At 42.3% G+C, this 66,254-nt stretch overlaps 2 protein-coding genes across 2 annotated transcripts; one reads left to right on the forward strand and one right to left on the reverse strand.

Moving 5' to 3' along the window:
* Positions 1-3,148: 3,148 nt before the first annotated feature.
* Positions 3,149-3,664, forward strand: MSGN1 (mesogenin 1). Its single transcript, XM_009990376.2, has one exon. The coding sequence runs from the start codon at positions 3,149-3,151 to the stop codon at positions 3,662-3,664; it is 516 nt and encodes a 171-aa protein (XP_009988678.1).
* Positions 3,665-12,354: 8,690 nt separating this feature from the next.
* LOC104382425 (uncharacterized) lies at positions 12,355-26,342 on the reverse strand. Its single transcript, XM_086625458.1, has 22 exons — positions 26,320-26,342; positions 26,015-26,067; positions 24,591-24,683; positions 21,750-21,877; positions 20,925-21,068; positions 20,168-20,251; positions 19,455-19,622; positions 19,290-19,386; positions 18,970-19,193; positions 17,989-18,142; positions 17,705-17,913; positions 17,501-17,618; positions 17,125-17,330; positions 16,546-16,663; positions 15,691-15,860; positions 14,817-14,890; positions 14,612-14,739; positions 13,606-13,795; positions 13,032-13,173; positions 12,668-12,764; positions 12,449-12,527; positions 12,355-12,358 (listed from the first exon to the last, which is right to left on the reverse strand). The coding sequence occupies exons 1-22, from the start codon at positions 26,340-26,342 to the stop codon at positions 12,355-12,357; spliced, it is 2,703 nt and encodes a 900-aa protein (XP_086481584.1).
* Positions 26,343-66,254: the final 39,912 nt, after the last annotated feature.

The raw sequence follows: 66,254 nt of genomic DNA on the forward strand, positions 1-66,254 counted from the left end.
TATATAACTTCCCGATTTGTCCAGAACAGAGGCACACTTCATGTGGGTACGTTTTGGGAACCTGGGGACTGTAGATACAAACGGATGGCTGTTTTTCAAAATTGAACCTCTGGCTGCATCTATACCAGTACATCAAACAGGGCCACAGCCCCTTCTGTGGCTGTGAAGACATGTCTTATGGCAAAGCTTGCTTTCATATGGATAAACACTTTGCTCACCCCTATGCCCTCAGTGGCATCCCCTGAACGACAATCAGGCAATATTTGGGTTATAACTAGTTGGGTCCAAGCTAAAATAGGACCAGGGTACACGATGATGCTAAAGCAGGATGCACAAATGGGATGCAGTTTTAAAGAATGAGCATTAGCCTTTTATTATTTACTAATTTAGAAAAGCCTGTAATTTTTTCTTGCCCATGTAACAATTTATAAGAGCATAAGCTTATAAGATCCAGTGATTTTTTCATGCAACAAGAGCAGTTGTCCACATACTCTAATATCCTGCCTTGGTTGCTCTAAACATTCACACATAAAATAAAAAAAAATACATAGCTGTTGCTATAATTTGCATTTCTCTTCCCTGCCTAACCTCATCCCAGTTCCCACATATAAGAACATAGAGATGAAATCTCACTGTATGTGACTGTCATTTACAGCAATGGCATCTCAGACATGCACGAGGTCTTTTCCTCCTTGGTATCTGAGCAATACTTTCTAAGATTTACCCATAGATTAGGGGTACAAATTAACTGGCATTTTTTATAGTCATAATGCATTGTTTATAGTCAGCAAACAAGTGACTTGTTGAAATTTTTGATTCTAAATTTGACTGCATTTAATTAACATTTGATTCCAAAATCAAAACTGCTGAGCAGAACAGTTTTTATATATTTATGCTCAACATAGGTGTTTTTAAAATATTTATATATGTACACACACATACATATCTTTGCAAGCTCCTTTTTCTTGACACAACTAAGTTCCTTCTCTTCCACCTTCCCCTCTTGATTTTTGTCCATTTGTAGGCTTTTAATTGTTGTGTTTACTGAAAAAGGGAAAGACATAAAATAAGAGCAGGGGATGTGCCAAATGGAAAAAACACTACAACCATGAATATGAAGAAGAAAAGAGAAAAAGAGTGGGAGAGAGATTTTAACTGGGGCAAAATCAAGACCCCTATTTATGCCAAATTAGACCTTATGTCTAACTTGTGCCTTGTGATCAGTGTTTTTGATGCTCAATGAAACTCCTTCAGATCACTGAAGTCACAGAAAATACCTGACATTCATCTTGTCTTGATTTTAAATTGCAGGAGGCATTTATGATTCTTAGGACTGCTTCAACTCATTTTCCTTAAAGAAGGAGTAAAACACAGTGCAGAATATGATCGGATAACCATAAAACCCGCAGTGATCCTGACTGTGGTGAGCTGTGCTCCGAGTTTCTCTGTGGGGTAGATGTCATCATAGTCAAACTGTCTCAGCTCGGGTTGAAATGCTAAAATCCTTTGCTTTTTGGTTTGCTCTTATTCACCTCAGCATAAAATCAGTAAGTTTCCAGCAAACTACTTCCCAATGTTTTGATACCAAACTCACGAATATTCACAAGAGCCTTCCTACGACCACGAGGACTATTGGATCATGGGGTGTTTTGAGCAGTTGTAATGAGAATTTCACAATCAAAAAAACCCCGGTATATGCCAGAAAGCCTCAGCCTGCTTCAGCTTTGTGCCATTCAGAGGCATTTACGCCCTTTTTTTTTTGAGTGGATTATGGTGCACAGAGAGATCATTACACAGAAGGAATCTTTAAAATAAATCCTACTTCTCTTTTTCCTCCAGGTTGGCACTCTTTCTCCTTTTCATTATATATTAGATTTCTCTTCCATTATGGGCCGATACAAAGTCATGGCTGGCAGCCGAGCTGCTCAGTAGAGCTGCAGAGCTCAGTAGTTTTGGATAGTTTTCCTGGCTCTCCTAATGATTTGCTGTGTGATTTTGGGCAAGTTACTTCTTGCCTCTGCTTATCCATTTCCCTAGGGTAATAGAGATCATTAATCATCACTGTAAGCTGTTCTGAAGCCTAGAGATGAAAAGTGCTCATTGTTAATGCTAATAATTTATATTATATACATTTTCACTTCAATTGCCTAATGCATAACTTCACTGTTGCGTTGAGTCAGGGCTGGAAAAGGTTTTTTTTGACAGAATAATAGATTCTTAGAGGTAGAAAATTTTACAGAAGTAGCTTCTAGTCTTCTCTTACGTGTAATCTGTATGTTACTTTGAATTAAATTTCTGTGTAAAAATTTTGCCTGCACCTAAAGTTTATACATTGTGTATTTTATTTCCTAGACTTTTTTTTATATTACATTTTCTTATTTCTTTTTTTTTAAATGGGACTTGGATTTTGTTTACAATTACAGCTTTCCTTTTTGATTTCCCAGTTATGATTTAAAATAGTCAACTAATCTGCAGACCGCAAGGAATGCGTTGCACTTCTTGCCTCCTTTCTCCTGTTGAAAGCCAAAGTGATCCAGAGACAAGTTGCAATCTCACGAGATCCACAGAGCCATAACACGCACAAATCCAAACAAACCATCTTTGACTTTCACAATCAAGATGTAGATAATGAGACACTACTTCAGCAGCAGTCAGCACAGGTCAAATCATCGCTGCTGTAGTGCCATCGCCTTCAATCGCACTGAAATCTGGGCTCAATGGCTTAAATTCAGGGTCTGTACGAGCGGTCATTATCTTTAAACTATGTCTGCAAATTGTTTTGTAAAATGGTTAATTTTCTTTTTCCTCTCTCATCACTTATCCCCCCAGTGCAAAGTTAAATGTAGATGCGGAGCCTTAATTGGTTTAGTTGCAAGAAGATAATCTTTTTTTCCTCCTGTCTCGCTGTTGCCTGTTAGCTTAAAGGCTTTTTAGCTGAAGGTTGATAATTATCACCGAGAAGAAACTAGCACATCAGGAGTTCATTTTCCATCTTAGCACTTGTGGCGCTCCTTTGAACTCCTCTCGCCAAACCCGCGTTCCCACTCTGTCACTTTCCTCCCTCCATCATAAAAAGGTCTCGGCAGCCGGCGGCTCCAGCCTTTGCTGGCGGGCAGAGGGCATTGCTTCTCCCGAGCGCTCCTCCAGCATGGACAAATTGCACGAGACGTTGATAAACATGGAAGATGCTTTGGGTTCGGATCACTCTGTCTGCTTATCATCCTGGGACTGGAAAAGCGTGGCTGGGGCTTTCGAGCTGCACCCCGTCTCATCTCCGCATAGCTTATCCCCAACGCCTTCCTTTGAATCCTACTCCTCGTCCCCTTGCCCGGTGGCAGCGGAGACCCCCTACAGCAGCGGCAGCAGCAGCCTGGTGGGCTACAGCCTGGTGGACTTCCCACCAGCCTACCTGCCCAGCCCGGGGCAGGCTCGGCTGCCCAAGGGCACCAAGGTGCGGATGTCTGCCCAGCGCAGGAGGAAGGCCAGCGAGAGGGAGAAGCTGCGGATGAGGACCCTGGCCGACGCGCTCCACACGCTACGTAACTACCTGCCCCCCATCTACAGCCAGAGGGGACAGCCCCTCACCAAAATACAAACCCTGAAGTACACCATCAAGTACATCAGCGAACTGACGGAGCTCCTCAACAGCGTCAAGCGGGCATAGACCCCACCTGGAGCACCCGCCTCGGAATGCTCAGGGTCTTTACAAACAAAAAAACAGCAAAATTTCTTCCTCGCTGGAGTACGGTGGCACGGGGTGCGAGAGGAGGATGGAGTAAGAAGGAGGGAGAGCGAGGGCCGCCGTTGTACATAGGACACGATGCTGGAAGGTGATGTAGGATTGCCTAAAAACCTGAGCTGCAGGTTCCTGAGACAGAAGTCTTGCTTTTTGCTTTTTATAAGTTTTTTTTTTTTTAATAAGTTTCTGAGAAATATTAAACCTAGTCTGATACAAAAGTAAAAAAAAAAAGCCAACTGATCTTCCTAGGATTTACGTATCACTGTCCTGACTGTTCTTCTGTTTAACAACGATAATAGTAAATCCATAGGTTTTAAACTGAATTTTTAAAAAGGAAATGACAATGACACTATAGGAATACTAAGTGTATTGATTTGTAGGCACTTTAAATATTAGAATGAAGAACATGTGTAGTTAGTTCAAGTATTGTCTATTTATCCATGTTTCCACTGTACCTAAAAATCGAGAAACTAAGTAATAGTGAGAACATCTTTGCTCGTAAACAAATAAATATCAGTGTCATAGTCTGTATTTTGTATTACATATCTGATTGATAGGTAAGTAAAGTCTAATAATGACTGCTAAATATTGGAAATGAAATATAAGCCAACTGACATTTTGTGTAGATAAATTGCTGTTAAATCCTATCTATCTTCTTTATTAATATATACAGAAACATATAATATTTCTGTATTTAATGTATAAAACCCCCTTGCTTCAATGGCTGATAAATTATGGAAGACATTTTTACATCAAATTGCTAGAACAAATAAGGTTATCTGAATTATTTTCCTTCTCTCTGACATGAAATAAATTGATTCAGGCATCAGAAAGGTGCGGTTTTATCCTCAAGGTGTACTGAAACCCAGGAGAGCTCTAGGAACCATAATGTCTCCTTATTAAAAGCTGTCAAATCAGCTGTTTTCCACAGCCAGTAACAGTCCTGTAAAACACGCACATGAGACCCTCCAAAAACCAAACAAATGAGGACATCATCTTAATTACTTTGACTTTCATCTGACAGATATCACACAGGTCCCACCACATTATCAAAAAAATAGGGGTTGCTTTGTAAATCTCGTTGCAGACTGATTGGTAAGACTTGGCTGTGCTGAGGCCAGCAACGCACCGCAGAGCAAAACCCAGGGCTGATCTGTGCAGAGATTAACCTTTTCACCACGGGGAGATGTAAGGGACAGAGAAAGCAGCAGCCAGGAGGGAACAAGCTTGTCTCACGAGGATGGATAGATCAGCATATCTGTGTGGGGCAGATGGTTTAGGTTTGTGGATACATCTTGTAGCAAAGCACCAGAAACCTACAACTTTATTGCGTCCTTCTCTTCCACTGCCTCACCCCTTCCTTCTTTTTGTTTGTTTGGAAAGAAATACAATTGTCCTGGCACATTTTTTTCTCCAAGGCTCAGCCTGAGATGACTTGGTGCTCTTCTCACATGGAACATGCTTACTGGAGCAATCAATGTGAAATCATCAGTGTCTCAAAAAAGCAGCTACATTCAAATTTATGCAGGCAGCACCGTCGCTCAAGATATAATCACATTTAAGCATATCCCATATGCTTCTGCTTTGTTTTATCCATGTTAGATTTCTCACAAGCTTTAGGGTTTCAGCAAGAATATAAGTAGAAACTTTTTTTAAAGCCCCATGAAATTGTCAAATTAGAGAAAATTTTATGCACATTCAAGATGGCAGCACTAATATCAGCTTAGCATTCCTCAGTATAAGCCTGTGCAACTGGGCTAAATTCAAGCACTTAAAGAGCTGCATAGACAAGGTCAGTTTTGTTTTGGATTTGGTCCTCGCGATGTTAAAGGGAGGGAAATTGTACATTGCCCATGGGATCCTGCACAGAACCACAACTAAGCTTAATCCTGAGTCTTCTCTCAAAGATTCTCATTGTTGCTGTAAAGGGGTACCTGCTCACTAGCACCGTCAAACTACTAGCAGATGCACAGGAAGACAGTCCTATCATTCTGTGATGTTGATTCAAGACCACCGTCATTCACAAGTATACCGGTTTGGTAGATTGGGAAGAATTTTAACCTTGTTCCTTAAATCTTCAACATCCGAAGCTATAGGTCATGACTACACTTTTCAGCTCTTTAGCTAAGGAAGCATATATAGTCATGGTTAAAGCAGAACAACAAGTAATTGGAAGGATCCATTTTTATTGCATTATCTCTATGACCTTGGTAGGTCATCCAGCATTGCTGCCTCAGTTTACCCATGTACAAATGAACACATTGATAGCTAATGGTTTCAGAAGGCTGCTGCTCATAGGCAAAGCTAAGTAACGATGTATGCTGGGAAAGAGTGTCCCAGTAGGAGGTACCCTGCAGGTCTGAGCAGCAGCTTAAGATCAGCATTTACCACCACCCCAGAGAAAGCAGCAAGGGAAGGCCCTGAATGTGCTGGGCTATAGCTTGTTAGGTGCCTGGAGAGTTCCTCTGTCTCCCTGCAAGTCCAAGATGCAGTGACAGCTGAAAGTAACCACAAATGCAAGGCTTTGAGTTTTGGGACACTTTACTGCTTCTATGCCAGTGAGCTAGACCTTGCCTGTGCCTGCTGTCTAGCACTAGAAGTCTCATACGACTGCCATACTTTTACACACTTTGAACTCCAGCACAAGATGGCTGCATCTAAGCTGACCTTTGGGAACAGACCTCAGTCTGTCCCACATCACTCCCTATGCTGCAGTAGGACTCAAGCCCATATCCAGGGAGGGGCTGGTTTACTAGAATGTGTTGTACTCTTGCAGTGTTTAGTTTGTTTGATGGCCTTTCAGGGGATGTCTCCTTGCATCTGCGGGGAGGGGGGGGAAGTGACCGAAATGTATGAGGAGGAGTCAGAGGTAGGTTCAGTACCTGCCTGTGACTGGGATCTCCTAGGATCTGCCAGGTTTGTTTCTCTTCTTCCAAAAAGAAATGAATTCTTGCTCTGCCTGACATAGAGGCTATCTATAAACCCATCTTTTGTAATTCTTCCCCTTGGCATAGACATTTCACTGATTCAGAGGAAACCATTTGAATTATTATATTCCTGATGATACAAGTCCTGCTGCTACTAAACGTTGGATTTTTTTTTATTTTTCAATAAGATCGAACACAGTCAAAGTTCCTCCTCTTTTCTCTTTCCTTTACCCTCAGGAAAGATATCCTAACCCTTAGGATATTTAATTGATGTGAAAGAGAACAAGTTCATTTAAGAGTACGAGATATAGCCTCCAGGACTATATGCGAGATCTATAAAGCTATATTGAATTCTAACAGCAACACCACAATGATCTATAGAACAGAGGCAAAAAAATGGAACCTCAGTCTGAAAAAGTTGCACAAGTCACAGAAGTAGAGGATATCTTTCCCATACAAGTATCTTCTCTCAACACAATATGCTAAAAATCTATATGGAAATAAAAGTAGCAGCCCAACAACCACTGGAGGTCCATGACAGAGGAATTAAATTATATTCTGCCTAAGGGACAGAGTTGTGTACCATGCCAAAGAGAGAGATACAGGAGAGTGAAATGGGGTTAGATCCAGACAATGAAATGAATTCTTCTGGCCCCAAGAGCTCTCCCTTTTCCAGGTTAGCATGTCACTGAAATTCTGTACTAAAATGGAGAGCAGAACATGGGTACTAAAGAAGAAACCACCACCACCTAGTTTTCTACTGCATTCACAATTTTGTCATTTAAGAAACCGGTAGCTAAAATCATATTCCATGAGTGATACTAGTGATAAAGCTGAAAGGGCAGCAGATAAGTGCTCAAATACTAAAGAGAAAAGGGATGAAGAACACAAATTTCTGTAGAAGATCTCATAATTGAAACAGATTTTAGAATCTCAGGAAAAGCCTTGAGATACAGAAACCTGGCAATTTGAGTGAACTAGTGATCCTTCACTCTCGATTTACTGATGAGATGATTACAGCATCCTGCTGCTCCCAGAATCAGTTGCTGCACACCACAAGTAGATATTTTGCTTTTTAAACAAGTGCTTTCAGACATCAAAAAAAACCAACACTGCACTTTGCACTGAGGCAGAGAGAAAGAGCCCAGACTGTGCATATACTCTCACTGCCCAAAGACCCTGCAGAGCAGTGTGGTGAGGCAGGCTGAAGGCAAGAGAAAAAGATGAACGAGGGGCACCAAATCATAGGTGAGATGGCTGGACCACAGCAGCTGCTCTCCTGAGCAGCTCTCCATGTTCAGAACTGTGCCCCTGCCTCTGCTCTGGGTGGATTACTGAGGGGGGACCAGTTGTGATGGCAGAAACAGAGCACTTAAAGCTTCAGAAGCCAGAGAAAAGAAGGACTTTTACCCCACAGCCACCCTAACCTTTTTATTAGGGAAGAACAAGGCAGGACAGAGCAGGCAGTTACATACAAAGGACTTTATACAAGTTAACTCCTTTGGTGCCATCAGCCAGACAGTTGGTGCTGCTGGAGAGAGCTGGTGCGGCTATCAACAGCATGTGAAGAGGCTTTGGGTTTCTTCTCATACCTCAGGGGGCAGAAGCTGTTCTGGTGCAGCTGAAAGTAGATGATGCTGCTTTATTCAGCAGAAGACACACTGATGGAAAGGAGGAAGCCAGGTAGGTAGGGTATTAGCCCCGTATTCAGGAGACTGGTACAGCTCCGCTCTCCAGGACAGGCTTTCCACCTGAATTCAAGAGAGTGACAACTTCTGTGGCTCCCCTATAGAAAGAGCGCAGCAATGCGTTGCCTGACAGCAGCAGCAATACCTACAGGAACACCCTGAAGATGGCAAGGAGGTCAAGTTCCCTCTTGGTGGGAACATCAAGTACCTCAGAGAGGATATTCTCCACTGGTTAAAGGTTCCCACATGGAAGCAGCTCCCCAGGCAAGCCCTGGCTCTGTGAGCAGCAGAGCTCCCCCCGCCACCCCCTCAAAGCCGAGGGGAGCCCAGGGACACCCGCCCACATAGAGTGCTTTGAAATTCTACTCTGAGGAGCGCCATGTAGGTGCCAAGAGGTTTTATGGTTACACATTTGGGCCACACATAGGTGTGCTTGCAGGGAAGAAAGCCTCCTGCGAAAGGGCTTCTGCCAGTTCCTTGGGAGAGCTGCTTATCTGGTACAGCTGCCACAGCTCCACATCCCCTCTGCCCAGGGATGTCAGCGGCCATCCCTCCAGCTCTGTGTGGCAGTACCTAAAAAAACCCCACCAATATACATACACTCCAGCTTCTAAGGGGCCAGTACCTGACTTAACTTTCATTGCCCAACTTATTTGCCATACAACCACAAACGCTATTATTGCATTTAACAGATAGGAAACTCAGATGTGGAGAAAAGTCCCAGCTCCCAGTAAAGCAGCTTGTTTTTAATGAGCTGTAGAAGTTGGCTCCATCTGAACCTCCTCCCTGATCAAGCCCCTGACTTTTTGCTTCATTATGAAGTAACAAGGGCCTGGGCTTGCTCTTTTATCAGTACACCAAGTACTGTGAGGAGATCGATTCAGTTTACTTCTGCTTTAAAGCACATGCCTGTCTGGGATTTGGGAATGTAGCTAACACTGTTGTTTAAGTGTTTCTGGACTCACACACACAAATAGAAACAGCATTTATAAGGGAGTGACTAGCTGAAGACTCAAACAGACTTGTGGTAGACACCAAAACTGGAACCAAAGCTTCCCAACTCATCAGATCATTGTCAGAACATTTTGCTCTGGATATAGGTGCACAGCATTTACTCTTATTGAAGACACACAAGTTTAAAACAAAAAGTAAAGCAATATACCAAAAGAGAAAGTTAATTGGGCCAGAAACTGAAAACACCAATTTTCCTAATTTTTCAGTATTTAGTTAATGGTAAGTTGTTGCTGGTTTAAAATCACCAAAGCAGTACATAGTTTTAAAATTCTAGCCGTATCACTGATTACAGACTAAAGTAAAAATGAGAGCTCTGCATTTCTATCAGTGATCAGATATAACGAGGCTACTTGTAGCACTGACTTACCACCCTTTATTTGAAGTGGAAACAACTGTCTGCAGTACACTTCTATTATTGTTCCTATTTTCCTATAAAAACAAATCATGCCAGACTTCTCTTTTCCTTTAGACTTTTATCATTCACCTGTTGAAATTGCAGAAGACATTAAGCATAAACAAAGAAGATTGATCTCCTTTCAACTTGTGTTAACAGGGATATAAAAATAACATCCCAAATACCAGGGGGAAAAGCATGTGGTCATAAAATATCCACTTAAAAGCCAAAGAGGTGTTGGCTCAACACTTGAAGAGGATTTCTTTTTATATATATATATAACCGGGAAGGCAGTTCCTGAATTTTAGTATAAACAGACACCTCTGAGGTGGGGAGAGTATTACTGTCATGTCATCTTTAAAAGACTTTGGTGATATTCAGATGGATTTTGTGTGTCTCACATGCTGTTGAAAATATGACAAGAAGATTTATATAAATTCTAGTCTAACCATGGAGGGGAATCTCTTTGATTTTTTTTGCAAAATACCAAAAGTGTAAAGGATCATCTTATCTATTAACACTTTTACTTTGCAAAAAGAGCACTAAGTAGAGCTTTCAGAAAAGCTAAAGAGTAGACCCACCATTTACCTAGATAATCTTGTTTTTCAACAGCTCTTAAATCCCTGTCAACAAACGAAGAATCTCAAAATACTGACTAATCTTATGGAAAGAAATGAAAATTCATTAAACAAGAAACTGTAAACACCACATTTCTATTCTTAAGTGATGTTGTCCTTAAGCATTGAAGAAAGAAATCAGAAGCCCAGGAAGCCACAACTGAGACTGAGTTTACAGTACTGAAATAAGTTGCTGACCTTCCTGATGCTTGGCTCTCACAGCAATCCCTAGCCATTATGTTTTTGCACCACACAGCCATAAGAGGGGAGGTAGCTCAGGCTACCTGAGGCAGTCCATGCTAGTAGAACACTATCATAGCAGATGAAAGCTGCTGCTCACCTATCTGGAGAAAACACTGCATGCTGGTCTCATTTCTTGGGAGATAATCAGCACAATTCAAGACGCATGAGGAAATCACCGTAGCACTTCAAGTGCCCATTCTTGTGTTCTCTTAGGTGTAAAACCTAAGTGCGTCCTTTGATTTCTCAATAGATTGTGCCAGCAAACTGAGGAACAACTAGTACTTAACCCACTGGGTTAACGTAGGGCAAAGCACTAAGCTCAATCACTGACCTGTCAAGTCTCCTGTCAGGCTTATATGTTCTGCATTTTTCTTTTATTCCCATACTCACATACTTCCATCTGATTCCTTAGTATCACGGCTCCATGACTTTAGTCTTCACTTACCGTAGGAGTAACAAAATAAGACTCCTTTAGCATGGTAGGCTCTTCTGATGGAAAACGGTCTTGATGCACAGCTAGAGACTTAAAATGTACCTCATCATGAAGCCCACACAGATTTTTCCAGAAGTGACAGTAAAAGATACCTACTACAGATATGCCTAGCAGGCAACTGGAAGACAGACAAGACTTACAAAAATGGGCTTGTAATTATAGCACAAACTCTTTAATGGGATCTCTGTGCAAGTATTGTAGCAAGAGCTACAATCTTTTAGACACCATGCTTTTTCCACAAAGTGCAAATAGATTCATGAAATAGTTTCTTGCTCAAGCTAGCCTTCACAACAATTCCCCGTAGTATAATTCTGTTTAATATAAAGTTAAAAAGCAGACATCTATTATTGTATCTGTAGCCCTGAGGGATAATGATTCGTGCTAAGCAATAGGTTTCCTTAGAACAGGAAAATACTATACTGACTCTGAACTGCTTTCTCATCACTGTTCAGATACAAAGAAGAAATCAAGAAATTTTCCTCCCATTAAAAAAAAAAAAAGATAGGAGCTCCTAAGCATCATGTTCTCTAGTAAGAAACCTTAACACATTGTGGATAGAGTCTGTGTATTATCACTACTACTACTGCTACAAGTCTTCACTAAAAGCTTTTTTCATTTAGGCTGACAGCATACTCAGCTAAGCAGAGTCACTGATGCTACCTGTGAGAGATTTCCCCCCCAACTAGGGAAGGCAACTTGACATTGCAGAGCTACAATACTCCTGTGAGATCCACAGTTTACAGCTTTTCTATCAATAGCCACTACAAGATTACTCATGTTAATCCTAATCTTGCTTCAAAAAACACTTTCTCTTACTGACATTAAGCTCCCTTTGTTCATACCAAAGCTTTTAAAAAAAAAAAAGCCCAAAGTGATTTACAATTGACTTCACACCTGTTGCCACCTTCCTCCCCCTACCCCAAAAGAGACAATTCCAGCTGCAAAGTGACTAGACACAAGTTTTGGACATGTTAACCGAGCGGTCTAGGTCCTATGTAAGTCACACGAAAGAGTTCGACAGCATAGAGGAACACAAGAGAGCAACACACTGGACTTAATGATACATTCAGACTGGTTAGCTGACTCGTTTATCAGTAGAAACCATCAGTGTATCTTCCCAGTAAATACTTTTGAGATGTTCTTACTTGTGAGTGTGTGCAGGCTGTGCTTGCTTAGGCCACCTAACTGCAACTTCATAAAACTAAATAGTTGTTTTGTCTCAGTCAAAATTCAGCGTATTCACCTACAGGGAGAAGAAAGACATACAGGAGTCTTATGTTACAATAGCAGTACACTTGGTATTTCAGCAGGGTAATTTAAGATTGACACTAACCTCTGGTAGTCCTTTTCCTTCCTAACAAGCACTGCTCCCGAGGACACCTGCCCACGTGGATGTGTTTCTGCGCTGCGGTCTAGTGAGACATTTCAGCTTTTAATTTTCTGTACAGCACATGCTAGGACTGTGAGTCTGTCATCTGACAGCTCCTGAGAGCACGTGCCATGACATCAAGCAGAGGTTCACCAGTGACTTGAGAAGTGCCTGTTTTCTTACCAAGTCTGCTTTTCCCAGAATTACATCTCCTTGGACGAAGAAAGACTGAAGGCTGTTGCATAGCACTGCAGATCACCACACTGCAGTGAAAATAGAGCTAAAAGATAAAAATATTTATATTATGTGTAGGGGAGTCTTATTTGGCAAACATCTGCTATGTGTACTGACCCCCAAAGGAGGTGATCTGAACAACTGAGGGGCTATATTTACTATTGTTATAGTGCTGTGCCTTCAAGGAGGTGACCAGTAGCTCCAGGCAGCACCTGGCTAGCTAAGATGTTCCACAGCATTTGCTGCACACACCGTTCCAGGCTCATGCATGGGGACTGCCAACAGCACACGACTCACCACAGAGATGTCTCACCTGCTCTTGTAACATAGTTGTGCCTTGTACAAAGGTGAACATCCTCACTTCAAATCTCTTTAGGTGCTGAGGTAGTTTTACTCTGTGACTATAGTTAACTTCGTGGAAGACTGTTCTGTAGGAGTCTTCAATGTTTACACACCTTTTTGGGAAAGTGAAAGAAAATGTATTTAATTTGAACCTTCATCCCTACAAACAGATCTTTAAACAAATCAAGGAAACGGACTACGAAGGAGCTTCCTTCTCTGTTTTCCTCAGGCCATAGGGGTATGAATAGAGCCTCCCCATTCGCAGTCCTTGCCTTTGGCCACAGTCAGAGTTGCTTCTTGTTCTTTCTTTCCAGCTGGAAGCTCTTAACTACAAGCACTTCTGGCCACGTCCATGACCTGCTGTCAGCAGAAGGCATGCCTACTGTGCTGACACCAATATGCACTCCATGGCCTAGCAGCAATTGCCCATTAGGGTCAAACAATGCATCCAAAGCTGACTTGTGTCCTCTTCCCCTTTCCTCCCACCTAAGGTAAGGGGCCTTGTGCTGAACAGTTACCAAATACAGGATGAAAGCCCTCCTTACCCATTTATAAGGATGGGCCATTGTGGGAGGCTGTCCTGGCTTTGGGAGTTTGTAGCCCAACAGTCATCCAGGTTTAGTTCCAGTCTCGCGTCTTCAGGCTGGAGCAATTCAACTTCAAAATACAGTGCCTCCCTCAGGTATTTTACCACAGGATATTCCCATTCCTGATAGGGCTCTGAATAGGATTTCTCTAGAAGAGAGTATTGATGTTAAAGTTTCCTTTTTGCATTCCAAGTATTCATGAACTCTCTGCTTCCACCACCATTTGCTCTGGCACAGTAACAATAAAATCTGGGAGAGCATATGGATGTCAGCAAACAGGGACAGGATGGTAGAAAAATAAGAACTGGTAATGAAAGTAAAGATCTGAACTTAATTCCTTGGCTCCGAGGATCCAGAAGAAAGCCATGCCTCCTTCTGAAAAACCCATTGGAGCGCTTATTCAAAACTGTCTCTAGAAAGATACTCCAAAAATTATAAAAGTGCATCAGGACCACTCCAGCCTGGCTGAGGGTTTGATTCAGGCTTCAGCTAGCCCTTTTTTTCCAGTGTAGTTACCATGTTACAGCAGTATTACACGTAGCTTCCTCCTCTGACATAGGTTACAGTTATGTTGATCAGTACTAACTGCTTGGCAACACCTAGGGAGTTGATAGAGGAGAGAAGCTACCATATCTACTACACAACTTTTAGCATGCCCAGACCAAGCAGGAAAACCACTTTTGTATCAGTGATGACACAAGTGTATGTCTGATCCACCATAGATACTTGACCATTTGTACTGCATTCTGGAGTAGAAAATCACCGTTAGAGACCTTAAAGAAGTTTCTCCTTTATCCTTGAAAATATTAAAAAGTCATCTGGACATGGTCCTGGGCAACTTGCTCTAGGTAGTCCTGCTTGAGCAGGGGGGATTGGACAAAATGACTTTCAGAGGTCCCTTCAAACCTCAACCATTACATCATAAATCATAAGTTAGACTACCATGTCTAATTATAAACTTTACCTTTGAAAAGCTTCAATGAAAGACCAAGAGAGCCAAACCCTGGCTTAATACTGGGTGGTGGGTTCTTCTTAGATTCGTATCGGATATCAACAGTCTGCTTGATTGCATACGAGCATACAAATTTTAGTCTGAGGGAAGAGTTTTAACATCAGGTTTTAGAAATCAAAATACCTTGGACAACCTTCTTTTAGGGAATGACACTTACTGGTATACTGGTGTATCACTGCCACGTCTGAAATAAAGTACATCGTTTTCATATGTCATAGTTGTGCTATTGAACTGAAAGATACACATCATTACAAACAGGACAGTTACATTAAAGTTTACTTTGGTTTTGACACAATATCCACAGCCCTTTACTTGACTGGCAGATTGCCCTGAGCTCAGCATGCTCGGGAATAACCAGAAGTTACTGGCCAGCAGCCCTATGCCTACTGAACTAAAGCTGACTACAGCCAACAGCTATGCCACAGTCAAGAAGAAACAGATTATTGGTTAACAATACCTTGAACATGATGTAACATCCCAGAAAGGAGTGCACTGGGCATAAGAGATTGGTTGTTTCTGTTGACAGAATCAGTGTCTAACACAAAATGCAACACTCGCAGAAGTAAGCTGCTTTTGTCGTGACCTGAATTAGAGCATGATCTGATTCTTTGTTGTTTTGTCTGTTTTCTATTTACGCAGCACACAGGTGGCAGGAACAGGACTGACTCCAGTCTTGGGCCAGGTAGTCATTAGCAAGACCTAACCAGCTTTTGGACAGCAAATGAGTACATATCAACAGTGTAAACTCACATTCAAATCCCTGACTAAACAATTCAGAGGTGTCAAACTGAAGGCTAGCTTCAGAAAGCACCTCTGGCCTTGAAAACTGCTTTTACCAAGTAAGAGCTTCTACCAAGTAAGAACTTCTGCCAAACCGAATTTAGTCTCTTCAGAAAAGGAGTACAGATATACTACTTATCAAAAAGTCAGCTGTGACCTTCTTGCAGCTTCTGCTCAACTCTGCTCCTCTGCCAGTTCTAGTAACAGCCCTACCCCAAAGCAGAATAAACTTCATGTGACTAAGCCCTTACCTTTCTACTTGTTCCACAAGTGTTCACATTGAACTTGAAGGTTGCAGTCTTCTCTGTCACTAGACTGGGTTTGCACTGTCTGTCCCTCAAGACAAACAGGTTGGTGTCCAGGCCTGCAATTCCTACCAGTTTCACTGCAGTAATAACCACAGTGCCATTGGGCAGGCACTCTGAAAGAGAAAATAAAGTTTTCTACACAAATCAGGACTCAAGCTCCTTTATTCTGTAGCTCAGCACAACAAAGAGGTTCTTCATAGATTTGCTAGCAAGTGTTTTGACAGGTCATGAGGATTAAGTTTTAAGTAAGACTCTCTTCAGCACTAAAACTTGATTTTCAAGCACTATATAGGTGCAAGTCTGATTTCATTCACCTTTTTCCTCCTTGGAAGTCTCATCCCTCCCAAAGGGATTTTTCTAGCTGAGATATTCAATATATTAAATCCAGATGAGTAGCTTTGGAATGACTAACTTATAAGTTAACCCTTCCTACCCCTGACCCTGCCTCCCTCCCTCCCCCCAACCTCCAAAAAAAATCCCAACCAAAACAAAAATACAACCCACTCAAAGCAAAAACTCCCAAACAACCCCAAAACCCCTCTAAGCACTTCACAATTTTGGAGGTGTGAGGATAAGTAGAGTTTCCCACCTCCTTTCCCCTCTCCTGTACTAGACAGAATAGTCACTCCAGTCTGTTATTTGTCTTGCCTTGTAGCATATTACTTTGTAGAAAATCTGACAGGCAGATAGAGTATCACAAAAGTACAAACTCTAGAAACGTTTCAGACTGCATGGGCTTGTGTGACTTAGTTATGCAACTCAAAGGGCATTAACAGCTAATCCCCAGCATGTTATTACGTATTAGCTCTGAAGGTGAAAATCTGCAGGAAACTGAGAAGTCCCTCTTGTTAGTCAAGGTCATGCCATCCTTCAGGGATAAGTGGAGTGAAGCCTTTATTCCCAAGGTATGAAAATCCTAGAGATGACAATTGCAGGTTAAATAAGAGAATAAAGACACACTCTTCAACAAAAGTATGCAAAAACTAAGAAGGCAGGTTATCACAAGCCAAAGGTAATGGTGCTTGATCAATGTCAAATCCACAGGAGACTTTTTTTTAAAATCTGGCAGCTGACACAATGAACTTTTTTCAGTTGTTTTGCCATAGAGCACAGTACAATTGCACATACAATTGCCATTAAAGATAGCTCGTCCTTAAAGTGCTTGCAGAACGTATTTTTTTTTATGACTACTTCTGCCAGTTTTAACCAGAAAAAAGATTAAAATGTTCTTCCGAGGGCAGAAAATCATCCTCCATTACTCTTCTGAAGCCTATCTCAAAGGGAAGTTTGTTCTATGACCTCCAAGGACATAATGTGTCATGTTTGTGTCTCACAGCTATAGCATGCTTTTTAATTGCTACCTGCTGGCATCCTTACCTCATAGCTCACATAGGCAGAAAGGAAAGGGACAGAGATTGCCAAGTGAGTGCCATTGTCCCTCAGGCTGTAGCTGTACTGCAGCCCATGCTCTGGGGTCAGGTGCCAGTCTGAGATGAAGGGTAGCCAGTTTTGGTCCACATTCCCACGAGTGATAATGAGATGAAGGTTCCTCCCATCACAAAATCCTCTTGCACTGGGCAGTACTGTAATGTAGTCAAGAGTCAGCCAGCATGCTAGCTACCATCAGAGTTCAACAGGGCTATTTAGAACTGACAGTACCCCTGACCAAAGTTAGCCTGGTTAACAACTGAATTCACAGCTAGGTTAGTTGCAGCCAGATCAGTACAGTTTTGCTCAAGTTCCACTAGTTTACCTGCGTCTTTAACAGCAGACACTGTTGTGACTGGGACAGCAAAGGTCTCACTTGTTGGACGGATTATGAATACAAGCGTGACGTTCAGGGTGTATGCTCTCATTTCCGCTCCCATGTACTAGGAAAATAATATTTAGAAATAAAAATTACCAAGTGATATCATTATTTCTATTCCACAGTATGCTGCAGTGTCTTAGTACACACCTCTTTCTTAATGCTTGGTGCATCAAATAGTACTTGTATTCCATAGGCTTTACTTCCATTAGCGTATCTGATCTCACGTGTTAGGTACCCATGCTGAACAGCATCAGGCACAGCAACAGTTACTCCCTCAATGGTTAAGTTCACAAGCTCCACATCTGAGAGGAACATTCCCACTGTCACATTCATTATCCGCCCACTCAGATTTGAGTCTGAAAAGGAACACAGTAACAGTAAGCTCTTATTGGTGCCAAAACCTTCAGCAAGTTCAATGTTAGGCTACTTACTGTTGATAATAGCAAGTTCTACTTGTTCAAATGATGTTTCTATTTCCTTGATGATAGTATGTTTGGTTAGTCCCCATTTGTTATCTTCCCACTGATGTTCCAAGAACAGGTTGATGGCATATTTTGTCCCATGCAGTCCACTGCTCACAGAAGTCTAAATTTCAAATCAATACTCTTTAGTATAACATGACTTTAAAGTTTTATTGTAGCATCTCAAGTTCAGCTACAGCTCCAAACAACTTTCCTTATGAGCTCTGTGTCCTTGCTTTTATATCGGGAAAGAAATCTGCAAAACAGACAACTATGAGGAATCATGAATCCATAAGTGGCACTTGCTGTATCACTATTATGGGCTCTATTTTAATCGAAGAGTTTAGATTAGCTCAGAAGAATTCCTCTTGAAAATTGTCCCCCACTTCCAAGTTTCAAAGCAGCAGGAGACTATTTCACCAGTGAAAGGGCTCCTCTTGCAACTTCCTTTGAAGTCCAGTTGCTACAACATTTGCCTGGGATTCAGTTCACTCCCAGGAGCTAGCTTTAGACATGTAGTCTCAGACTGTCCCACTATCGTACAGTCTGGTGGACAAATGGGTTGTTCCCATTCTCTTAAATGGCCTGTGTAAAACACACCCGAAGCCATGTATGCTTTACAGTCCAGTTAGGAACTGTGCCCAAAGAGCGTGACGTCGGGACTAAAAGGTGAAAGCTCTGTGTTAACCTGAGGAAGGAGATAAATCGATAATTCTCTACGGGATTCTGTCCATTTCGTAAGAAAAGAAATTCTTCACAAAGTGGTGCTTACAAGAGCTATCTTTGCTCAGGGCTTCGGGGATTTTTAATTTATCCTTTCTTCCCCTTGACTCTCATCCTTCATTTGAAAGGAACAGGATGAAGAATTATTCCTTCCCAGAAAAAAAAAAACCACACAACAAAACACAACACAAAGAGTACTTTACCTGCCACATAACATAAATGACTAACCTTGTAATAACCACCTTCTGCACCTATTGGTATCTTCATTGTAATTGTATTTAAGTCATTCAATAACACATATTTTCTGGAAGCCATTTCTTTGACAGAGAGTTTGTGTAGATCCACACCAGCTTCAACAAGCACATCCTTAAAGCTTGTTGCTCCAGCAGAGAGTGGCTGAATATATTTTGGAATAGTCCACGTGATTGTTTTGTTAGCGTAGTCCACGCCATCTTAGGGACAAGATATGAAAGCTGTCAGCCAGTCACTCTAGTTGTAAGTCAGTCCCTGTACATTTAAGCGTTGTAGTAAGGTACCACATTTCTCACCTACAGGACATGCCATAGCAGTATCCACCATCAGGATCATCCATCGCTGTTTGTAAAATGTACTTGACCTCACTGCGGAAAAGGTAATTCCCTGAGCCTGTAGGAAAAGACCTGGTTAGACCTACATGCCCTGGCAGCTTACTGGGCCAGAGTGAGCATACCAACCTCGACCAGCTGAATTTGCTCAGCAGTGTATGGTATTCGCAGCAGAACCCTGGTGTCTGTGGTGTTGAGTCCATAGCCTGCACTCCAAGCATCTCTCACAAGCAGAGCCTTTTTTTCTTCTGGCTGATGAAACACTATCTGCCATATTGAGGCTTTTCCTGCTTTTGCCTACCCAGAGAAATTCATCAACAATTTAAATACGCTGTTTAAATTAACTGATTTATTATATTGAATGATTTATTGTATTGAATTGCCCAGCAGTTTTATTGCTTTATTTTAAAAACTTCCAGTGGGATACCCCGTTAGCTTTCCCCTGCTCAGGCGCTCACATTCAGAAAAATTTCTGTATTAAGAGCATAAGAGGTTAACTCCACTGCTACATTACAAATAAAGGATCTAAGAAGAAAAAAGCTTATCTGAAGTTCGCTTCTGGGCCATGGGGTCTTAGAGACAGTTTTTGTTGTATAACCTCTTGCCTAAAGACAATTTCTAGGCTTTTTGAGCAATCAGTTTCCCTTTCTTCCTTGGAGATATGGCCTACAGCAGTCTATTTGTAATGCGTGAAATCCCTATGCTAAAAACGCTTGGTACAAAAGTTTTGCTTTTTCTACTTCAGCGCTTTTTGAAAGGACATTTTATACTGTGCGGCCATAGAATAGAAGGCTGTTGTGCCAGAAGTAGCACTAGCCTTAGACGGAAATCTGTAGTTTTACCTCTGAAAAGGCAAGAGTCCAGTCCTCAGGTTCATCTTGAATGAAGTCTTTCACAGTCTGTGGAACCTCCTTCCTGACAGAAACCTAAAGGGAAAAAAGCCTCCGTATGGAGTTTGCTGGTGGCACTTGTCTACTTGTCTCCAACACCCTGTAAGTCTTTTTCAATACTTTCAGAACATTATAGGATTGAGAAGGGAGACTAGCATTTCCTACAGGGAGGTTTCTACCATCTTCAAGTAAAAAAAAAAGGCATAAAATGCCATCATGCATGGTGCACTATCTATAGTCCACTTGGTTCCAGGTTCCTTTTATTTTTAGCATATCTTCCCATTTCTACTTCCAGTTAAAGCCCATATGCTCTTCAAAGCAGAGTTCTTTCCCTCTCCTCCCCCATCTTCTCCCCAGCAAATTCAGTGGGGAAACTTCCTTCAGAAGGTACACATTTCTGTTATTATTTCAAATAAGATTTGTTAGGGCAACATTCAGTGAATTCAATCCATTAGTTCAACATTTTGAATGCTATTTCACACCTTTATTGGCTATTAATGTTGGTTAGTAGCTATATAAGCATAATATAAATGAATCACTAAACTGAACACACATGCTGGGCGTTCACTAGTGAGCTGTTCACAGCAGGGCATTCAAATTCGCTTTCACACATTCCTATTATCCAATCAGCTTCTAAAGAGAACATCTTCCAGTACTTGCCTCCTTACCTCGCTTTAAGTACCTTCCCATAAGTACTTCCAGTACTTACCTCCATGTAGTTACTTTCACATACTAACTCTCTCGGACTCCATGGGTCATAACGGCAACTTGCACTTCTCAGGTGAGTTGTAGCATTTTTCATATCAGGAGTATGCGATGCTTTGATTTCTATAGTTACTGTGAACACATCTTTCTGCATGAACACAGGAACACTCGTTTCTTAGACTGATTTTCCCTAGTTAGGCACCACCTATCCTTGTGACCTAAAAGGAACTTATAAAACCCACCCACCAGCCTCTGCACAGAAGAGCAATTATTGCTTTCTATTCGATTAACTGCACAGGCTGTATGCACATAGGTGTACAGCTACATAGCAACATAAATACTTTTGGGACCGGCTTCAACCTTTCACATAACTCCAGAGCTGGACAGAAAAAAGGCCCCTAAAATATAGCTTGTGTTTTATGATGTAGTAGTAGTGAGCAAGCAACACTAGCAGCCAAAGCATTTGAGCTTATGCACTAGTGTGTCTCGGACACTAAATAGTCGGATACTAAATACTAGAGCAGAGTGCAACACAGCTGCCAGGCAGAAATCCCTGTTCTTATCCAAGAGAAAGCAGTTGCCCTTGAAGGGTATATGTGTGATATGCTTCTTCATGTGTTAATCTATGCTTTACTGAAGGACATTCAAATGTGATATCCATAGGATAGTCTCATACCTCTGGATACATTTGAAAAGAATTAAATAGCTTTCTGCTATTAGATGTTCAAGACTTTATCAAATTATTGATAGGTATAAATTGAAGTGTTAATCTTTCACATAAAGGTCATATGCAACAGCACTGTATTCAACATGACTATTATAGACTTACCTCTAAGCGAGAATGGCAGCTTAGTGCAGAAGCACGAAACTCAATGTTACTCCAATTACTGTAAGTTATTGTGTAGCCACACTGTGATGCCATGGCCTCATCTAGGTCCCAGGCTATGCCAGATTGATCTATGGGCAATTATCAACAACAGTATTAATGAGGGCCAGTCAGTCTCACCTCTGTGTCTGGCAAGATCATGGAGTACATACTCCTGGAAACCATATGGAAAATAAGGGGGTTACAGGTGGCAGCCAACATGGCTTCACTAAGGGCAAATCGTGCCTGACAAGTTTGGTAGCATTCTACAATGGGGTTACAGCACTGGTGGATAAGAGTAGAACAACTAACATAATCTACCTGGACTTGTGCAGAGCATTTGACTCTGTCCCACACGACGTCCTTGTCTCTAAACTGGAGAGACATGGATTTGACGGATGGATCGCTCAGTGGATAAGGAATTAGCTGGATGGTCACACAAAGAATTTTGATCAACAGCTTGATGTCCAAGTGGAGGCCAATGATGAGTGGTGTTCCTCAGGGACAGTACTGGGGCCAGTCCTGTTTAACATCTTTGATGGCAACATGAACAGTGGGATCAAGTGCAACCTCAGCAAGTTTGCTGACAACATCAAGCTGTGTGGTATGGTCAACATGCTGGAGGGAAGGGATGCTATCCAGAGGGACCTTATCAGGCTTGAGAGATGGGTCTGTGAGAACCTAATGAAGTTCAACAAGGCCAAGTGCAAGGTCTTGCACATGGGTTGGAGCAATCCCAAGCACAAATACAGGCTGGATGGAGAATGGATTGAGAACAGCCCTAAGAAGGACTTGGAGGTGCTGGTTGATGAGAAGCTCAACATGAGCCAACAATGTGCACTGACAGCACAGAAAGCCAACTGTATCCTGGGCTGCATCCAAAGAAGTGTGGCTAGCAGGTTGAGGGAGGGGATTCTGCCCCTCTACTCTGCTCTTATGAAACTCCACCTGGAATACTGCGTTTAGCTCTGGGGCCCAAAACACAATAAGGGCACAGAGCTGTTGAAGCAGTTCCAGAGGAGGGCCACGAAGATGATCCAAGGGCTGGAGCACTTCTCCTATAAAGACAGGCTGAGAGAGTTGGCACTATTCAGCCTGGAGAAGAGAAGGCTCCAGGGAGACCTTATAGCAGCCTTCCAGTACTTAAAGGGGGCCTACAAGAAAGCTAGAGAATGACCTTTTACAAGGGTGTGTAGTGATAGGACAAGAGGCAATGGCTTTAAACTGAAAGAGGATAGACTTCTATTAGATCTATGGAAGAAATTTTTTACATTGAAGGTGGTGAAACATTGGAACAGGTTGCCGAGAGACATTGTGGCTTCCCCATCCCTGGAAGTGTTCAAGGCCAGGTTGGATGAGGCTTTGAGCAACCTGTTCTAGTGGAAAGTGTCCCCATCTATGGCAGGGGCGTTGGAAATAGATGATCTTTGAGATCCCTTCCAGCCTAAACCATCCTATGATAATACTTGTTTTGCAAGCTCCCTGTGCAACCTGCCTTTGCCCCAGAGTTCAGCTAATCTTGCTCCAATATGGCCCAGCTGCATGCCCTGGGCTCAGACATAAGAGAACTTCAAAGTCATGAAAAAAAATCTGTAACAAAGTCTATAAAAGTCTTAGAAAGTAAGAAAGGCAAAATCAACGAGTGAGCAGGACAGGGAACAAGAGAGACTCAAGGACTGAAGATAAAAAAAACATTCACCAATATAGAAAGATATTAAATCCTAAAGGGGCAAAACCCCCAGTAAGCACAGAACAGTCAGTTGGGTCATCAGTTGTCAGGATTGACAGACAACAATAATCTAGCAACATCAGAAGTCTGATCTGCAGCTGGCACAGATCCATGTTTCTCTCTGACGCCTGCCTGGCCAGAGTCTCTTCAGGAGTCGTACCAAAATGATGAGCACACTAAAGCTTAGCTTGGATATTTTCAGGCAACAAAGCTGTCTTTGTGGTTTTCGGCTTTTTGGTTTTGTGTTTTAGTTGTTCGTTTTTTTTCTTCTAAAAATAATTGCTTTATACTTTTAAGCTGTACATATCCCAATTGCAGAATGCCTTTATGTATAGATGAGGATGCCTGAACAAAGAACATATATTAAGCAGGTTTTTACACACAAGTTTAACATTCTAGAAATGGATGTTATGCTATGGATGTCATGGACTATATCTAGTTAGACAGCTAACTAGCATAGAGAGCGAGTTCAAGGTTGAGCTTACTTACATTTTATACATATAATCTTACACCTGATGATATTTATAGCCCAAAAGTTACCTCACTCCACCCTTCCAGGGCACTCTGTGGTGCTTTTCATTCAAATGCACCACTTGTTGATTACTAAGCCCATAGCCAGAGGGTCCAGCTAATTTTTCTTAACTTCATTAAGATTTTATATGCCTCCATCAGGTCCGTCAGCTGTCAGCAAAGAAGGTAGAAAGCCACTAGTGCAAAATCAATAATAGGGTGCCAGCTTCAACGAGTGAATTTTCAGAGTAGTATGCACTCTTTCTGGGGAATAGTTTTACCAGGAAGGAAATCCGCCAGGACTAACATGCCTAGAAACTACCATGTGCATTTCAATTTGACAGCGATGTTAGGCCTAACCATGGCTAAGTTATCACACAACAAGACTACAAGATAGGTTATACAGAAGTAAAGGTAGCATTTGGCTTTACTTACAATGAGGTTCAACCTACTAAGCTCTGCAATCTTAGAATAATCCAGGGAATTCTAGTATAGGAGGACCTCAGAGAATTTTAAACATGTCACCATGGGTAATTCCCTTTCCAGGTTCTTCTATATCAACTTACCAACAACTGAAAAAGATAAGTACTTGTCCTCAAAATATTCTGCACTCAGTGTTATACGCAAAAGATTCCCCAAGCACTCCGAACTCATGGGTCCTGTGTTGAATGTATTGAAAGGCTAGTAAGAAAGGGATTAAAGGTAACATACAAGCAGAAATTTGTTGCTTCCCAAATTGCTTTATAAGGTCAGCATTATGACAGTCATATTCCAGCATCTCTAGTCAGGAGGGTGTTACAGATTTGTTTTTTGTTTGTTTGTTTTTTTTTTTTTTTTAAACTGGCAATATTTCCAGGAGAAAAGACAGCCCTGAAATTAGTATTCCAGAAGTAACTGTGTCTGATCAGCTGGAAACACTACCTGCAACAGCCAGTCATGGAAATAGGATTCTAGAATAGGGTCAAAAAAGTACTAAATTGGCAGTCCCAATCTGAACACCTTAAATGGAATAAACCAGAACAATAAAGTCCCCCACCTTCTCGAAAAAAGAAAAAAGCAACCCTAAGACTCAAACAACTCAACCAAACAAACCACAAACCCCCCAGACTATGACTGCTAAACCTCTTAAAAGGTAGGAAACAGGTACCAACTATGCTAAATATAGGACTAAAGACCAGAGAAGACTTTTCATTTGATGTGTATTTCTAATAAACTGGGATTTGTGGTTTCAAACAGAAGTTTCTATGGCATAGTGAGCTAATATCAACTAGACCTTTTATAGTAATAGTGCATTTCAAGGGCTGTGAGGATGCTTTTTTTCTAGAGAGTTCAGCACTATACCCTTAAGTTAACCAGAGATGCAACTCCCATGTCAGAGATGGCCATCCTAGGGAACATCAGACAGATGCTGGCAAACACAACATTATTCTGCCCATATTCCAAGATACCAACTTGGTTGAGTGCAGAAGCTCCAAGCTGGACAAAACCTCTTTCAGTATCTCTTTATTTTGATCTTTGGTAAATACTAACATGTTTATACAGCACTAACACTGAGTAGAGCAGTCAGTCCTAGAATCAGCTCTCTGTATCTGCTGTTCCGCAACCAGCTCTGTTTTGTAAGAAGTTAAAGCAATCAGGAGTTTTTGTTAAGAAAACTTTCTCCTCAGGCAAAGCACTGATATCTTTAGTATTTAAAAGACCTTACATATTGTATGGCCAATAGCAATAACTAGGCCAAGAAAACAAGAACAACAATAAAGTCTCTATTAATTCACCTGAGTGAGAAAAGGTAGAAACATTTAATACAATGGTACACAAACCTAAAGAGTGGCTGCGAGTAGTTATGAACAGACAGCTATGCTTGGAGTTTCTCAGAAAAACATGCAAGTATGGCTGCCACAAGAGGTTCAGACTCTTCTGAAACATACAGACACAAACACAGATATCACTTCTGAAAAAGCCTAGTGAAAGCAATTTACAGCAGCATTACCTGATCTCTGTTGGGTCCATGCTTCAGAGATTAATATCCCTATTAGGAATAACCTGCAAGAGAAGACAGTCATTAGCTACAGCTTCAGCTGTGACAACAGCTTGTTAACAAATTTCTGTGCTCTGAAATTTCTAGTCTAGATATTAAAGTGTTTTTAAGTTTAGAGCTACAGGCCTAGACTTGGAAATTGCAAAGCAGGATTTCCTCAGTCACCACTAGAAAATCAGGAAAGGTAAATCAGAGAAGTTGATACATTTGATGCCTTAGGTAAGACCATTTATGTTTAGCACCCATGATACTCTCACCTCTGCACCAGATTCAGCTTCATTGTGCACTTGCTGAGCCTCTACCTGTGGTGCTTTTTCCTCTTATAGACACATACAAACAAAAATCTCCTTCATCAGTTTTGCATAGAAATCAAAGCCTTCCTGACTTCTCAGAGTCTTGGGTTAAATAAAAAGGCTGCCACCTTTATACTGATGAAACTCATTTTCAGCTGTTTACCCTCCTAACTACACACCTTCAATTCATGTCACCTGTTCATTTGCTTTGCTGATCAATCTGCTGCTACCTAGGTCCCCAGGTTCTCCCATTTTGATGGTTGCCAGCTCCCAACTAGCTGGTTGTTATGGAGCAGTAGGACAATTGGTGCTGTTCCGGTAAATCATATGGTAGTTTATTGTTTCAGAATTACTTCTCTTCACCCTGTCTCCTCTGTGGAGGATTTTGCATAGCCTTCCTCAGACAGCTGAAGTCTGCTAGAGGCAAATGTGTAAACTGCAGCTTTAAGGCAGTTGGTACAACAAAAAAGGGAAGAGCTTGTTGATCTTAAAGGTAATTGATCAAAACTAAGGGTAAAAGGGAACCCAGCTGGAGACTGATGGGTATCACAAACTAAATGAAGAACCATCTCACTGGGTGACCTATGGGACACCAGGACCAGAAATCACCCCTGAATTTGGGGAAAATTAACTCAAAAACTGTGGAGGAGTGGATCTGACCACAGATTGGAAGAAAGGACCCTGCCTTCGCTGCGTGCTGAATACAGAGAAATTACACCTGTGGCCTGGGGTCCAGATCAGTGACGATTTCCCATTGTCATCAGTGTGAGTGTACTCTGGTCACCATAGGTGATGCATGGGGCATGATGTCCCTGGGGCTGCTGAGCTGAAATGTTGGTGGTCAGAAGGTGGCCAGGCCACTTGGTGAGAAAAGGGGTTGCTGTGGTGTCTGTTCACATTTTCTGTAAGCGTCGAGTGCTGTTTGTGTGTAAATATAGCAACATCAGTAGCATAAACAATCATAGCTGCAACGTTGGTTTATTATTGTATGTAATAAAGGGTGCTAGAATTCAATACTCTTTGCCTCGGTCATCATTCAATTCAGCTGTCAGTCACTGTGCAAATACATCCTTAACTCTGAAAGCCGCACTTCCCTTGTGGCAATGACAATTTCATCTCTTTCACGGATAAAATATTGCTCTGATTTCCCTGTTTTCTTTGTGGACCTGTGTATTTTCTAGCAAGTTTAGCAGGACATAAGGAACATCGTGCATGTTAACCCATGTCACTCGGCAGTGTTTCCTAACAAGCAGTCAGAATTGTCCGCATCCCTCCCTCCCTCCCTCCCTCTCTATTTCCTGTCTAGACTAACCTTAAATGGGGAATCCTTTCATCCTAGGCTTATGCCTGTAACATTCGGGGTTTGCTCCTTCTTTTGTGCGTGTAAAGGCTGTGAGAGCAGCGGAGCTGGAGGATTTATTTGTAATTGACACCGATGCCCTCGAGAGGGAGCCTGAGACCCTCCGGCCGGGCTGCCCAGCCCGCTCCCTCCGGCCCGCGGCACCTTCCCGAGCGCGCAGCCGGTGCAGCGACAGGTATTCCGAGTTTGTTCTCAAACCTAACAAACATTACACAGGGTCCTTTTAGACAGACGTAGGTATTTATGCTGTTTATCACGGGTATCCTTACTGCACCACTCCTATATCTTCAAGAGTGTCACAAAATTAATTGAATGTAAGTTTGCCGTGCTCCAAGATGTTGGATTTCACCCCAAAACCAAGTTTTATTCCCAACTGGTTTGTGCAGCTGTTGTTTCCTTCTGAAATTCCCTATCTGGTAAATTTTTAGCTTTACAGGGAGTTTTCTTGAGAAGCACTATCTACCAAGGGCACTGTATAAATAATGGATTATAATAATAAATAAAGCCATAATCAGGCAGTCAGGGCTTAAATATTGGCTAACACATCCCTGTTTATTATTGTTGGAGTGGAGACCATTTGAGTTATGGCTTTATTTCACTGTGCAATGTAATTTTATAATAGCATAAAAAGGTTCTTACACTTTTCCAGAACCTGATTTTAGGTACCACCAGGGAATTACCTGAGATTTCTTCTAGCTTGCATCAACTCTGCCTGACATTTAAAGAAGATCTCTACTGTTGGCAAGCCCATCATACTAATTATATGGTAAGTGTCAAGGTTGCTCATGCTTTTCCACTCCAGAGAGATTCTAGCTATGTTTCCATTAATCATAGAATCATAGAATGGTTAGGGTTGGAAGGGACCTCAAAGATCATCTAGTTCCAGCCCCCCTGCCATGGGCAGGGAAACCCTCCACTACACCAGGTTGCTCAAAGCCTCACCCAACCTGGCCTTGAACACTTCCAGGGATGGGGCATCCACAACTTCTCTGGACAACCTGTTCCAGTGCCACACCAGCTTCAATGTAAAAAGTTTCTTCCTTATATCTAAGGAAGAAGGCTTGCATGCTATGATTACAGGACAAAGCAGCATCCTGGAGATGCCTTATTCACTTCTTGCAATTTAAACAGGATTGTGGTGGCTAGCACTAGGGAAGAGTATACTGGCACGGGAGGAGAATTGCAGTGGTCCTGCTATGGCTCAGCCTTATCACAGCGATACTGAAAGCATTACACATCTACCCTACCCACATAAAATCATAGAATCATAGAATCATAGAATCGTTAGGGCTGGAAGAGACCTTCAAAGGTCATCTAGTCCAACCCCCCTGCAAGGAACAGGGATATCTCCAACTAGATCAGGTTGCTCAGGGCCTCATCCAACCGGGCCTTGAACGTCTCCAGGGATGGAGCATCCACCACCTCTCTGGGCAACCTGTTCCAGTGTTCTACAACTCTCATGGTAAAAAATTTTTTCCTAATATCCAACCTGAATCTACCTCCCTCTATTTTAAAACGATTACCCCTTGTCCTATCACAACTGGCCCTCCTGAACAGCCTCTCCCCATCTTTCTTGTAGGCCCCCTTGAGGTACTGGAAGACCGCTATAAGGTCACCCCGGAGCCTCCTCTTCTCCAGGCTAAACAGCCCCAACTCTTTCAGCCTGTCCTCATAGGAAAGGTGCTCCAGCCCTCTTATCATCTTCGTGGCCCTCCTCTGGACCCTCTCCAACTGGTCCATGTCCTTCTTATGTTGGGGACTCCAGAACTGGACGCAATACTCCAAGTGAGGTCTCACGAGGGCAGAGTAGAGGGGGAGAATCACCTCCCTCGACCTGCTGGCCACGCTCCTCTTGATGCAGCCCAGGACGCGGTTGGCCTTCTGGGCCGCAAGAGCACATTGCCGGCTCATATTGAGCTTCTCGTCCACCAGTACTCCCAAGTCCTTCTCCTCAGGGCTGCTCACGATCCATTCTCCACCCAGTCTGTAATTGTGCCTGGGATTGCCATGACCCAGATGTAGGACCTTGCACTTGGCCTGGTTAAACTTCATGAGGTTGGTACGGGCCCACCTCTCCAGCCTGTCGAGGTCACTGTTTGTTTCCTTCTTTTTCTGTTTTTACCAATCAACTGTAGATGAATTCCTAGGTGCTTTTACATTTCTGGGTTGTCGTGGAGTTTGTTGTTTTCCTTTTTTAGTGTGTAGCGCATGTTGCCTTGGAACATAATTTTGATTCCGTGCAATACAATAACAGAAATCAGAAATTATTTATATCCAATCAAACCTAAATTAACAGCTGACAACTAAAAATCAAGAAGTCTTGTCTGTCGCAATTTTATTTTCTAAAGAATACTAAAACTCAGAAGGATTTTTTTAAACTCTATATGTCCAACATGACAAGACAAAATTTTCCTTCCAGCCTTTCAATCAGTATCAGGGAAAAAAGAGGAGGAAATGAGGTAGTACTATCACAGTTTCAGAGCTAACAGCTATGTGGAAGCATGTGCTGGTGTCAGCATACCTTAATGTTACCAACTGATAACTTTCCCGCAGCAAGCAGTGACTGGGCATTGAGGTCGAGTCATGTAGTTCCATGACCCTTGAATGAAGAAAAAAGGAGATGTGTACAATCTAATACGGCTGTCTGTTAAACATACCTTGAAAGCTATTTTGACTGCATGCAAAAATGCATGACGATTTAAAGTCAAATCATAGTTCCTCTAGGATTAGGTAATAGATAATTCTATGCTAATAAGAATAATAAAATGGAGAGAGATTTTCCAGTCTCATTGTTATAAATTGACACTTGTAAAATGCCCACCAGGAAATGTATTACTCATTTTCTTCGCAGGACTGCAATTCAGAACAATAGATATTAAATCAACCACTCTATCTGTCTCTCTGTTTCCTCCTCCTCCCATGAATCTGTTCCTAGAGAGTGTGTTTATGTGCTAGCCTAATTCTAATATTTTCCATGTAAAAAAAACAGAGAGACAGAAAACACGCAGTTCATCTGTAAGTGATATCTGCAAGGGCAGACACATTAGATAGAACGAGGCCATTATCTGAAACTCAGCAACTTAGGCTGGGCTGTCTCTGTTGCACGGTATGCCTCCTCTGGGGATACGGATGATTTCCTAAATCATCACTGACCTGATTTTCAGTTAGGCACAGTCCTGCTATGGAAATACAGCAGAGCTAAGATCCCCAGCGAGTCAGGAAACCATCTGTCTCAGAGCTATGGGTGCTTTCCTTTGGGCTCCCCCATATTAAGGGGCAGTAGGTATGGTGAATGTCAGTTGACAATTCACAGGTTAAACCAAAGACCAGCACATTTAAAAGGACAAAGATGCCTAGTTAAGGCTTTATAAGTCATACTATGGTAGTTCTTTCTTCTCTGAATAGAATACAGCAGGACATTTGCAGCAAGCCTCCTTTCAAGAGTGTCGATCAGAACCATATTGTCCTGTGAAGTGCACTGTGTTTGCACACAGAGCATGCATGAAGCCATGCCTCCATCTGACCTTCTCCCCGCTCATGCTTTCTGAGTGTCATCTCCCTCAACGTGGTGGTACAAGAGCAGTGGAATCCCTCCTCTGAAACCAGGACCACAAACTATGGAGTTACGTATGAGATCGCCTATAACAGAGAACAGCATTCTCAAAGTTTGTCTGCATCAATACAACTGAGCCAAATTCAGTGAAAGAGTTACACCAGGAAGTAATTTGGCCCTTGAAGTCCAGTTAGGATTTGCGAATAGGAATTTATGTGTGGTGGAGAACAGTCTGTGGAAATGTCTGGAACCAAATGCAAAGCAATTTAGATTACTGTGATAGCACAAAAGAGCTTTGAGTAGACAATTTAAGACATCTGCCCATGGTCCAGACATCTGTGTGCAATGAATACCATTTTTGAGCTAGCTCTTTATTTATCATTCAGTGATGTCCATTAGTAATTGCTGCCCCCGTACCACCCTGTCTTTGTCTATATGTAGTTATATATGGTTACTTGACAACGATAATAAACAAGGAAAGAATTACGTGTTCTTAAATTGAAAATCTGTGATCTAGTTGTATTTCAAATATAGACAAACACATTTTACTCTTCCCTCCCATTCTCTCTCTCCCCTCGTCTGTATTTGAAGATGCTATTGCACATTTATATCCCTCAAAATAATGGACACATAAACTAGCTCCTGTCATGCAGATGGGCTGCACAGATATAATCCTTTTGTATTTTTAGCTCGTCTACAGTTTCAATCCCCCTGCAATGCTGAAGAACCTGAAACACTCAGGCCTACACTCAGAAGCCAGGCTTCTCTTCAAACATAGATTTCTTTTCTTTGGTCACTTCCAATAGTTCCCTGGATTTGTACTCACCATTTCACTGATTTGGAATCCTCCCTTTTCTCTATTTATGTAAAGTCTTTGAGAACTTGCAATATAATTTACATATCTAGTAAGTAATTCTTTGGTGCTATAAAAAGGAAGGAAATTATCTTTGGTGCTAGACCATGTACCAGCACTCATTAGACTTGGTAACAACAGAGACAGCAAGTGAAAATAGTGTGTCAGCTTCAGCAAACAAACAGATTTGTTCCGTCTGTTCCAGTAATTCCACACAGTGTCTTATTAGCAGCCAAAATGAAGCAATATAGAACCAAGGGAAGAGCAATCTTCCTAGAGTATCTCTATAAAATTTACCTTGTAAGTCTAACTGTAATTTATTTAATACATTTTTATGCTTGTTTATTGAAGTCTCTAAGGTTTAATGCTGCAGTCTTGAATGAACAACAATCTGATCCTCTCTGATTCGGTGAGCTGTGGATTAGCCTCTCAAAGTTTGGAGGATGAGGTTGTCTGTGTTCCCAGCACACTGTAAGCAGTGAAAAACTTTTTTTTATTGATTGATTTATTTTGAAATTTGGAAGTTTTTCAATTGCATCAGTGTTTATCTGCATCGCTCTGCAGAGAGAGCTCCATATTGCCTGTGGGGAAGAACATAAGTTTAGATTCGGATGACAGGTCTCCTCTTCCCCAGAACTGGCAGCCATCCAGTGTTAAGTTAAAGGTCTCTTTTAGTTAAAGCATTTATCATAATGGTTAGGGGGCAACTCTTGCTTTTTGACAGATTTGCTTCTTCTGTGGAAACATCTTCTAATCATAAAGAGCCAAATGAGGGCCACGCAGATGATCTGAGGGCTGGAGCACATCTCCTGTGAAGACAGGCTGAGAGAGTTGGCATTATTCAGCCTGGAGAAGAGAAGGCTCCGGGGTGATCTTATAGCAGTTTTCCAGTACCTAAAGGGGGCCTACAGGAAAGCTGGAGAGGGACTTTTTACAAGGGCGTGTAGTGATAGGACAAGGGGCAATGGATTTAAACTGAAAGAGAGGAGATTTCGATTAGATATAAGGAAGAAATTTTTTACATTGAGGGTGGTGAGGTACTGGAACAGGTTGCCCAGAGAAGTTGTGGATGTCGCATCCCTGGAAGTGTTCAGGGCCAGGTTGGATGAGGCTTGGAGCAACCTGTTCTAGTGGAGGGTGTCCTTGCCTTTGGCAGGGGGATTGGAACTAGATGATCTTTAAGGTCCCTTCCAACCCAAACCATTCTATGATTCTATGATTCTATAATGAATGACCTTTATGCAGGATCGTGAAAAATATGGATAAAGTCTGGGGATATTCCCACCTTGTACGATGGATTGTGTGAGGAATCAGTCAGTCTGTTGTGTATGGAGACTACCTTACGCATGAGGCCAGTGAAGCAAAGCAAAATGGGCTTAACCTCCAATTTGACTTCACAGCAGTCTGTGGAAAAGACTGTGCTAAAGAAAGCCATGTTGGCTCTTTCAAACTACCTTTCCATTTTTTCCTCTCTTCGTCTTGAGCAATGAGACAAAACAGGAATCATTGCACTGAGTTAGAACATATACTGAGATTAAGGCAGTCTGCTTCAGATTTTCTGTCTGATCTTGAAAGTCTCATTAAACACTGGTACCTATGTCTCACATTAACAAGACAGGGTTAATATTGTTTCACAATACTGTCAGGAAAGATACAAAAGAAAGTTTGTGAACTGCTCATACACTGCAGAATATGTGTACCAAAAAGTTCATATAAGTATGGAAGACCACTTGTGCTTTACTGTAGCTGCATTATTTTAAATATAATCAATCTAAATTTAAACTGCCTTTGGGTAACTACAGGGAAAATTGGGCCTAGGTTAAGTATTTTACAAGGAAGGAAGAAGTTTGTGGCATAAGGAGATACTGCTCATCTTTTCTATGTTTCATATAGTCCTATTGATTCCACAATAAATGTCATTGAACATTTATCAGTTCCAGTAAAAAAAATAGCATTATGTCTGGGTAATAAGTTTGATGTTTGTTTTACTCCCAAATAGAGATAAAAAGTGGAAATAAAACAATACTTAGCAGAAGAGAAAGTTCAGAAGAATTGAACTTTGTCTGGAAAGAAGAATTCAGAAGAAATTCAGTCTGGAAGAATCTAGGGGCTTTGCTTCATCTTGCTTTGATGTTGGGCTGAAATCTCTTGAGGTTCTGTGGTATCATTTAGAGATTATAAACTAAATATCTTATCTCACTGTTCTCCACAGCAGCCCAAATTCCTCTGCCAGACTTCCCTATCCACAACACACTCTGGTGTCTCAACAACTAACGGTCTGTCCCATGTCCTGGAAGATGTTTTATAGCAAGAGGCTCCAGACCATGGAGAAGAACAGGAGACATTCAGCAACTAAATCACAGCTTCCACGAGGTACCATGGTAGCTGATGCCAGTATGACAATACTAATCATTTCAGAGTTGCATGGTGGTGTGGTTTAGCCCAGCCAGCAACTAAGCACCATGCAGTTGCTCACTCACTCCCCGCCGCTTCACCAGTGGGATGGGGAGGAGAAAATATAAGAAAGTGTTTGTGTTCTCCATGAACATGATCCATGTTTCAGCTTGGATCCCTCCCATGGGGTGCAGTCCTTCAACAACAGACTGCTCCAGCATGGGCTTCCCATGAAGTGACATCTTTCTTCAGGTGTAGCCACCTGCTCTGGCATAGGATCCTCCACAGGCTGCTCCACTGTTCATCTCCACGGGAAGCAGGGGGGCTGCCTGCCTTCTCACCATGAGCTGCAGGGGAATCTCAGCTCCAGCACACCTCCTCCCTCTCCATCTTTGCTGACCTTGGTGTCTGCGTAGTTGTTTCTCTCACATCCCACTCGAGTCTCAATTTAGGAGGACGAAGGGCCTTGGCCCACACTGCTGGGCTGCAGGGAACTGCTCCCCAGCCCAGGGACGCCAGGGTGAGACCCGTACCTCCCTCTGTCTCCAACGCAGGTCCCACATGGCACAAGTTTCTTTGTCCCTTCTTAAATATGTTATTTGCAGAGGCGCTGATTGGCTCAGCCTCAGCCAGAGGCAGGTCCGACTTGGAGCCAGGGAAGTATCTAACAGCTTCTCACCTGTAGAAGAAGCCACCCCTGTAGCCCCTCTTCCGCTACCAAACTGCAGCCACAGAAACCCAAGACGTGGACAGTTAGTAGTTTGACAGCAAGTCATGGAAAGTTTTAATATAGATACTGACATCATCTTGCTGAAAGAAATTACTCTACAGTAACTACAATTACAGTTGAAAGAGTCAGGATGATGCTGAAATCCCAGGACGGATGAGGGATGTGGAAGTCACCTTCACCCAACACTAATCAGAATAGCTATGAGCTGTTCAGGCATAACAACATACCCTCTCTGAACCCCATTTTGATTTGACCTTGACTTACATGTTAAGTTTTGATACTTAATTTCACTTTGCTGACAGAAAACATTTATTCACTAAAGTTTCAGAATTTGAGTCTAATAAAAAGGTTCATAAATTGACCTTTACTGATTTCATGTGAAAGCTCAGTATTTTCTACTGAAAAGGCCAACAGCTCTTTTTGCCTCAAAAAAAGCAGAAGAAACTGTTTCTTAAAACACCCAAACAAACAATTTATCGAACAATTTATCAAACAATTGAATATTTGACTATGATCTCGATCTTATCACAGGAAACTAGGAATTGTTCCTTTGGAATCAGTGAAGACCAATTAGGACAAGACTGGTATTGTATGACCGATGATCTAACTTTGAAGAGGCTCTGGCTGTAATTTTGTTATTTATGTTGTAGGAGGGATGTAAAATTAGTGGTTCTTGAAGAGTTCAGGAGTGCTTTATGCAGCTTAGTGAAAACACTTGATTATTAGCTTATTTGACTCCTTTCAGAACAGGCTATGGTTTGACTATGCATTGCCCACAGTGGCAAAATTGCCTTAACGTCTTCCCTGCTTGGCTCCCATGATCTGGTAGACCTTTCTGTCTTCATGCTGCAAGGTACTGCCCACATAGGAGCACCATTTAAACTACTTATGGGGCTATGTTCTGTACTGAATTGGACAACTGTACCACCATTAGAAAACACATATTTTTGCAGATCTCCTGAATCAGTGCTGATACAACAGGACATGGAGCGAGGACCTGGGTTATTTTGGCATGGGAGAGGGACCATGTATGGAGATGGTGTACTGCTACTGATAATAGATTGTCAAACAATGTATTTTCAGCACAGCAGATGTTTTGGTTACTTCTGCCAGTTATTGCAGAGACAGGCAGGATCTGGCAACCTTGAATAGTAGGGAGCATGACTTCTTCCTTGAACTCGGATGACATGGCTGTAGTCAGAATGCCCAAGTGAGGCATCAGTAAGATGTGATTTGAGCATGGGACGTAACTACTAGAGAAGCCTCCTGAAAATTGTGGTTGATGCTTCATATCCTTCTCTCTTTATAAAACTACTGTGTCACTGTACTGGACTTGCACGTCCATTTGAAAGCCTGAGCCTGTGATATTGCCCAGCAAGAGCAAGCCTGTCAGGAGACTCCTGATCAAAACAGAGGGAAGAGCTGGGATCTACTGGCTTGACTTTTTATGGTATACAGTTGCCATACTCTAAACAAATAAATATGCTGTTCTAAATTTTATATGTATTAGAGTCAAGACTATCTCAGCTTGAGAATTAAATCATGTTAGACTTAGCAATATGTTTTAATTTTGCTAACTCGAAGGGATGTCTTTTCAACGTTACTTTAAAATTAAACAGCAGCACTCTGACATCAGTATAAGAGTAGCAATGCAGCTTTAAAAACTATCAATCAGCCTGATAATATTGCATATTAGTCCAGTAAATGTCCCAGGACTGCTTTTAGAGCTCGTGTGTTTAGCAAGTGAATCCTGTATGTTTGCAAAGCAGTTTGCTTTAAACTCCTTTGCAGTCTTTTTATCTCACAGGACTGGGAAGCACTGCTGATGTTAAGTTGATTTTCTTTTGAGAAAGCACTATGTGCTTTGAATGTCTTCAGCTCCTTAAGGCCATCAATGTTGGGGTTTCTTCCTCTTTCAAGGCAATGAGCAGTGGCTGGTGTTCAGGAAAGTATTAATATAATAACAGATTCTGTTCTTTTTTAACTCAGATATCTGCAAAAATCCAAGTGTTATAGGGATCATACAAAAAATTCCGTACACCTATAAGGGCCAAAAAGGCCATGTTTTGACACTGTGTTAGAACTCTCATAATTCACTCAGATAAATATTTTTACTGAGTTCTGTACTATTTATTGCATTTGTACAAGGGGGTGCTAAAGTGACGTTAAACCTAAGCTTACTGTGGAATTCATACATCTTTCCATTAAGCATTCAGGTTGCTTTATAGCTGATTTGTAATTGATCTACCTGGTTTTACTTTGGTAAGCCCAGTCTCATCAGATGTGTTGCTTGCATCTATGTTCATCTAGTGTTTCCACATTCAAACTGGACACATAAATAGATGTTTGCTGCTGAAGGAAGCAGTTTTTAAAGCATCTGATTCTAATCACTGTAACAAAAAACAGAGAGCATACAAGGGCTTTCGATCAGGGTAACTATTCACAGCTTCTTTTGTGCAAACGTTACACGCATGTAACATGTGTAACATGCATGTAACATGGAAACACGCATGTTTCCACATGTAATTTAGATATTTTCCACAGTTCCTTCCAGTGGTATCCTTAAAAATCTCAGGACTGAGAAGAAGTTCATGAGTCCATAAATCCATGTACTTAGTACCCCAGTGTTGCAGGTAATCCTCTGTACAATCGTTTTCAACAGCTGATTAAAACTCCAAAAAACAAACTCATTGCCCCTTCAAACTCTCCAGTTAAAGAATGTTCAATATCTTTATTTCCTTGATATTTGGAAATGTTCTAATTTTTATCCAGATTGTGTTCTTGAGCAGTTTATATTGATTTGTTCTTGTACCAGTACATCTCTTGAGCCTAAATTGCTCTTACTCAGCTCCTGGTTTTATTTCTCATTTTCAAAAGGACAACTCATGCTCACTGTTACTTTTCATTTTTTGGACCGAAGCATCATAGTCTTTCTCATCCTATCTTACACTTGACTCTCCATTCCTCTGAACATCCTAGTAGCATATTTTTATGTAACATAGATAATCAGAATACAGATGAGGTTTCACCAGCACTATATATAACGATATGAATGTTTCTCTATCTCTGCTGAAAATATCTTGGGTTTTTTACAGTCATGTTCTGTTGATGGCTCATAGCCATGCTGTGACCAACTACCTTAGTGACATCTTTCTCTATTCTTTCTAGTCAAAACTCTGAGCAGATGGGTTCAGGAAAAGCATATCTCCTTGGTGCATTTGAACTGCTGGATGTGAAATGGCTCTCATCTTTAAGCGGCATAAAATTGTATCATGTTATATGTCCTGTTAAGATATCTATATGAAATGTAGCTAGTTTACATTCAAAAAAACTTCTAGAAAGGACAGAGAAGCCCCACAAAAAAGGTACGTGCCATGTGAATAGTAAGCCAGTCGTATGCACTGTTAACCACCAGTACAGCTCATGTCCTGCTTAATCGTTCTTTGTTGGACACTGGACCTGATAGGAGTTCTAAGCTGGGGTTTCTAAAATGTTAGTGTTCTGGATTCAGGGAGATTTTCGGAGAGTCTATGCAGTATACCGAGCATAATGCAACAGAACATATTGCTGTTTGATGGAAAATTAGATAGCAGACAGACGACTTTGGGGCAAAGCAGGGCTTTACAGCTGAGAGCAAACCAGGGTAAAACACCCTATTTCATCTGCTTTCTTCACTCAACATCTACATTTTCAGCCAGTTTGTAGATATAGTGATGAGGATGGCTATCAATTCTTTTGAGGGCAGAACAATCTTTCCTTTTTTAAACATCAATGTTTCTTCTCGGTTGTGTCACTGAGAATGTGTTAGTGTCTCCTCTGCAATGGGCTGTGCAGTCATTTTGTTGGTGCTGCCATTTTGGTCGGTGCTTCTTCCATAACTGCTTAATCACAAAAAATTAACTGTGTAAATATCCTTTGTCTTAATCAGAAAGAGATTTTCCTGTTCTTTAATCACATAGAATGGGATTCGCTTTTACATTACCTTTAGTCCTTTGATTTTAGGTTTTCAGCCCAAGCCATTAGGCTTAAGCTTTTCCTGTAGTCAGATGAAAATGATCATCCTCAAAATAAACAATTTTCTTATCAGGTATGTGTCTAAGATACATGGAATAAATCACTTGCCACTGATGGAAGAAGGTCCTAACTCATTATCTTAGACTGAAGACTTAACCTTTGACAGGATGCAAATGGTTGAACTTCATATCATTTTACTAAAATTCAGTATCTCTAGAGTTGAAAGACTTCTGTATTGACCTTCTTTGGAACTTATATAGTAATTGTGTCAAAGGTCTGCCTCCATAGGTTCTTCAGAATAGACACTTTCCAAAACATGGACAAAGTTCTTAGCTTTTAGTGATCTATTTTTTTCCAGAATGCATTAAGTAAACACAGAATGGTAATGAAGATGTAGTAGTCCCTTCATACTGCAAAGATTTTATTTGGCTAACCCAGACCCACAGGAATGCCATAACTTCTTTCATTATTCATGAGAAGAGCAAGGTGGAATGTTTTCAGATGTAAATACCCTGACATCTCAATAATTAGTGCTATATGCCTATATAGCAATATCGATTCCTGGCCTGTTTTTCTCTTAAGTATTGAAGGAAATCTTTGCAATTCTTTCATCCACACAGCCAGTGACTGATGGCAAGCCAAAGAAACGGATATGTCAAGGATTTCAGAGCTGAACAGAAACGCAAAGTAAGGACAAATACGCAAAAGGAATGAAAAGAAACTAGAACTAGAAGAAAAAGTATTGTAGATTTGAAGAGAAACAGAAAAAAAGGTTTAAAGTATCAGATAACCAAGTAGAAGCACTGCTGTAGTTTTAATATTGCTCCATTCATTTTAACATTACCTTACTTTCCAAATCCTGACTTTCAGTTTCTTCTGTAGCCCTGTCTGTCTTATTCAATCTTCAGGATTTCTTCCCTCTTACTTGATTGTATCACACCTATCCAAATGAAATTTTGTGCCTGGAGTGAGGTTCCTAAGGGACTACCTTGGTAACACCAAATAGTAATAGAGTTGAAAACCAAAAAGAAAGACAGCAAAGAAGAAGTAAAAGGAAGAGAAAGAGGGTTGAAGAAAGAAGGCCCCAACCTTCTTCTACTTCATCTGCCTAAGCAAAAAAAAACCAACCACAAACAAAAACCCAAAAAACTCCTCTATAAACTTGCAGAAGAAATGAAAAGACTACATAGAATCCTTCTTCACCACTCTGTACAGGCATGCTTTTCCCGCTGAGAGACTCTGTTGTCTTTTACCTCACTAACTACAATTTCCCATTAATTTTTAAAAAAGCATAGCACTGTAGAGCCCAGTGTATTTGTTGTAAGCAAGAATTCAGCTGTCTCAAGCAAGCCAGATTATATATCCAATGTGTAATTACTGTGTTAGTAGCCTGTGTAATGATAGCTGCTGCATTCAACATTTCCACACGAGTTGTCATTTATATATTGTGCTTCCAAGGCTGTACTTCAGACCTATTCTGCTACAAGTCACATTGTATTTTCAGATTAGTTTGAGTTAGGAAAGGTACCAGAAATTTCCTATCTATTTCAGTGAATAGAGATTCAGTAACTTGCCATCAATCGTCTTTTATTGAAAGAGCTTCTGTATTAATATGCTTTCAGAATATATGGAAAACATACTCTACAGAACTGGAATATGCTTAATGCGCATGTACATTTGACTTTTCTTCTCAAGAAATGTGTCAATAGCCTGGTAACCAGGTTGCAGCTGTCATGGATAAATTTCTTTCCTTCTGTTTGATTGAGAATCTGGTATGGTTCACATACTCCTAGAAACATTTATTGATACTTTTGAAATCAAATGCTAGCAGTATTCTCCTCTGACTACTCATACTTTACTACGTAACTCAGCATTAAAAAAATCAGTGAAACACTCTGGAGGTCTAAGTTCTGTTCCTGGCTCTGCAGCAGATGTAGAGTTTCCTCAAGTTACCAGATGCTGCTGCCTCACAAACCCTTTAAAACTTTGTGTCTTTCTCTTGGTAATAATTTGTTATCATTAGAAATGTACTATTTAGTGAACGGAAGGTGCTATGTTTCTTTATACAAAGTTATTTTCTGAGGCTAATTAGGGAAGGACTCTATCATTTACAAAGAAAATTTGTCTTCCTGAACTAAAAAAGAAAAGTTGTAAATTTGCACTGGTTTTCTTAAATCAAAAGAGCATAGACAGTGCCCAGATTGGGAACACAAAAGCAAGTACAGGAATGCTCTATTTGCAACCTACCTCTCACTTGTGACAAAGTAAAAACATAATATCACAACAGTAGTTCCTCCGATTTGTACAAGAGGGAGGACTGAGTCTCTGTGGATGTAGTGCCAACACCATGTAAAACTCAATTGAATGAGACATTTTGCATTCAGCCAGGATGAAACCCAGAGTACCTGCACTGGGAAACATGGAAGTCTATGGGAGAGTGAAAAGCTGTGATTTGTATGGGTGGTTGTGCGGCAAGTGACAACTCCCTGTGTTTGCTGGTGTGGTGGCCATGGGTGTACATCAACAAGTACTGCAGGGACTGGAAGTGGTGTTGCAGTCCCTGTCCCACATGCCTCTGGCGGGCTGGAGTGGGTGGGATTGCAGCAGGCAGAGAAGATCAGATTCAGCTCTTGCTGACAGAAGAATTGCCATTCTAATTGCCCCTTTTTTTTTTTTCCTTTTTCCCCAATAAAGTACCTGAGGCAGAGTTACTCCCACTTTGTCCCACAGCTGCACAGTTTTAAATTATGAGCATTTGTGGAGGAAGAACATTGAGTCCATTTGCCTTTAATAGAGTCCCACTGGTGTAGCTGCTGACAGAATGTGGTTGAAAGAAGGCAATTCAGGGAAGAAAACAAATAGGGGGAAAAATGGCCAGCCCCTAGGGATGTCCGCATTACACAAACACAACAAACTCATGCACAACAGTGCTCAGGGCATTGTTGTTTCCAGTTTAGATTAGCCGGTGGCAGCTTGACTTTGGATAGTCTCACTGCATGCTTTAGAGAGCCATAAAAAGGATGTAAGCTGTTTTATGGGGGGTCACAATCCCTTCTGATGTAGCCATATGTTCACTAGTGCAAACTTTTCACTCCATTCACTCCACCGGTGAAAATCTTCTCATCTTAAGAGGAATTTAAAGCAGCAGTTTTGTCTTGAGTTTACTTATTACCAGCAGCTTTGAAGGAGTTAATATTTGCAAAAACTAGTCTGGACACTTTGTAATGATCTGTTCCAGAATACAAATATTTCTGGTTGACCTTTGGCTAGAGCACAAGATACTGTGAGCCGGCCTTATGTATGCCACTTTCCCTAACAGTCTTCATCTCATGACCCTTTTCAGCCGGTGAGCAACAGTTAACATCATTTTGAACATTATAAACCATTGCAGCACAATGAAGATGATGTTGTTATAGCCTAGATTTCCCTTCATCGCTTTTACCCACTGCCAGCAGCTAAGCTCATGCCCACTGTAAACAGCTGCCAATAAGTTTTCCTGCTTCAGGAAGCTGGAAATGACCTCTCTTCTTTTCCAGATGAAGAAGTCAAGCAAATTCCAGGGCATGTTTTCAAATGAAGATGCAAAAACCTGCCAAAAACCTCAAGTCAGCTCTTTGTGTAAAAGCATGATCACAGCTCAGGGGAGTTGCTGTGTTTTAGTGGAAGCACATGAAAAACTGCTTTGTAAGGGAAGATGCTCCTTCAGACAGCTCGGTACTCAGACCCTGTTTATGTGAGAAGAAACCACGATGCATCAAATACAAAAATAAATGCAGTTCTCTAGTCTTGTGATATTTCTTGATGCAGATAAAAAAAGAGAAGATGTCCAGGTCTGCAGAACGCTGGGAGGAGAGAACTGGCATTTCTAAATGTGCTGCCCCCAAGGGACTGGGTCTGTTGTCCAGAAAAGAGCAATGCAAGATCATGCTGATGTAAGGAGCTGTAAGTTATGATAATGCAGGTTGCAGCTTGACAGGCTCAGTGAGAAGCCAAGACAGCATGTTTCTGCCCTGCATGCCAGGCAGAGCAGGACTGTGGGACATATCCAGTGGCCACAACAGTGGCTAAGGACAGGGTCACCAGTGTCACCAGGTATGTTGACCTGAGCAATGAGCCCACCACATCCCCCTTCACCACTACAGATCTCACTGGTGTTATAGAAGCGTCTGTGCCCTCACTGCCCAAGGAGCTGCCGCTCACCTTCCTGGGCAATTTCCAGCGTCTCACATTCTCGCCTGTGACCACTTAGGTTGTGTAACCATCTGATGGGCTGCTGTGCTGCAGTATCATTTCCAAAGTCACTGACAATATTTCTGCAGGATCTTTCAAATTTTATGCTGAAATCTCCGAATGACCCACTAAGATGATCTCATTTGTCTTCAGGAAGTATTCTGTTCACATTCTTGTATTTGGATAGTTCTGAGAAATTCACTCTGCACTCAGTTCATTGCTTTCTCACAAACTTTCTGTAACTAAATGGCATTCTGTGCAGGTCATTACTTTTGTAATGTAACGTGTAATATGTAATATGTAACATGACATATTACTGCCGGTTAATTATATTTTCCAGAAAAAAAAACATGTAGCAGAAATGAAGATTGCTCTGCAAAACATCGAAGGGATCATGTAATATCTGGACAAGCCATATTCTGCAGTGATTAAAACTTGACATGATTAATGAAACAGAAAGGTGATAAACAGTGCAATTTATTAATGCAATTATATACTATAACTTATAAGAAGAACCTTTTCTGCACAGCAATAGTAACTTAAGGGAATACCAGTAAACATAGCCAGAGAGAAAGACGTTATCTTAGGATCTCCACTCTTCTCAGTCTTCACAACTGAGGGTGCTTGTAAGACTTCAAAATTGTTATCAGGAAAACAGCAGCACGTTGAGTATTTAAGTTACTCTACAACAAGAGATCACTGAATTATTTTGCTTAAAACATGTAATGAATTCTAACTCATCCCCTCAAAAAAAAAAAAAAAACCAACCCACTCAAACCACAGAGGAGAATTAGAGGAGAATTTTCTGCAACATTTATGTATGATTTTTTCCAAGGGAAGATTGATTAGAAAAAAAGATTGTCAGAAATAGTTACTAAGCAGATTTTTTTTTTTTTTTTTCCCCAAATCCTACAGTTGGTTATGACGATGTTGATGGTTTCGAGGACTTTTTTTAATGAAAAGTTTGGAGAAGTCTGCCAAAAGTACAGAAAATATTTTTCTTTGTGTCGATATTTGTAACGAAGGAATAAACCTCCACTGCCCATACTGGGCAGTTTTTCAAAACGATACCAACGCAATTGGCAAAACGTTCCATTCTCGAAGGCTGGCACGGCTGTGCTTTGCAGTTACGCTGGGAGCTGGCCTGGCTTCCCATTTCCCTCCGCCTTTGACTGAGGCAAAAATGAGCCCTGACACAGGCAACTACTTTGGGGCATAACACGGAGGAGAAATCACTTCCCTCTGCAGCATGCGGAGGGGGTGGGCGCACTCCGCGTCTCACGCTGCACAGCCGGCAAATAACGCCGTGTATTTGCCACTTCAGCAAATCAGCGGTAGGGAATCGATAGCCGATCAATCCCGTCCGCGTTGTCATTCTCCGCGTGGTACTTGGCACCCTCGCTGCACAAAAGCGGGAAGGTGGAAGCCGAGCAGCCCAGTTCGCGGGGCCCCGCGGCAGACGCACAACTTGCTCCGCCGCGCTGCCGCAGCCCAGGGGCAGGAGGAGGCTGCCGCCGGCCCGCCCCCGACGGCCCAGCCTCGGCAGCATCACCCTCTCCGGGCGGGCTGCCCCTCTCCCCGCGTCTTCCTCCTAGTCGTGGGAGAGAGGGGAACTGCCTGGTGATGCCTGGTAGGTGGCCGCGGGAGGGAGCGGCGCAGCCGGGTCCCCACGCGTGCTCCGGGGACGGGGCCCGGGGTGATGCGGGAAGCCGCCCCCCCGACCCTGGACGCGGAGCGAGACTCTCCGGGCGCCGTGTGCGACCCCACGGAGGCAGTGCGGGAACCTCGGGGAAAGTGCGAGAACTCTCCGGGAGAGGAGAGGGACCCCCGGGGGCGGTGCGGGACTGCCAGGGAACACCGAGCGGGACCGCCCGGGCATGAGCGACACCCCCGGGAGCGGAGCGGGACACTGCGGGAGCTGCGCGGGACCCCCGGGCCCGGGGCCGCTATGGAACTCTCAGCGGCGGAGGCAGCGCGGCTCCGCCCGCCCCGCCGGGACGGTGCCGGTCGGTTGCGGCAGTCGGACGGCAGCGAGGCGCCGGGCCGGGGGCCGGGGGATGCCCGAGGCCGGGGTGGGGACTCGCCTGAGCCCGCCCGCCGCCGCCTTCCTTCCCCTCCCACCTCGGGCTGCGCGGTGCGGCCCCGCGGGGCCGGGCGGAGCGCGGCGGGGCGGCTGGCAGCTCCAGGTAGGCACCGCCGCCCGCCCGCCCGCCCGCCCTCCGCGCCCCGGCCCGCGGCCGCGCTCCCCGGGAGCCTCGGCGGGGCAGCCCCGGGGCGGGCGGCTTCGCGGCTCGGGAGGGAGGGCGCGCAGCCCGGCACGGCTCGGCTCGGCGCAGTGCCGGACGTGCGGTGGGTTCTCCTCGCTTTTTGCGGGGCGAACCGCCGGCGGGAGGAGGAGGAGGAGGAGGAGGATGAGGATGGGGAGATGGGGGATGCAGCCCAGTGCTGAGGGAGCCCCGGCGGGCTTCGTCGCTCTTGGAGAAGTCTTGCCCTGAGCTCTGCGGCTCGGGACTCGCAGCCCCTCTCCGTCCCCGCGAAAGGAGGCGGCTCTGGGGCGGCGGGGACCGCCTTGGCCCCGCGGAGGGGCCGGGGCTCTGGGGGGGCGGCCGCGGGGTTGTCCTGCCGACTTCTCCGCGGCTGCTTTTTAATGGCTCGTGCGGGAGAGGATCGATGGAGATGTCTCTGAATCCCTTTCGCATTGCAGAGCTCTGCCTTGCCTTTTAAAAACACATTTAGATTGAAAAGTAAACTAGATTTAGGCAGCCGTGAATCACTACAGTAGGCTCTATGGCTAAAGAAATGTGGGGGAAGTCTCTTCTCTCTGTGTGGCCGATTTAAAGTAGACTTACGAAGTTCGGGATAGTGCATCTGATTTTAGATCCAGGTGGGTTTTGAAGGGGCTTACTCGTTTTAGAAGAAGACTTCTTATGTGCTTCTGTAAGACAGTGAAAATCTTCACTGCTCATTTTCTGGATTTTCTTGTCAGTGCGATAGCCCTGTGTCAATGCTATTTCTCTTTTGCCTAATGCAAAGCACAACTGCTGGTTATTCTGGGAGGTGAACTCAGAGTGTCTTCTGGGGAAGGTAGACCTCAAGATCTGAGCAGCGGCAGTGTATTGATTCCATTAGCAGAATTTACAGATCTACCGACAGATCCCTTTTAACACAGTCGCTTTCCCAGAATTAAAGTTCTCCTCCGAGCATCCATCGCTGGTCTAGGCCAATAGATGGCATAAGGTACTCAGGCTAACGTTTAAGAGGACAGAGGAGGCAAGAATACACTTTGTACATGAGCCAGGATTTTCGGAGGGTATGTGTGAGTCAAATTGTGGGTGTCCAACTAAGAATACCTTGAGAAGGTCTCATTTCCAGAGGCGTGTCCTGGGCCATGCATTCTTATTTTCCTTGGTCACAAACACAGCATTTTCCAAAATCCTTCTCTGCTCTGAGCAGTTAGGGTTAAATTGTGCACAGTTTTGGTAGGATTTGATCAGCCTTGATATCCTAAATGCACTAGGAAGTAGAGCAGGCTTTTCAATTTTGCAAGGTGTATTTACTATCTGCTGCTGGGGGAAAGTGCCCATTGCAGCAAGGTTGAAACCAGTAATCGTCTGGGATGAGAATGGGGTTTTCTTTATAGAGAATTGTATCCTCTGCTTGTTGCCTTCTACTTTTCTAGATTTCACTGCTCAAAAAGGTAATACTTGGGGGAGTGGAAGACAATTGGCTAATAAGGAAAAAACTTCTTATTTTCTGCATCTAAACTTCTGCTGAGCTAGCACGGTGGGTAGACAAAGATGATTTTATAAAATATTTGTATACAGGTAGATGGCTAAGTTACAGTAAAAGAGCTTTAACTGACAGTAATCATACCTAGCTTTTATATGGTGCTCATTATGTATAGATTTCAAAGCAGTTCTTTTTATAAAAAGATGCAGTATCATTATTTCACTTTTTTCAACTGCAGGAATTGAAGAATAGGAAAGGTCCGGAAATAGTATCCAAATGCTTAAGTCCCAATTCTTTGCTTTGTCTCTTAGACCTTCTTTATACAGGCTGAAAAGATTTGTTTAACTTGATCTTAAAATAAGAAAAATCTATATGTATTCACAGCAGAGGACATTAAAGCTCTCTTTGAAGAGACCCTCTTCCTTGAACATTGTATCTAAACGTCTTTTTCTTGTTATCCGTCTCAGCACTAAGGCAACCCACAGAAACAGTACCAGCCCTTCAACTTCCTATTTGTGAGTCTGGGCAAAAGAAAATCAATGAACAGAGGTTTTTAGCTGAACTGATGCAAACTCCATTGTGAAACCCCTCATTGTTCCTGCGACAGGTGCAGTCAGATGTTTTCCTAAAATACCCCTGTAGAAACAGAGAGGTCCTGAAGGAGAAGCGTTTCTTTGCTCACCCTGTCTAGGACTTAGCAAATTTCCTAAGGCAAGAAGAATAAAACCACCTCAAACCTAAACAGATGATAAATCAGTATTAAGCCACCAGTATCGCCTTAGTTGTGCGATTACAGCCATAGGCAAGGTAGAATCAACTATGAACACTCAGTGCCAAGACCGTGGGCCAGGTTCAGCCTCAATGCAAAACAAGGCTCAGCAGTGTCTGAGCTGAGCTGCAAAGGCACCTTAAACCCATATGGAGAGTGGAGACAGCCGGGCTTTCCCCGCTCTGCGTTGGTGCATCTGCCAGAGGTGTGCTCTTTGTTCTGGCTGAGCCCCCAGCGAAGCTGGCATTGGACGTGTTGCCTCTGTGCTGGGATGGCTGCCAGAGACCGCTGCCACCGCTGCGGTGGCTGCCCGCTGTTGGCATCCCTCCTCCCTGCCAGCCGAGCAAGCGGAGCCCCGCATGCTCTTTTGAACAACCTGGTGTAGTGGAGGGTGTCGGGCAGGGGGATTGGAACTAGACGATCTCTGAGGTCTCTTCCAACCCAAACCACTCTATGATTCTATGCTCTCAGGTGAAATAAGTGCCAGTTAACGAGGAGCGGGTCTGAAAGGCAGATGCTCTGCAGAGTCTGATGTGAGCCAGGGTCAGAGCGAGGAGCAGACTATATCCTGTCGGGCAGCATCTTTCCTAGCAGCCTGGCCTTCAGCTTGGTTCCTTGAAAACAGGTTGTGGTCATGCTTTCTGTCTTTTCTCCTGGAATCCCTCTCTGGCTGAACCCATTTGTTTGCAGCATGCCTCCTGTCTAAAGGCTCTTGATTTAAAGGACTTTTTTACTTGCCACTGGGGCACGTATATTAAAAATATCTGCCCAAGGCTAATGACTAGAAACAAGGCTGAAGTCTATAAACTCACATCCTTCCCTGCCTTGCAAATTTTCAATTGTGGGCTGTCTGCCAAGGACACATAATAAAACAGAGCTCATGAATAAATAAAATGTATTCCACTAACCTGTGGATATTTTCTTCTTATCTTGCCTTTGCCCCATCTCTTTGTTTGTTCTTATTTCTTGCTCTTCATCTGTTTTTTTTTTTTTTTCTGTTTAGCCTCTTTCTCCTTTTTAATTTATGGGATCATTTTCTTTTCTTCCTGTGTTGCCTCTTTACTTTCTGAGGGTGAAAACACCCCCAGAAAACCAGGCAGGATGCTGTCTCATTGCCCTTGTCTGGTTCTGTGTAGAGGGTCAAATCCTCAGCTGGCAGAAATTGTCCTTGACCTGTTCCAGTCAATGGTTCTGCGCTGGTTAAAGTCAGGTGATCATCTGCTCCAAGGTGTAACCCCAGTATGCTTCTCCATTCTTTATCATTTATTATTTTTTATACCCCATTTCTTTCTGGCGCCTTTTATTTTTTGATAATTTAGTGATACTTCTTGCCTTCATACTCTAATTTCCATTTTATTTGAATATGTTCTATTCTATCTTGCCTTACCATTGTTCTTAACATATCTGAGTCCTAACAGTAGTGTGCTAAACTGCTGTCATCTGTCGTTTGTGGATAACTAACCCATTTTTTCTTAGAAGGGAGTTCTGTATGTCACAGTTGCTTGTAATAGTTTTCTTCTGTTTTTCATTCTACTCTAGAAGAGATGACTTCTAAAACATTTATCTTGCTTGGGGAGGAAGATGATGTTGACCTTGTTGGTCCCTAGTTTCTGAGGGAGCTCGTTCCACAGTCATGATCTTATTTTCAAGAGAGATTTGTCTTCTGGAAAGATGAGCTTTATCACTTATGTTAGAACGTCCCATTGTGGCCACTGTTCTTCTGGAGCTTAGCTTACTCTGGATTCAGGCCATTTGCTGTGTTACAGATAAAGCCTGAGACCTTGATTTTCTTGCACTGTTCTGCAAGCAGCTGGGGTGAGTCTGGAGTAAGCATGGTGGTCTCTGTGGTCGAAGTGTTGGTAATGTTGATATAAAGGATCGTGGTACTCCCAATGTCCTTGGTCTTAGCATAATTTTCTGTTCTCCATCGCTTTATAGATTCATAGATTCATAGATTCATAGATTTCTAGGTTGGAAAAGACCTTAGAGATCATCGAGTCCAACCATCCCTAATCCCCATTAAACCATATCCTCAAGTAGATCATTCACCCTATTCTTAAACACATCCAGGGATGGGGACTCAGTCCACAAGCTTATCCACGAGCTCTCCAGCTCATCTCCTCACCCTTCACACTAAGGTGCCTTATCTGTTTTGCCTTCACATCCCTGACAGGTGAGTGGGGACTGAGTTGAGAGATCTTGATTTACTGGCTCTCATAGCTGCTGAGGAGTTGCTGGGGGAGCACAAGGGGAGGCTGTCACACCTTAGCCCTTTGGGCTCACTTCTGTTCAGAGCGGCCACATGCCCTGACTCCAGGCGTCAGCCTGACTTCAGTTCGGTCTGTGCCTGTTGCCATCTCTTCCCACTAGGTTTATGTTTTAAAAGTTGAACTTGGGCAAGGGGAGCTGCCTGATTTTGATCCAGCAGAATCAGTCCTGGTCTGGTGGCAGTCCATCCTTACTTCTGCCAGCAGCGGCAAGAAATTCGGTTTTCTGCTTTCGCACTGCAACAAGGCTTTGTGCTGGCAAGGTGTGAGTGCTCTGGAGACGTACCTCTTCTACTGGAGCTGCATATGCTCTGAACAAGACTGTCATGGAGTAAAGCCTAATAGATGTACTTTTATTTTCTTCCCTTTTTTGGAAATGTTTTGATCTTACCAGCCTGCCAGTAAAAACCTACAAAGGCCACATGGACAAAACAGAGTATGACTGGTTTAAAGAAGACAGATTATTTATCATCTGAGACAGAGAATTTTGCTCCCTTTTTTTTTTCTTCTTCTTTTATACAGTTATGTCATTTGTTCATCAACTTGGACAAGCAATTTAGATGCCAACTGATATCATAAAAGCTGGTTAATTCTTCCATGTGTTTTATCATTCTAGCCCAGTGCTATTCTAAAGACATACTCAGAGCTCAATCTGTGCGGAGGTTTGCTTGTCTTCTCTTTTGGTTCTCACTAAAAGCAAAGCAAAGACAGAGGCTTTATGGACTTGGGAATATTGAAGTAGAACATGTTGACCTACTATGTGGCGTTGAACAAGTCACTTCTCAAGGCTCATGTTCAGCTTCCAAAACATGGAACTCAAGGCATCCGCCTCACAGCACTTTTAAGTTAATAAAGTGCTGTGAGATTTATGGACAAAAACTGTCCTGTATGTAATAGCCTTGTAAAACTTAGTATTAGCACTTTGCTGGCCCATAGAGGAGGCATTTTCTATTTCTCCTTTTTTTTTTTTTTGTTCTTTTTCTCTTAGCCTAACAAATTGATTGCTGCTGTTCATGTAACGACAAGCAGGTTACCTGTAGAGGCACCTAACCAACTCAGGCGAGATCTGTGACAGCTTTGATTTGCATGGAGGACTTAAGACACAGCTTTGGTAGTTTGATAAAAATCGGAAGCACCTCCGATAGCTCTGCTGTGCTCCTTGCTTCAATTCTACCTCCTCTCCTTGAGCTGACAAGAACTGATGCTGCTTCCAGAGGTGTTAACTGCTGTGAAGGCTTCAGCTCAGAAACCTCCTTGATACCAGGGGAGAGCATATTGCAGAGGGCAAGGGGATTCTCACTCTTGACTATAGTGAGAGAAGAATTGACCTCATAGTTTATGAGATGCAATGATAAATCTATAATGTTACTTTAGTGTACAATTTTTCTCTATTAGTATGTTTAAAAGAGGGGGGGTGGAGGATTGTTGTGTCCCAAAGAAGATTCCTTTTTATTGATGATTTTTTATTTTCTTTTTTTTTTTTTAATTAAAACTCTTCAGTTATCTGAATCATTGTAACTGCAGATTTAACTGGATTACAATTCCAAAGCTGCTTTGTAATTTTATGAACTCTATTTATTGCCAGTTGAAAGAAGAAGAAATAGAGCCATAAGTTAGGTTTTGATTTTGAAAATAACTCATTACTGCAGCACAAATTTAAATCAGTCCTCCGTGTTTTAGCCCTAGCTAGTGACAAGCATTGAATGATGGTTTCAGCATGACATTTTAGTGGCAGACACCTTTTCCCTGAATAAGCTGCTGAAAAGGATGCTGCCTTGTATATTCTTCTTAAGCTAAGAAGATCTACTTCTCTCCCTGTACAGTACAATGTTTGCACTGAAAAGGACAGCCAGTATGGATCGATACTGCTGTTTTAATTCACCCATGAAATTGGTAAAATCTTGAGCTGAACCAGGGGGATAGCATGAGTCCTTGCTGATATTTTAGCTTGGTGCCATGAGTCTGGAAACAGTGATGGTGTTTATGGTCTCATTTTTTGTAAGTTGTTCTTTTCATGGAGTTGTGATTTTGTTTTACTATTTGCTATGTGGTAGGCCAGGCAGAGAGCTGTTTTCCCCACTTGTTTTGATTAATTTGTTAGGATGACAGAAAAGTGCAAAACTAAGGATGAGTTAGCTCTTTGGGTCTCATGGTATATTTGACACTCAAATAAGGGTTGTTGTGGGACACACTGAAACCTGTGAATCTTAAAAATGAGAAAGCTTAATCTGCAAGCACTTGCTGCTAGGCAAAGTGCTTATTCCTGGCTCTCTGGGATGCTCCATGCATCTCCTGGCCGTGAAGCCAGCCTTTTCTGAGGTCTTCTGTAAGTGCTAGAGACAGGGAATATGTTTCAGCCTTCTTAAGCTATCAGTTATCCTTGGAGCTGAGCAAAAGCTCCAGTTGAAGGCAGTATTTAAGCACACGTTTATTCATTAGCTTGTAAGAAGTCCAGTGTGACTTGAAAGAGACTCTTTTTGCTTGTGTATATCCACCTCCATTTGAAAACTTTGGACTGAGTCTCAGCTGGCACCTCTTACAGCTCTTGGCCCCAGGCCTGAGACTTGGATCTTAGGCAATCAGGCATGTTTCTCTTAGCGATAAATCTTACTGATTTCAGCTGGTATCAAGTGTTTATGTGTTCAGATACAAAATCTGAACTTTAAAGAGCTTCAGTGCCCCTGAGACCTGTGGGAAACTGCTGCACAAATGAAGTGAGAGGCAGAGGTCGTCATTTTTCTCTCTAAGGTTGCACTGAGCACATACTGAAATACTTCATTCAAACGTAGACCAAAAGAAAGAAACGTAATTTCAAGTGTCGTCTTCTTCCTCCTAGTGAGTTATGGATTAGCACTGCTGCTAAGGCCAAACAGGTTTTTGCTTAAAGTGGTGTTTAGTGGTACTTTGCTTCAAGCAGCAGCTTATAAAGGGAACTACCAACTAAACCTAAGTATATATTGCTCTTAAATTAGTTTCTTCCAGTGCACTGCATATGCTTAATCTAATTCTTCTCTGAAGGTATGTAGTCAGGGTCTCAGATCTTCCTCTGGACCTGTTGGTATGAACTTCCTCCATATTGTGATGCCTTCGAAATCCTTGGGGCTCGTGGTGGGAGTCTAGCTGGAGTTTAGCCCAGGCAAAAACGTAAGAAATCCCTCATTCTGTTAAAGTCTTCTGCAGAACCTCTGTGATTTCATGGGATCAAGATTTACCCAGCCACCTGCCTTGATTTATCTTCTCTGGACATTTGTGTGGGTCATCTTAGACATTAGAAAAATATGTTTGTAAAAATAAGGTGGAAGAAGGAAGGAGAGGAAGGACTGTTTCTGGCTTCTGAAATTCCTTCTAATTTGATTTGGCTTTAGATTCTGTTCCAAAATTTCTGTCATTCGAAGGCAATAGTAAAACTTACACCTGACTAACTTTATAGGGCTTGACATTGGGTTGAGTAAATGTCTATATTGTTATGGGCTGTGCAAACACATGTATTAATATTGCCAGTATCCTGCCTGCCCACATAATGCCTATAGTACCTTACAGGTTATGCCAGTGTGAGGTATAATTTTGCATATGTAAATCCAGGTGTTAGTAGCTACTCAACACTTTCTGAAAAAACGATAGGTAATAATACAGACAGGTGCTGAGATGAATTGCACTGGTAGGACTAGTGCTTATTTGGTGAAAAAATTATTTACTGGCTGTGCCTTTTTGTGTGCGATAACAATGCTTCAGCTATTTTTATGAATATTCAATTGAACAGTGGTGCAGTAATGCAATTTGATATCTTAGCCTGTCATATACTTGCTTCACACATTGTATGGCAAATGTCCTTTCTTGCAGAATGCTTTGTGGGGACAGCCAAGTTGAAGTCAGCAGGGAAAATACCTTTGATTTTTGAGGACTGAGATGATTAATTCTACACTGATCGCTGACGGGATGCTGTTAAAAGGGATTTCAGCATGCTGGAGAAACTCCATCTGGGCTGCCGTAGCCTCATGTTACAATATGGTTTGAGAGGCTGACTGAATGGAAAGCTGCTCTAATAAGAACAATGTGGGCATCCTGGTAGGCAACATGTTAAGGCAACAGTACTTAAAGGGGGCCTACAGGAAAGCTGGAGAGGGACTTTTTACAAGGGCATGTAGTGATAAGACAAGGGGTAATGGTTTTAAACTGAAAGAGGGGAGATTTAGATTAGATCTGAGGAAGAAATTCTTCACTCTGAGGGTGGTAAGGCACTGAAACAGGTTGCCTAGAGAAGTTGTGACTGCCCCATCCCTGGAAGTGTTCAAGGCCAGGCTGGATGAGGCTTTGAGCAACTTGGTGTAGTGGAGGGTGTCCCTGCCCATGGCAGGGGGGTTGGAACTAGATGATCTTTGAGGTCCCTTCCAACCCTAACCATTCTATGATTCTATGATTCTATGTTGAACAGGAGTGAGCAGTGTTCCCTTGCAACAAAAGCCAGCTGCATCCTGGGCTTTGTTAGCAATGCGGTAGCCAGCAGGTCCACAGAAGCAGTTATTCCTCCCTGCTTGGCACTGTCAAACTGCATCTGAAGGACTGTGTCAGATTTGGGCTCTCTGCTACAGACATTGACATACTGGATCGAGCCCCTGTCGTGGTTTTATAATAAAAGGAACTGAGGGTCGAGACAAGAACCCAGAGGGAGCACCCACCAACCATGGTCCTGGGCAAAACATGACTCAGGCTTTTTCTTAAAACAAAACAATTTATTAACAGTTGCTTAAACAAAGACAAAAGGAAACAAAACCAGTTACTTGAGAGGATAAAGAGTAAACAAGGCCAGATCTTAAAACAACACCTCCCCACCCTTTTCTTTCCTTTCATTCCTGGCTGTACCTCCCCCCCCAGTGGCGCAGGGGGACAGGGAATGGGGGAGTGCAGGTCATTTCATCCATGTTGAAGGAGGAGGAGTCCTTACACCATTTTTCCCTTGCTCCAGTGGATCCCCTACTCACGAGTGAAATCCACAAACTTCTCTCAGGCTGAGTCCTACCTGCAGGATGCAATCCTTCCTCATCGGTTTACTCCAATGCGGGCTTCACCACAGTCTCGGATTCTTAGGGAGCTGTCGGCACTCGCGTCGGCGTGGGTTGTCCCATGGCCTCCAGATGCCTCACGACCTCATCGTGCATCCCATGCCCCATTATTAACAGTACCTGGTCGTGCATCCCCTGCTCCACGACCTCTCCTAGGCTCAGGCATCTCTTTCCCTGACGTGGGCTTCTCCACAGACTGCGAGTGGGTCACTGCTCCGCCGAGTCTATCTTGGTTGCAGGGGGGCCACCTGCCAGCTCACCACCGATTGCAAGGGAAACCTCAGCTCCGGCACACCTCCTCCTGCTCCATCTTGACTGACCTGCTGTCGGTGTGGCCGTTTCTCTTAGATCTTAGTACTCTCTGGGTGAACTCGGCCCGGCGGGCACCCCGGGAGCTTCCCGAGTTCCCCATGCACCTCCACATCTTGAGCATGTGGCGCCAGCAGCGCCCTCCTCCCCTCTCCTTGCTCCTTGGCAAAAGACCTTTTCGTGTCCCTTTGTCTCAACTTAAATAGGGCAATTCGCAGAGGCGCCATTTTGGCTCAACCCCCGGAGTGGGATGGGACTCAGATCTGGTGGCACAGGGAGCAAATCCCCTCTCCTGCCACCAGAACACCCTCCCCCCATCAAACTATCACAGCCCCTCAGAAGGCCATCAAGATGGTCCGGGGTTGGAGCACACAGCATACAAGGGGAAGCTGACAAAGATGGATTTGTTCAATCTAGAGAAGAGAAAGTGCAGGAGAAACTTTACTGCGGTCTACAGTTACGTGATGGGTAACTTTTCTCAGAGATGCCCAGCAATGGGATGCAAGCCAGTGAACCCAAGTTGGAACAAAAGATTGTCTGATTAGACTTTAGGAAAAATGCTTTCACTGTAATAGGGGTCCAACATTGGTCTGGGCTGTCCAGAGAGTTTGGGAAATCCTGGAGATATTCAAAAGTCAAGTGGCCCTGAACAGCATGCTCTAACTAGGCCAGCTTTGAACATTGGGTTGGACAAGATGACCTCCAAAGGACCTTTTCAACACAAATTAGTTTGTGATGCTACCTGGAAAGTCAAGAGGAGGAGTGGAACAAAGCGATGTCCAATATCGGAGTGGTGAGCATATGACCCAAAATCTGAATACTCCAAGAAGTTAAGGCTTCTAGAGGGCTACACAGAGTAAGGCTTACACAGTGGCTTCAAACAGCATGTCCCCAGAGCTTGATCTGGACCTAATGTTTCTGTAGCACCATGCTACAGTCTGTTGTGCTGAGATGGCACCTGATGGACACAGCTGACTGGCTTGACCTGTAGCATGCTGGACCAGCTGCTACCAATGTTGTCTGGAAGGCTACGTCCAACTCCTTTTTTGAATCCAGAGGTTTCTATACTCAAGAAAGTCTCTCTTGCAGACATTCTCTCCGCCGCCTCCACACATCCTCCCTTAGCATGTGGCCTCATGTCATGCGTGCTCACACATTGTAAAAGATACTTGGATGCTTTGAAAGTAATTGCTGAACTGGAACAGATTGCAGGACTTCTACATAAATGAGATCTGGAGCTCTGCTTCGAAGTTGTCTTGGGTCAAGACAATTTTTTTTGAACAACACAGACTCCTTTAGTGAAATTAACATGCTTCAAACAGAAAGGTTTTTACAGTTTTTCAGTTGAAAGTTTCACCTAAAATATCCACAATAACAATTGCTTGTCTTCTTGTTGTCTAAGAGACTCTGCAAGTATCTTGGAGAATTTCACCATGGTAAGGAAAACTTTCGTTTATCTCTGACATTAATAGACTTTTTTCAAAACATAAAAAACCAAATACCATGTAGCTTTACCTACTCAGACTCCCAAGTAAAATTAGGTATGCAGCAAAGGAAGAAACTGAACTGTTAGGGAGTTTTTTTAGAAAGCCTGTTTCTGCTGTCCATCCTCAGTGACTCCATCCCATTCCAAATCTACTCTAAGTATATAAATCCATGGACCTGAACTGCAGCACGGGATGCTTAAGTAGATGTTAGAAAAATAATTTTGAGAGAACCAGGACATTCAAGCACTAGACTAGATTCCACAACCTCTCTCTGGGCAGGCTCTATCGTGGGAGATTAAATAAACATCTGTCAAAAATTGTTTAGGCATAACTGATCCTACCTTGAGGTGAGGGAGGGACTGAATTATATTACTCTCGAAGGTCCATTCCTGACCTAATTTCTATAGTCGATAGTATATTACTAATATAACCATTTTAATTATAAATTAGAAAACCCAATAAACCCATAATGATATTGTGGGGAGGGAATTATTTTATGCCACTTATCCCAAAGCCAGGACTTTGCAGTATAAAGCTATAGCGGATCCAAAAGTTATGAGTAGCCAATTGAGTGGTTTAGCACTGTGCCATCTGTGGCTGAATTGCCCTTTTAGCTATTTGGGTCCTGTGGTTGAGTGCTAGTGAAGGTGTGACTGGTAGCACAGGCAGCACTGATTTCACCTGTCTCCTAATGTTTTTTTTTCTGCTGTGATGTACTACAACGTAGTTCTGGGTTTTATGTTCATAGATGTGATGTCTCTTCCTAGCATAAGGTGGAAAAGCCCTATTTTATGGGGTGGATAGATTTGCCATTGTTCAGAACAACTTTTTCACCTAGTGAAACTGACTGTTGCCATTGGACTTTGTGTCCTTTAGAAACATTATCTTGCTTCTAAAAAGAGAGAAAAAAAGGGAAAGATTAGGAAGGAGAAGAGAGAATCTAGGAGCAGAAATCATCAACAGTCCTACTGCATCAGGAGTCATCTGTGCTAGGAATTGGAGGACAATCTTCAGACTCCAAAGTGAGAAATGAGAATAACTAGTTTTCCTTTACAATCAGGAAATGTAGAATGAACTAAAAAATGGAGAATTTTGAGTATCAGGTAAATCTTCCTGGCAGTGAGTTAAGTCTTAATTTTAATTCTCTATTGCCCTTCCACAAGAGGTAAGAATATTCTAAATTTCACCAAACTCCATATTCCTTTCCTTAACACAGAAGAGTTATGGGTCACTGTGAGTATAATTTACCTCTAAGCAGAGGCTTGTGAACCATTAATAATCTGCTTGAAAACACAGGAGAGTCTTAAATGGTTCATGGACCTCTGTATTAGAGAAAAAATATCACATCTAATTGTTTATCCCTTTATGTTAGGCCTGGAGGGGTTGTGGTAGTGGGATAGATTATGCAGTTTCTCACCTCTGCTGTCGTAGCCTCTCAGTGCAATAACTGACTCCTGATACTATACCATAAATGTAGGAATAATATTTAGATTTTCTAGTCTAGCTAAATGTGTGGGGTTTTTTAATTGAGTAAATATTTGTAGATGACCTATTTCAGCAACAATGACCTTGTGTAGGATCCTTACAGCCCCGTTGAGTAGTTTTGCTGAGCAACAGCAGCAGCGTGCATGTTAAACAGAGGCTACTGAACCTGCTACTGAGTCCAGTTAGAGACTGTCCTTTCTGTCTGTGAGGGGACTTCTATAAATCTCTTTTTTTTTGGAATCGCCTGCTATAGGGCTAGTCTGTCAGAATGTGTTTGCTGGTTCTGGGCATAAGTACCCGATCCTATGTCTCAGGGTACCAGGACCTGGTTTGGTATGTGGTAGCTATTGAGGAGATGGAAGGGAGTATTTGTGTGAGGGCATGTGGGCTGCACTTGTTTGTGGACTGTTGATCTGCTGAGTGACCTCAGGCATGCTGCTTTCCCCGTCTGGGTATCTGCCGTCATCTTATTTGCTTGGGTAATTAACCTTTCAAAGCCAGACGACCTCTATGAGTGAAATAGAATTTCACTGAGGACCTCCTTAGACTCTAGACTAATCAATGATGGAATGAGAATGAAGAGTTATTTTTAATCTCTATGTTGATGTACCTTTATTCCATGTCATTTTTCCTATATAGAGAAGTATCTTATGCTGGGATCAGTTCTGGAGTCCCCAACATAAGAAGGACATAGACCAGTTGGAGAGGGTCCAGAGGAGGGCCACGAAGATGATAAGAGGGCTGGAGCACCTTTCCTATGAGGACAGGCTGAAAGAGTTGGGGCTGTTCAGCCTGGAGAAGAGGAGGCTCCGGGGTGACCTTATAGCGGTCTTCCAGTACCTCAAGGGGGCCTACAAGAAAGATGGGGAGAGGCTGTTCAGGAGGGCCAGTTGTGATAGGACAAGGGGTAATGGTTTTAAAATAGAGGGAGGTAGATTCAGGTTGGATATCAGGAAAAAATTTTTTACCACAAGAGTTGTAGAACACTGGAACAGGTTGCCCAGAGAGGTGGTGGATGCTCCATCCCTGGAGACGTTCAAGGCCCGGTTGGATGAGGCCCTGAGCAACCTGATCTAGTTGGAGATATCCCTGTTCCTTGCAGGGGGGTTGGACTAGATGACCTTTGAAGGTCCCTTCCAGCCCTAACCATTCTATGATTCTATGATTCTATGATTCTATGATCATAAATCAGATGTTTTTGACCACGAGTGGTACAAGAGATTACCACAATAGGTGTAACAATAGGAATTTTTTGTTCATCATGCTTATTGGAGAAGTACTTGAGAGGGAATAATGTAGGACTCAGCAGAAAAAGAGGTACAGAATATTAATTTGAGGAGAGGAATCTATAGAAACTGCCCTCATTGCAGAGATCCTTTGACCTACAAGTTACGATGGCTTCAAACAGTACATCTTGTTTTGAAACTGTGCTCTTGGTGGATGTCATTAAGATAATCTATCAAACAAGATTATTGCCAAAAAATTCACCTGGAGAGAGAGATTTTACCATCACATCACAGGAATGCTGACCTGGTTGTAATAATGCCTTGGGGATCTTCTCATCTTAAATATTTCTGCAAACTTCAGCAATTGGGACAATATAACTCAAGGAAATGCTTAATGTGGTCAGCTGTCTGTGGAAGCCAACAGGTGTCATAACTGCAGCATTCTAATTATATTTAATTGGTAGGGATTTACAGATAGATTTTCAAGCAAACACATTTTAATCTGTCAATTCCACTTAGTTAAGGTGAATAATGATCTTTAAATTTTATATGAACAGAATATAAATTGCAAAGCCTTTGGGAACGTTGCAAGGTGCAAGCCTTGTTAAATGTTATAACGTGTTATCTGCAGGCACTTTTTGAATTAGGAAAAGGATACCTTTTTTTTTTTTTTGGTCTTCAAAACATTTTACAAGTTGACATTCTGATAACTGGGTGGTATTAGATCTCTCTCCCTGCTCTTTATGTATGTGAGAAAGCAATTCAGATCACAGACTGCATTCCCAAAGAAGCTTCTGTCATGTTGATGCTACAGCTGGTGCTGTTTTCTCTTGCCCCTTTCTCCTGCCCACCCCTCAGCATGCACTGTGTCCCTGCCAGCATTCTCATAATGAAAATCAGCAGAATTTCACTTTGGGAGGATTCGTTTTACCTAGCATTAACCATATGCGAGTTAGACACCTTATGACATTAGTCATATTGGCTGCTTATCGAGTCAATACAGAGATGGACTTCTCCAGTAGGTGACTCACCCCGCCTGAAAATGTATGCCTGTTGTAGTTTTGCAGCTGAAACCAGGACAGTGCTTAAGCTAAGTGATACAAACCATGGGCTGGAGGTGCTTATTCTTTTATTCTTGCTTATGTTCTTTCACTCTGAGTTATAATAACTCCATTTTTTCCTTATGCAGTCTTTTGAAGGAGGTGATTTTTTTAAAAAGAAATATATTTTGCCTTGAAGACTATTTTTCCATAGGTGTAGATATTTAAGTAACTTTACATTTTATTGTCAGCAGTGCTCCTAGCAGCTATTGTTGTTTCCAAACAATGATCATTTTTTTCTGATCTCCATTTTATTGCAAAGATGCATGAACATTTGGCGCAAGTTGTTTCTGAAGCAGCCTAGCGACATCAGTAGAATTGTTCCAGAGGTGAACTTAGCCAAGTAGGCTTGTGTGGAAGTAACATCCGAACAAAACTGGGCCCTGGATATTTCAACTCAAACTTTATTTACCTAAGGTCTCCTGGGAGGTTGTACTGAATCCATTTTAAGAGAAATTTAGTTGCATAATTCTATTATTTTCATGGCATTTTAATGCAATATTCTGGATAAAGGATGCCACTGCCAATAGAATATAAAAAATAAATTACAACTGAGGAAATAATTTAGCTGATGAATTTATCCTCTTTGCCTCACAGAATGTCCATAACTACAGAGCAGTTTCTTCAGATGGTCTTGCTGTTTTTTGCTAAATGACTGTTTTAAGTTAACCTCTGCCTCCACAGGCTGTTTGCGAATGATTTTACAGTTAACGGTGTCAAATATTGAGAAGGAGAGTTGATGGTTACAGCTTATATCATAATGAAAGAGGCTGTGCCAAGTAATATTGCCTTATATTTTTTCAGGCTTAATTATGTGTGCTAAGCAGTTATTACTGCCCAGCTGACAGTCAATATCTTAAGTCATACTAACTAGATTTCAGCCCAAATCCTTAATTGTGATTGATCAAGTAAATTATACGTGCATTTAGATTTTTACTGTGCTCACTAAGTCAGAAAGCATAGACTACTTTTAGGTGATGCATTAGGCTCTATGATGAGTAAACAAATTCAAACATAAAAAAAATCAGTGAAAATGTTAATCCTGAGCTGATGTTTGTTAGAGTCATACCCACAGCTTTTTAAAAGTACTTAGGTGTCTAAAGCTGCATGTGTGTAGCTAGGGTGGTTTGCAGAAGCTCTTAACTGTCAGGAATTAGCAGAAGTTAGAGCCCAAGTGGTCATCTGCGTGATTAAGTGTTGCTCACCAGCCTAGGCTGCGGCTCCAAGGATGTCCTTGCATCTTCCACAGCCAGGGCCTAAACCTTAATTAGATAATTACCAATTCAAGCCAGCTGGGTGATAGCCATAATTCCCCCTTTTGTTTTACAGGGTTTTTTTTTTTTGGTTTTCAGGAAGGCTTTATGGTGAGCAGAGACCTAGTTCATTCATTCCAACTCCAGCACACTTCCCTCTTTCAGTGTAGCAGCTTTATCTTCTTTATCAAAGGACTTCTCGCTCTGGCTCTTTTGGCTCTGGCAAGGGAGTCAGGGTCTTCAGGGTCTTCAGGGTCTCTCATGAGGGTATCACATCAGGGTCACCAGATGTTGCTCACCAGCCTAGGCTGCAGCCCCAAAGACATGGTTGCATCTTACACAGCCAAGAGGAAATGGCCCGCCTTTTGTAGGCAGGGCCTAAACCTTAATTAGATAATTACCAATTCAAGCCAGCTGGATGATAGCCATAATTAAGTGCCCAAATAAGAGTCTTCAGAGTGAACATGCTCAAAACTCAAGTTTTCTGAACTGGGAACCCTAAAATGGAAGTCTACCAAGGTAATCAGATTCTTCAGGAAAAATTATCTTTGAGCTCTGTAAATAGTCTGTAGAGTTACAGTTTGCCTGCCCTTTCAAGTTCACGTCGGTATTGTATCCCTCTCGACTTCAGTGGCCCTCAACTTGGCCCTTTTTATTTATGTTCTTTTAAATTAGAGGAAACCATCCCGAAACGTGAACTTTCTTACTCTTGAGAGGTTTATGAAGTGCTACTATGTAGCAAGCAGGAGGTGAGGCTACAGACAACATAGCCCTGAAACCAACTGGTAGAAAATCTGTTGGGATGTGCTGTCTTTAAATGTTTTAAGTAGCAAAGCACAACATAGTCTATCCAACTGTAAGTCAGTTCAACTTTCTTTCCATTGTGCCTGAATAATCACAGATGGATTAATGCTAACAACAGCTGAAACTGTCCCAATTCGGAATTACCAGTAGCTGAGGTACTACCACAGTCAAATATGCAACATGTCAAAAAGATGTGCTGAAGCTTGTGATGTAGGACCTCACAGAGTACGGGGACTTTGTGTAGATAACTGAGAAAGAGCAACTTTGCTGACAAGTAAATTTGTGGTATGCAGGTCAACATCGCCACTAAAAATCTTTTAGTTTTTTTTTTTTTTCCAGAATAGGTTGGAAACAACAGCACTTTGGGGTGTGTTATACATCTGTGGCATAGCGCTCTCAAAGGGACTTTATATACAAACTCTGTCTCTGTGGCAGTCCTTCTCTGAGCTTTAGGGATTTCACAGCATGCTAAAAGCCCAGAAATTCGCTATCCCCCTTCCAAGCCAGACAATGGGCCTGTGGCCTCACCCACAATGTATGACTGCAGAAGTGCTGGCTAGAGCCCATCTCCAAATTGGATTGGGAAGAGTTGGATCCTGTCGTTTTGTGTTTTATTCTAATGCTTGTATCCTTTTCACACAGCTTTCCTTATGACTGGCTTTTATTTGGCCCTCAAGCTTAACATTTGGAACTTTTATTTGTAGGGTTTTTTTCATCGTCTCAGAAAATAATATTGATTCTTCCCGTTAGCATCTTTCTTTTGTGTTTTGTTTCATTTTCTATTCCATATGAGTTCTTATCCAGTAGCTCATTGAAACAACTGAAGCAATTAAAGCAACCAAGTAACTGACATCTGGTATGCGTTTGCTTACTCTCTTATACCCTCTCCAGGGCAAGGAGTGTGTGCTTTGGAATGGTTAGTGGTTTATTATATTATATATGAATACTTGTTGTCTACAGAAGATCAAAGAGGCTAAATGTTGCACTTCAAGTTAAGAGTTGCAAAGTTTGTTGTAGCTCTATGTTCTTAGAATGTTCATGACACAGGCTTTGGCATTCCAGGAAGACAACATTTCCAGCTGAGCACAGTTTTACCCTTGAGTAAAAAAGTCAGTTGAGAGAGTAAAAGGTTCCCCTGAGTAGAGAGCATGTTGTGCTGAGACAGAAATTGTCATCTGTGGTTATAGAATCATAGAATACTAGGTTGGAAGGGACCTCAAGGGTCTTCTGGTCCAATGTTTCTTGGCAAAAGCATGTTCTAGACAAGATGACCCAGCATCCTGTCCAGCTGAATCTTAAAAGTGTCCAATGTTGGGGAAAAAGAGGTCTTTGCCCTGTGTCTGGAGTCAGTTGTTTAAATGCAACAAATTGTTCTGATGGTGCCTGGAACTACAATGTCCTGGTTTGTGGCTAAGGGATCAAGGTCCCTACAAGTCAAACAAGCCATTCCTCAGATCATGAAGCATTTCTTGATATAGTTATCATGAAAGTTTCCTGTACATTTTTGCCTTAATCTGAAAATCACTTAATAGTAGTAGTATAGCAAGTTCCGGATCATGGCCTTGCTAAGCAAGATCCATTTTCTTTCTGTGTCTTGCAGAAATTATGACTACAATGTCCTCAAAACAAAGCAGTAAATTGTTGCTCACTGGATTTATTATACAGAGCAATTACATGGAGGCACCATTATGAATATCATCTGCATAATCAATATGGTTTTATATTGCTGTCTCAACAGTAAGTCAGTCTAGTGCACTAAGGATTTGCTGAGCACTAAGTTCTTTCTTTAGTTATTTCTGAGTAAAATTTGCCTTGTTTTTGTTAGTCAGAAGCACCTCCAGATAATCTGGGATCTTGCTTGTTTTTTATAGTACTAGTTTACATTGCTAGTGCTTTCGTCCTAATGAATTGCTGGAAGTGAAGTAGAGATTTTACTCACTGAAATTAATCAATAAATAGTCTTTTTGGTTTTGAATATACTTTGACCTCCAGTCACTCCAGTCTGTGAGTTTTTTTTTTTTTTTTTTAATTTATAGTGTTGTAAAACACAGCTTGGCTCTAGATCATGAGTGAAGTGTGGTACTGTTTATCAGCTGAGTCCTGCTGCCCTTCGTCTGTGAGTAGAGATCAGTGCTTTTATTTTATGTCTTAATCATTCCTAAAACCTGAGCCTTGGGAAATAACTCTGAGCAACTGTCTTACAATCATTCTGTTGGCTAGTAAATACCTGTCTTCAAACTACGTCTTAAGGTGCAAAAATCACTTCTATGTACACAGTTTATCACGCCATAAAAACGGACTATTCTCTGTCTTGCTTAGTTAGAGAACAGTATATCTCATGTAGTGCTTCGTCCCTTGCTATGTCTTAACGGAACAAGAACTTTATTGTGATTATATGATAGGCTATGCACACAGTAAAATTAATGTTTTGAACTAGTTTGGTTTTAAGATAAGTTGTTCAAAGGAAGTTGTAGTCTGGCCAGAAAAAGAAATGCTTTTTCCCATTTTTCAAAATAACATTTTTCTTTCACTATATAAATAAAGCTCACTTTGTTTAGAGATCTCGTTTTGCAGAATTAATTACCAGAATGAATATGTTGTTTCAGCATCTTCTGGTCCTGGTTGTTCGTGTCTTATACGTGTCAGTAGTTGTTATACACAGGGAGATTACTACGAGATTTCCAGTAGCTTTGGTTGGAATGAGTCCCATGAAGAAACAGAAATAGAATACGTGTGGTTTATAGCATCAAACCCTGTGTTCCTACTTGTGTGAAGGACTATCAAAAAATAATACAAGGAAAATAGTAAGAAAGAACAGCACTGAGTACATCTCTAGTCATGTTTGTCACAAACCTTAAGTAACCCTTGCATGTAGGGAAGTTAAAGGCGAGCTGCGTGAGAAGATCATGGCTCAGAAAGTCCTTCGTAACCTCCCTCTAAACAGAAAAGTGGGTCTGTATTAAAATCTGATGTGCCTTAACTTGTGCCCTGAAACCCTGACACCATGAGCTCCCAGTGATCTATTTCTCTGTTCTCACCTCATCTGGAAGGCACTGGAGTGGCAAGAAGGCAGCAAAAATCCTTTCCTTCATGGCAGTTGCAGAAAGTTGCTGCTCCTCTAAAAGTAGGTGGTCTCTATCACAGACAAAATAAATGATTGCATTTTACAGATACTACAAAACTGTCTCAGCTGGAGAGATTCAACTTCTGGCTGATAAACGCCTCAGCTCTCTGGGCAGTTTGGTGCTTTCTCTCCCAGCGTGGATCTGTATCTCC

This window comes from Tauraco erythrolophus, chromosome 2, assembly GCF_009769465.1.
Source record: "Tauraco erythrolophus isolate bTauEry1 chromosome 2, bTauEry1.pri, whole genome shotgun sequence".
In the NCBI taxonomy this organism is placed as follows: Eukaryota; Metazoa; Chordata; class Aves; order Musophagiformes; family Musophagidae; genus Tauraco; species Tauraco erythrolophus.

Bases quoted from the DNA above. Each gene is read 5' to 3' on its own strand.
- MSGN1 (XM_009990376.2), top strand. From the start codon at position 3,149: ATGGACAAATTGCACGAGACGTTGATAAACATGGAAGATGCTTTGGGT.
- LOC104382425 (XM_086625458.1), bottom strand. From the start codon at position 26,342: ATGAAGCTGAATCTGGTGCAGAG. The intron at 18,143-18,969 runs GTTAGTCATTTA...TTTGAAATTTAG, and splicing joins CAGAAGGTGGTTATTACAAG to ACTTCTGTGAGCAGTGGACT. The intron at 17,619-17,704 runs GTGTGTACTAAG...TTATTTTCCTAG, and splicing joins CACCAAGCATTAAGAAAGAG to TACATGGGAGCGGAAATGAG.